Raw genomic sequence first — 71,351 nt, 5'->3', positions numbered from 1 at the left:
AAGGGTTGAAGACCTCCCCGATTCCAAAGAACAAGTGGCAGGCGGTTCCGTCATGGAAACTTGCAAGAATTTGATATCAGTTTTTAATTGCCTCAAGACATTGGACGAGTAAGTTTGAGTCTTTTATCTTCTACGGATTTCATTGTCTCTATGTCTCAATAATCAATATGATTATCAGTCTGCATTTTATGTACGATGTGTCAAACTTAAGATTTATGTGTGTGTGTGTGTATCATGGCCAATATGCCTATTCTTATACGTTTCCCTTCCCAGGGGCAAGCTTTATATTTTACGTCAGCATATTTTGTGTCCAATCTGGGAACCATTCTTCTGATCTTTTGGTATTTCCGCTGGAAGTAAATGGAATTCCACTATCAACGTGTCTCTCCAATGCACGACCCTTCAAATTTGAGTATATTTACGTTGTGATTCAACATGTTTATTTCTGTGATACTGGACAAACACCTGATTTCTGTGGGGTTTGGACCTTTGGTAACGACGATTTTGGTTCTTGTTTTACCCCCATATACGATGACTACAATCAGTCCTAAAACAACTCTTTGAAACCTTACATGCCATGAGCTGCATGAACCTTGTTAAATCTGGAAACTGAAGCCCCAAACAACTGAATTGGTAGGGACAAGGTGGAATTGCATTATAACATGAGTGAAAACTCGAAAAATACTACTGGCATCACTGCCATCTTAGTTATGGTGATGTAGGATTTTTCTTTTCCCCCAATATGTCAGAGTGGGGAGGTTCTTGGTCTAGGATGTATGCCATAACAAGTCGAGCTATCTCAAGTTCGTTTGTAATGTTATAGGTTAATTTTTCTAACTCACGTCTTGGCATGTTGCATCTCAGTTACTATCATTTTATGAGGTAGATTTTCAAATTCTTGGCTCCCCTTTCAAATCTTAAGATCATGTAATAATGCAGGCGGTTGGAAATTTCATCATGCGCAAAAGAGGCCATTTTTATAGCTGCAACAATCATGTCCAAAAAGTCATAGGGTTCGAATGAACTCACTTCTTGAGAAGTTTAGTCTCAGAGATCTCATAATATGCTGCATGTGAAGGGTTAGCCATAGCAGCAGCAGCCATCCTCTTGTCAGAAGTCAAGAGTAGATGAAGAAAAAAGTGATATTTTGAGATATTTCGCATTGTTAAGTTATGCCATGCACAGGTAAGAAAATTACCCATTTCAGAGTTAATCTTAACCAAGTTCTCTGTATCGTTCCAATTTTTATTGGATGTCCCCAAAGGGACTAATCTTAACCAAGTTGAGTAGATTATATAACACTGGTCCAGTATCTTCACTTGATTAGAATATCCAGTGTTCATCGTACTACTTAATCTAACGTATGCATTCAGAAGTACAAATAATTTATACATTTTAAACCATTTGCATCATGCTTCATAACGAGTTTATTTTACATGAGCCTGCCGCCCTCTAAAAGAAATGATGTACTTTGTTTGCAACTTGTACATAAGATCATGCTGGTTATTGATCTGAATTTTGCTGACACTTGTACATAAGATCATGCTGGTTATTGATCTGAATTTTGCTGACATTTGTCTAGTTTAAGCAGCACGAAGATTGAATTGAATAGGTCTAAAACTAACAAAGGTATCTGAACAAATTTTTAAAAGTCCCCAAAAGGATTCTTGGCGGCTGAGAAATAGATATTGTCAACTGTTAAAGGAGTAAATTAGCATACAACCCCACGGCCAATGCTGATGGAAATTAGTAGGATAGCACAAGAGGACATAATCATTTCCACCTTGATGAAAAGAGTCTGTCATCCCATCAACTCTTCAACTTGTAAGCCCACAAAGAATCGCAGCCAGATCTTAAATTGTAGAATCCAATAGAAATCCATCACGAGTCTTCTGGAGGTTCAACTGTATTCCTGAAATTAAAGTTATGAAATCACCGTCAAATTACCATTTTGCTGAACATCCTGTTACAGACAGTGGAGCTTATATGTTGCTTGATTTGCTTACTTAGACGGTTGGGAGTCAATCTGCATTGTGACTGGGCCATCGTTCACCAAATTGACCTTCTCAAACATCAGTGACCAAAATATCAGAACTGTATAATCTAGTAAATATCAAAGTTAATTGGAATCCAAAACTGAGCATAGTGAGATTACCTTCATCATTGCTCCAAACACTCCATCTACCCACAGGAAAAGGGAACAAAGACAAGATTCAGTAAACTCATTCCAATTTGGGAGAGAGACTGAATTTGAAACTAGGAGAGATAGATTACCTTTTATCAGATCTGGGTTGTAGGATTTACCGAACCTCTCAACCACAGAAGCATAGAAGGGTTTAGCTCTTAGGGGAGGCATTGCCACATGAAAGTCCGGCTTGTTCCCCTTCAACATTCCATACAGTGTAAACTGGCTAACTGGTTGCAATCCACCGAGTATAATTTAATAAGTGGATTGAGACTAATTCACATTCTAGGTACAAAGTTCTAAGCAAACCCTTTCCACTTACCTAATAGAACCTCGTAGTTTTTCTGCATTACCTGCAACAAATATCAAAGAAAGTGGTAAAGCAAATCCCAAAGCTTTGGTTTTTCAGAACAAGGAACTAAGGAATGTTTATATAACTAAATTACGTTTAAGTCCCAAGCTCTGGCGGTACTCTCATTTGGGAACAACCTCATATTTAGGACCTTACGGCATCTGAAACCAAATTTGGAAAGAAGAAAGAGTAGCTTTGTTATAAGAAGAAGAAGAAGTTTCAATGGAGCATGGAATTAATATAGATAAGAGAGGGAATGAAAGATGGGTAGAGTAGATTACATGTATTCGGCGTCGGCGTCGGAGTCGGAGTCATGAAGGCCGACAAGCACGAGGAGACCCGGTCCGATCTCCGAAACGGTGCGGCCATCGACCTGCGAAATGCAGTATCTCACACCGGCGATTTAGAAAAGCATAAAGAGGGAGGGAGGGAGAAGAGACCTCAACGCTTGCAGAGGCGACTCTCTGAACAACAGCTCTCATGGATCTAATCGGCTGTAGTTTGTTGTTGCCGAACAGCGTTGTTCGCTTGGTACTTACGCTGGCTGCGAACAATGGCAGGTTTGCTACGCTATTCATTCTTTTCTTTTTTGGGATTTCGTAAAATTGTAGCCTGAAGAATAGGAATTACGCTGATGAATTAGAAGGGAAATTTGAACGGATGGTCTAAAAGTTGGGTCCAAAATGTCAAATGACTCATTTTTAAAAACTAATGTTAATTGACCCTCTGTTGACATCATCGTCATATCAAATTACGTAAATTGTTCTTACACCGGCCTCACGAGGCAAATCTTGCTCTCGCTCTCGTTTGAAATTCCTTAGTTTGATGTGATTGCTCGTCGGGGTATTGTTAATTTGACAATTTTTACGACGGAAACCTCAAATCAAATCAATAATACATAAACACAATACAATGGTGATTTCTTTAAACTCTAAACTCCATTTTAAAGGTGATTACTTCTCTGGTTTTCGACGGTGTTTTGTTGAACGGAGATTTCCAAGACGAGACTTTCTAAAAAATGAACAGATTTTCAGAAAGGTGAATTATTTTAAGTCTGTTTAATTATTTTTTATTATTTCTGGAAAGGTAGCATTACGAAATTTTGTATTGGGAGAGAGTAAGAAAGAGGAGGAAGAGTAAGAGAGAGAGCGAGATTAAGAGAGAGCAAGATTATGAGAGAGAGCGAGATTTTGAGCAAGAGCGAGATTAAGAGAGCGAGAGCAATATTTGGAGAGACAGCGAGATTGAGAGAGCGAGATTTTGAGAGAGATCGAGAGTACACTTCAATGGCTTGTACAACTTAATGACAAAAGTTCTCTTATTTTGTAGAATGATAGAAAAGTGTCTATTTATTCGATTTGGAGGTGATTAGGATGAGAATGAAAGTTCGTATATTAAGGGACAGTTGAAAGGAATTGTTGTGCCCCCTACATTGAATTTTGAAGAACTTAAATCTTGCATTTACAGGGCTACAAAAGTCAGTTTTTCAAAATTTGATCTTATCCTGAAAGTTAAATATAATCTTGAATTTGAAGCCCCTCCATAATGCATAATGGATGATGTGATGTTCACTTCTTTTACGAGAAGAGCTTAGTAGACTTCAGATAGCTGTAACGTTGAAGTTTAAATAGGACGAAAGGGTTAGAATGGGGTTTGGAAATGTGAGTTATGATGATACGGCTGTGGACAAACGAGGAATCATATCAGTTTCGTCGGGAAGAGGATGATATTCCATTGTCTACCAACACTAATATTTCATTGTCTACTAACACTGTACCATCAACATTTGATTATATGGATTATGGTCCTTCAGTGGATGTGGATGTGAATGAGCAACCAGCAGGATTGAATGAAATGGATCGTGATCATGGAGATGTGCGTCGTTCTACAGTAGCTTCAGTGGTTCCACCATCTATTTCAAGTCATAGGATAGAGTTGATTATGTCTGGCATCTCTTCATCTGAGACAGAGGACGTTGAAGTTGGTCAACTATTTTTTAGCAAAAAGGACTTGAAAATGAGATTATTTATTCTGTCCAGCAACAGAAATTTTGAATTTAAGGTCAGGAAATCAACCAAATTTCTGTTCACTATCAAATGCATTGGGGAAACATGTAAGTGGAGCTTTTGTGCAGTCAAAATGGAAGGGTCTGATATATTCAAGATCACAAAGTATTGCAGTTCGCACATATGTTCCATAGGAATTTTGAATCACGACCATAGACAAGCAACTGCTACGGTTGTTGGTCAACTCATCAAAGATAAGTTCACGGGCATAGGACGTATTTATAAACCTTGTCATATCGTTGAGGATATAAGGAGAGATTATGGCGTGAACATAAGTCAAGATCACAAAGTATTGCAGTTCGCACACATGTTCCATAGGAATTTTGAATTACGACCATAGATAAGCAACTGCTATGGTTGTTGGTCAACTCATCAAAGATAAGTTCACGGGCATAGGACGTATTTATAAACCTTGTCATATCGTTGAGGATATGAGGAGAGATTATGGCGTGAACATAAGTTATGATAAAACGTGGCGTGCAAGGGAAGCCGCATATGATCTCACTAGAGGTACTCCAGAATACTCATACTCCATACTACATGCTTATGGAAAAGCGCTAAAAATAGAGAATCCGAGTACAGTCTTTGAGATCGAATTTGAAGATGAGGTGCATTTCAAGTATATGTTTATGGCATTAGGGCCTTGTATTAGAGGTTTTGCAAGCTGTTGGCCTTGTATTATTGTTGATGGGTCGCACTTGAAAGGAAAATACAAAGACACCATGTTGATTATGGTTTCTATGGACGGGAACAATCAATTATACCCACTAGCATATGCAATAGTGGACGATGAAACCGATCGATCATGGAAATGGTTTATGTAAAACTTGAAATGCAATATCGGAGAACCCGATAATCTGGTGTTTGTGTCTAATCGGATGGTATCTATCGGCAATGTTATTCGTGCATTTTTTCCTACAATATTTCATGGATTGTGCACATGGCATATAGAACCGAATCTAGTTACAAACTTTAAGGATAGCACGGTTATTGGGATATTTAGAGATGCAGCAAGGGCATTTCGCATGACAGAGTTCCAGACAAAATGGGACGAACTCTGCAGTTTTAGAGATGGTGTTGTCACGAAATATTTAGAAGACATCGGTCTTCAAAGGTAGGCACGGGTTTACCAAATAGAACGAAGATATGATAACATGACATCCAACAGTGCAAAGTGTTTCAATTCCTTAACTAAAGAGTATCGACTAATGCCCATAGTGTGCTTGATTGAACATGTTAGAGGAATGCTCCAATAATGGTTATATGAACGGAGGAATTACTGGGTATCTCAAACGATATCGCACTCTGACTACTGTGAAACCCGATTGGCAAGTGAAGTCGATAAGGGCAGACGATATCGGGTGGAGCCTATTGGTTGTTATCAGGTACACGTGCGAGATAATCGATTGGACGGTATTGTCAATCTTCACACGAAGGAATACACGTGTAAGGAATTCGACTCGCTTGATATCCCGTGTTCCCATGCAATTGTTGCTGCTAAGGAAAGAAATATACCCATCCACAGTCTTTGCAGTCGATTTTATATAGTGGACTCTCTAATGACTGCGTATGCGGAGCTTATAAATCCACTTGGCCACAAATCTGAATGGAAAAGACCTTCTGGATACGTAGAAAAGATTATTCTTCCTCCAAAGTTTGTGCCATAAGCCGGGCGACGGAGAGTGAGAAGAATACCATCCAGAGGAGAATTTCGCAAACAAATGAAATGTGGAACGCTTGTGGAAATCCACGTAAAGAGTACTTCACAACGTAGTTTTTATTTGCTTTGACCCTCGTCTTGTATAGACTGCTCTTATCATTCAACGCAGTCTTTAGGGCATCCAATGTCCTCTCCCAAATAATGGTACCCCAATCAAGACTATTGTAGTACTCCAAGTTTTGAACGTCCTTGAAACGTTTGAGGTAAATTGCATTTTTCTGTTTGTTTTTCTCCATCATTGTGACCTCAGTATAGTAAACTAGGCTGATCTTCACAGCAGCATCATCATTTTCAAACTCTAAGTCCTTGTATTTTTCTTCAAGTTGACGGAGGTGTAAAGTGTCTTTCGTCACTCGATTACCAAAATACTTAATAGCAAGTTCATATGAGGACTGCTAGTTCTGATCAACTCGTGTTAGGGATTGCCACAAACTAGTCATTAACAAAAAGTCATCTTCGAAAAAATGACAACCTTCCCATAGACAGAGAATGACATTGAGTTTGATCTTCTCCTCTTCACTTTTCTAAGCAACATGTGATGGACAATTGGGCTGTTAAACACCATGTCAACGTCTACAAATCGCCCAAAAACTGTTCTCTTGAACATGTCCAACTGCGTTGGCGTGAGCTTTTCTTTGACAATCTTGTTTGCATTAGCAATGTGGACCAAGTTGGTTACTTGACCGGGAAATCGGTCGGCTTCGGCTATTCTGAAACGTGTAGCCATCTTAAATCACTCCTATATGAAATAAAAATTCAATCAGCAAATTCCTTCAGGAAAAAAAATGTAAAACAACATTCTGTTTAAATTTTGCTGGATTCGCTCTTGCTAGCATCACTCTCGTTGGTATCGCTCTCTCTGGTATCACTCTCTCAAGTATCGCTCTCTCCAGTATCGCTCTCTCCGGTGTCGCTCTCACTTATCTCCCTCACATTCTCTCTTTTTACTCGTCATCAACCACATAACACATCGAAAACTAGAAAAACAAACAAAAAAAAACCATAGGTTCACTTATCTCGCTCACATTCGCTCTCTCCGGTGTCGCTCTACCGATTTCACTCTCACTTATCTCGCTCATAAACTCTTTCTACTCGTCTTCAACCACAGAACACGTCAAAAACAAACAAAAAAATCATATGAGTGTATTTCTAAACCTAGAACGACCCACAAAGCCCCATTATCGATCAGTGTAAGACATTTTTAGGCACATATTGAAAGATTTACCGATCAAATTCGATTTTTCGGTGGTAGTAGAATCGTTTGCAAGCCGGAAATAGTTTTTTCGTTTATGAGCGATACGAAGCCGTTAGCCTTGAAAAATTTAAATGAAAAATAGTTTAGTTTTGGTAGGTTCTCAATGAAAAGGTAAGAAGAAGAAGAAATAAGGGCAATTTACGTAATTTGGTATGCCGATGATGTCAGCAGATGGTCAATTGACATTATTTTTTAAAAATGGGTCATTTGACATTTTGGGCCCAATTTTTGGGTCATCCGTACAAATTTTTCGAATTAGAAAGGTGAAAATATTTAAAATATTATTTTGTTTATTTTTTATTTACAAAAATTTATAACAATTCTATACATATATAAACTTGTTGAAATTTCAAAAGTATTTCAGCCTTATTATTTTGAAGAATTAATTTTGTAAACCACACTTTTTATTTCATACAAATTCGGTCCCTGTATGGTTAATAATGGAGTTGTGCCTCATGTTTTACCTTTGACTGCAATGAGACAAGTAACAGAAGTTGGAGAAATAAATTTCTAAGTTAAATTATAAATTTTGTCTCTATAATTTAAAATTGAGTTAAAATTAATTTTAGAAAAATCTAAAATCATTTCAAATTGATTTTGAAGGAATTAGTTGATATGTGATTTTTGTTAAGTGATTGACAAGAACCAGTCTCAAAATGACTATCTAATTCAGTTTTTGTTAAAATATTATTGGATAGCTATTTGTGAAACTATTGGAACAAAAGATTGTTAATAAAATAAATTATTATATATATAAATTTTAAATTTTAATATCTATTATAAACATTCACTTTACTTAAAATATGAACCATGCAAATAAGAATTTAACAATAAAATAAATAAAAATAGATATTTATCATAATTATTTAGTTAAACAATAATTTCTCAAATAGAAAATATAACTTTGAGTAATTGGGTAATTCTAAATTCACTTTTAGAACCAAATATAATAATTTAAAATCATTTTTAAATATGAAAATTCTTATCAATAGAAAAATTCGAAAAATATTTTTTATTTTTAAAAAGATCCCTTTTAAATATTTGAAAATAACTTAAAATAGTTTGGAACCAAACATAAATTGATTATTTAAAAATCAATTTTACAAATTCAATTGTATCTCTTTTTCTAAAATTACTACTCCAACTAACACTACTAAACACACTCTTAATTACTTGCTTTCAGAAATTTGAAAGAGAAAAAATAGACTATGAAGGGCAACCCCTTCCAACCAAGAGTTCAACACATACCATTTTTAGTCTAGGTTGTTTTATTAACAAATTGACCCATAATTGACTCGTTTAGTCTGTAAATTTGTCATTGGTTGGTCTGATCAAATTTCAGACACACAAGAGCCCAACTTGTATAGTTAGTGATATTTTAGAAGTTTATAATGACAATTTTTTCAATGAATAAATGTGTTAGTCAACTATATAGAGTGAGGAGTAAGAGATGATACAATTTGTGAATAAGTTGTGAAATTTATTAAAACTACAAGAATCAGATTAAAACTTGGCCAAAGTAAATCCACGTAGACAAAATTAAAACTTTAAAAACTATTGAGCCCAAATTTTAATTAACTTATTTTAAATTACTTTGAATCTCTTTTTTTAGTACACTAAGATAAGGAATCCATGATACTTCTCTTGACTTATTGTAATATATATTGCATAATTAGCATGTACTTATTTGCAAAAATGGTAATTATGATATACTCCTTTGCAAATTTCTTACCCCTATTTGTTTTGTTTGTACTAAAATGTTATTTTAAAATATTTAATGAAGATTACCATATGAGCTGCAAAACCCAACGCTCCTGGCTCTATAGAAAAATTTCTCTCATATATTTCTGAAAATGAAATTAGAAGGAAAAAAAAAAAAAGGTTTATTTTCAAATATGTGGTGATCAAGGCATCCATCAACTCTGATGAATGCTACAATCCGTTCTTCGCTCTCCATGTCTACGTCCCCTTTTCACACCAATCGATCCCATTTTGTCCATCGCCGCCGCGAAAGCTTGAAAAAACTTCTGCTTATCCTTCGCCAAACTCTGCACCATCGTCTTCATCCTCGCATCCGAAACCAGAGCTTGATCCGTAGCCAATAGTCCCAATTTACCTTCCAAATTTCCATAGTACGCATGATCGAACACAAACGGCGTCGTTACATCGAACGGCGCCACTATATCCGTATTTCCCCCGTACCTAGGGCACGACATTTTCAGCTCCTTCAGCAGCCTCCCGTCGATCGCCGGATCCGGTTGCTTCGTGCCTCTGTAGTCGTAGAGACGGTTCGTGAAGTGCTCGCAGTGAGCAAATCCGATCGTATGCGCACCAGAGAGGACAACCAGGTCATCGGCGGATAGACCTTTGGAATTGAAGAGTTTGAGAAGCTGATCGACGGTGGAATTTGCTCGCGGCAGATTGGAACCTACTCTGGACGCCATTGATATCTTCCCGTCCCATCGCCCCTTCTTCACCTGGTAATACGGCCCTCCTGCCTGCAATTCTCACTTGTTTCAGAAAATTGTTTGTTTCTTAAAAGGAAAGGTTATAATTATTTTTAAACCTATTTTTTAATTTAGTATTTGATTTTATATTTTTAAACTCTTTTTTAATATATTTAAGATTGATTTTCAAGGACTAAAAATATGAACATCACCAAAGTATTGTAAATATTTTTAAATCACTAAAGTATTGTAAATATTTTTAAATCACTATCAAATATGCTCTTGTCTTCAATTTTTTTTCCTTTTAATTTGTGTCATTTTTAACTTTAAAAATTACCTAAGATTTGTGTAACTTTGGAAGTGACTACTAAACTTTCGTGTTTGATAGGTAGGACTCTAATAAAAAATTATTAAAATTAACTAATATGTTAGATATGAAATTAAATTTTGTGTCTATTAAAACTTTAAACCACTATTAAGTCCATAAATTTTAAGAGAAGGCAAATATTTGATCAAAATTTGAAATTTTAGCACACGAATGATATTATAAGATTATATTCACAAGTGTAATCAAATAGCCAAGATGAACTTTCAATTGACATGAAAAATAACTTTGAAGTTAGACGTTCGATTTCTAAAAAAACAAAAATTGAAAAAGGTCAAATGGATAAAATCAGAAAGTTGAGGACTAATTTAACTTAAAAACAAAATCAAATCAATATGGGCTCTGTGAAGGTCCAAACATCTTTGGGCTAACCACATCTCCAGCAGGCCTAACGGGCTTCGGCCCGAGATGGGTCAGAAATCATTTTATCATCCCTATACGACAGATGAGATTAGCTTAAACTAATTTCAATTATATCTTCCTTTCTTCCATGTACAATGCAAACACATCGATGATTATTAACTAAAGTATCATTGGAAAGAGGAATATAGCATTAAATAGTGGAGTTTAGATAAGGACAACTTAGTAGTAAACCAATTATAGATAAATAATCATCTATAATTAATAATAATGATTGTGATGATAATAATAATAAGGTTAAGCACATGGACCTTTGATCTACTGCTTTGATTTTTGCTTAAATTGGATTTGGATCTATTGTTTTCCTGGCTGCAATTTGCATGACAGCAGTTAATTGTATTCGTATTCTATTAAATATAATTTTATAACCAACTTAACAATAAAGTCCTCATTTAATGTATGGTTTTCATAAACTTGAGGGTGTGTTTCTGATTGTGAATGGTGTCAGAATCTGACTTTACAGAAATAGATTTCATAGTGAACTGGAAAACGGTGAAGCTGAAAAGACAAATTTTTATCTACGTTTTGATGTTGTGGACCAAGTAAACATTTTACAGACCAATAATAAACAGAACCATCTTCTTCTTGTCATTTTGCTTCTTGTATTACTCAAGTTTTCTAATCAAATAATGGAGAAAATGAATAAAGGAGAAAATGGCAAATTTTCTAGGATACTGATAATGCATGTATATATATTTTCTTTTCTCTTGACTTAACCCATCCCTCACATTATCTAAGCAGAATGGTAACAATGTCAATTCAATATCAAATAATTGTACCAACTATCACACACAATTCGTTGGGTTTTGCTTAAATCTTTCTTTAATGTGGTGTTTATGTGCATAAAATGACCAGATTTCTTTGAATCAAGAGAAAGGCAAAGCTCTCACCAAATGAACAAAATCTCTGGCTGCAATTGCGAGGATGTCAGCACAAGATACAACGCCGGGGCACTTGCTTTCAACCAACGCCTTGGCTTTCTTGATGCTTTCAAACCCTTCCGGTCTTAGCCCCTTGTTGTCCGCTGCATCCTTTTCCGCCGCCACCTTGCTGCCTGGCTTTGTTGATATCAGAATCGACCCATCACAGCCCTGCCATTTTCAAAAGCTTTCTCAAAACCAGGTAATTGAGATTGATTGCACAATGCATGTGGTAAAAACTATATTATATTTGATGTATGTGGGGGTGAGGGGTAATGGGGCTTTAAAATTTTCTTACTTCTACAAAGCAATCGTGGAAGAATAGGCGGAGTGTTGCTGGAGCAGAGACTGGTGCATCTCTGAATTGTTGAGTGGTGATCGAGGAGACGAGTTGGTCGAGGTGAGGGCATGTTTTGTTGTAGTAGTCGACGGAGAGGAGGCGGTGGCGGCGGGCAGGGGCTTGTTTAGGTGCTGCTGCTGCTTCACATTTTGATGGTGTGTGGAAAATGAGGAGCAGAGTGAGAAAACAGAGGAGAGAAAAAGGGACTGGCATGACTAAGTCTGAGAGTGAAGAGGCAGCTTAGGACAGAGCAAATAGTGGAAAGTAGAATATAAAAAGGGGAAGACCCCAGGAGTTGAAGTTGTTGGACAACAGATTGCTGCGAAGAAAAAAGGGAAGAATCAAAACCCGTGAAACCCCAATACTAATAGCAAAAAGCTAGAGAGAGAAACAACCAACAGGCCAAGGGAAAAGCTAGGGATAGAGAGAGAGAAATATATATATAAATATATATTTATTGTGTGTGGGTACTGGGTAGTACTGATGCCCAAAAACTTTATTTTGTGTTTGATATTGTATGTGGGTCTGTGGGTCAAATGAAGACCAATAGTAGCATCTAGAGGATGCCAATTTGGTACCAAAATAGTTTCACATCTCATTAATAGGCATATAGCAATTGATCATTTATAGAAACCAAGACTAGGAGGTTGGCTTATTATCTAATTTATAGAAGGAAATTGCAAAATCTTGCAAATCATTTGGGGAGAACTCACATGGAAGGGAGGATTTGAATCTAAGAGGATAGAGATATCCCAACACTATGTTGGTTGGGATTTCAAAAAAAAATTGGTATAAGTCATAGTACATGTTAAGTAAGTCATATTTATGAATGCTATAAGTGTGGTTGTACACATTTAGGGATCGTTTGCCCACTAACTTCTTCAGGTGGTGTTGTTACCGTTGAAGTTTGCACGTTTATCAAATAACTTTATCTTTTCATTTTTTTTTTTTTAATTTTTTACATTTATCGAAGAACTCTATTTTCTCTTTTATTTCTACTTTCCACAATAATTGAGTAACTCCATCTTCTCTTCTTAATCCACTTTTCATAACTATCGAAAAACTTCATTTTACAACTCTAGACCCCAAATACAAATTTACTTACTCCATCATATTAACACCAAACTTATTAACTTCATTTAGTGAGTCCACGCTCCATAGTTTCTAAACGTTTATATTTGATTGTGCAAGTTCTATTTTAAGTTCAATAATATATCGAGATGATGATCGAGGATTTGAACTTTTGACTTTTTAATTGAGAATATATGTATTTTAGTCCATGGAATTATGCTAAATTGCTTCAACCTTTAAATGATATTATAGAAGCATTTATGACAAAATCGAAATCTTAATATTCAAAATCCCATGTCTTATTTTGATAATTAATTCTAATATTGGGCGACGATGCAGATGTGTGGCTCGAATTCTTGTCCCAATCTAGAAAGTGTGTGGGGGCAACTTACAAAATGGAGGAAAACAAAACAAAACAGAGATGGCCAGACATTTATATCTTATTTTATTACCACAATCAAATTTTAATTTGTGTTTGTAATTTTCTTTTTTCTCGTGAATATTTTCTTTTTTACGTAAAAAATATGTATGTACTTTATATCGTTGCATTTATCTTTGCAGTTTGCTATAAAATTTGGCAGCCACTGAAAAAAATGAAATAAATGGAAGGCTGATAAAAGCTGATGCGGAGAGAGCGTGGACAGAAGCCCTGTAATAAGCCAAGCCAAGCATGAGCGATGAACTTCATAAATGCAAGGCATGTGCTAGCACAGGTGCATCACTCACCTAACTTTACCCCATTTTTTCTACTCATATCAACGTCACCCACCTGATTTCATTCCCCACTTTGGTGTTAAATAAATCTATAGCCGCTATTATATTTCTACCATGGAATGATTTTGTTTGCTTTTACCTTATACGTATAAAGATCTTCTTCCTAATACCTAGTATCTTTTTTCTACCCGTAGCAGACGTGCAATTGTATTTACATCTATGATATTGACTCTAAAATGTTTATATGAACTAAATATGAAGTATATGTCAATTCAAATAAAGAACATGTTTGGATTAACTTTTTAAGTGTTTAAAAAGATGTTTTTAAGCACTTTGAAAATCAATTCAAACTAATTCATAGTTGCATATATATTGTTAACGCTTAATTACTTCATATTTGAATAACTGAACTTTGTTAGCTGTAACTATTTATATGAACAAGTTTTATGTTTTAGTGATAAAATAGTCAAAGGTCATCGATTGATTGTATGTTGTAATAATTCGAAGATGATAGGCATCTTTCTTTTTTATTCCTATTGTGAACATATACTTTATGAACTAATATAATTTGAGTGTCAATCCTAAATTTAACTTTGAATTAAGCATTGCATAGATAGAGGACAATATGTCCATGGATTTGATAGAAGTTTCCTGGTGTTCAAATCAAGTTCAAAGTCTAGCCCTAACATTTTAAAATATCCTATTATTATAGAAATACATATACAGAAACATGTAAGAAGGGGAAAAAAAAGGTCAACTAACAAAAAAATATATTTTAATCCAAAGAGCAACAAAGCGATAATAACTGAAAAGCAAAAAGAAAAAAAAGGTTTGAGGGGAGAAGTTTTATTTTATCTATTGTTTTACATTTGTGGAAAAGCTGAAGTGGAGAGGCAAATTGAAACTTGAAAGGCTTTAGGACCATTAATTGTCTCTCTCACTCCCACATTCCTCGTGCCCTTTCGAATTGGTACCACAAAATTTATGGATCTGAGAAAGTAGAAATGAAAGCAACCCTAAACAAAAGCTCTATTTTTTTCCCAGTGGCAATGCACTTCATATAATAATAATACCCCAATAAATAACCTTTTGGATGAACTCAAAAAATAAAAAAAATAACCCTTTTGGATTATTAATTGGTAGATGAGGGGCCGCTATGGGTTTGGTTTCAGTCATCACCAAACAGTGAGTACAGTGCACATATTAGAAACTTAAGCACACTATGTAATAAACATATTTTCATATTTTATAGTTCCAAATTATAAATTCTTGCATTTTGTTTTTACTTTTCAAATAATCGGCTTTATTAAGTTTAAGAGGAAAAATGCTCTTTGAAGTATAAGATTGTAGCATTATTTGTGAGTGGCAGACAGAATTTAAAGACAAAATTAGAGACAAAGAATCTAGTGCTTTCAGAAGGATTAGAGATAAATCCAACGTTGCATGTATTTCATAAAAGGAATTAATTATATTGTACTATGATTATTTTTTTTAAGAAACATTAATATTTGCCGTTCTTTTCAGTCTCGTGTTTTTACTCTGTAGTCATTCCACTGAAAACTATACATGAGTTTGTCTTCACTTTGATGCTTCAAAGTCAGAAATGGTTGGTTTCAAAAATTAAAGTAGAGAAGAACATAGTGGAGAGTGGCTCAGCCATTCATGAGATTCCCCACCCAATTAAAATATTAGTTACACTTCTCATCTTCACCTCACTTTAAAGTAAGAAGCTAAAAAGTAAAGAGTTTGTAGGGTAGTTTTTTCCCAATAAAGAAATGTTATTGAGGAAAATAATAATAATAGATGTACCTAGCATGTCTCAATAAGATGGCCACAACACTAAAACACCCCTAGTCTAATCCATGTTAAAATGTTATTGGAAAGAAAGTAAAATTTCCTTATATACTCAACCGGTTAAGAAATGTATTGTTGACTTGGAAGGCAATTGTCTTAATCTCCCTATCTCATCATTGAACTCGTGATAAATAAAATTCAATTCCTCTACTTCAAACCATTTTTAACACGTTATTAATGTCTCATTCTCATTATCAAACAAAATCTACGGTGAATTCATATATAAGTCATTATTGTTGAAGTCATATTCTTTATCTAACAATTATTTTTAAAGGAAAAAAAAAAGAAATAAAACGATAAGCATAAAGTTTTAGGATACTCTATTGTTGACTTCGAAGCTGATAGAACAAGTTCATACAGATTGAAATATGATGAAGTCGTATTCTTTGAACGGCCAGAGTTGTTATATTTAATGTCTTAACCCTTCAATTTGATTAATCGAATTTGTAATTAAGCCTTTAAACATTGCAAAATGCTCAAATCACCCCAACCTATAAATGATTTTTATACTATAAACCTCGATACAATTTAATCCAACTTTTATAACTCTTACAATTTGAACACTAATATTAACTATTAAAAACTGCCAGGTTGCAGATTGACGTTGAAATTTATCTTATTTTAAGAAAACATTCGATTGTAATAATTTTGTAGTGTTGAATAAAATATTTACAAATTCAGTTGCTATAATTTCATAACTTTAGGAGGTTGATTCATGGAATTGAATATTTGAAGATGTCAATGTAAACATGGGTGGTTTTTGCATTTTTCCCCCTAAAATATAAGGAATTATGTAGATATAATTTTAAAATTTGATAGATTTATCATAGATACATTTTTCAAATATATAAATTGACAAATTAGCACAAATTTAAAAAGTTGAGACTAAACGTATAGCTTAACTAGTTCCAAATAAGCAATATCTCTTAAAATGCCTATCTAGGCCTTAGGCATGTGAACAATTGAAGTGCACCATCAAGCTTCAAATACTTTAATTTGCTTTATTTTTTTAGTACAACTATTTTTTTAAGTGGAAGAATGAATCATTAATCTTTAAGATTGTTCTAAAATCTTATATGTTAAATTATACTTGATGGAATGATAACAAATGTCTTATCTATTAATCAATGTGAGTTTAGCTCTACGATAATTTATATGACCTACTTTTGTAGAGGTTGGAGGTTCCATCTCTATTCCCGCAATTATTGTACTAAAAAAAGTATCTTATTTATTAAGTCATGTCTGAATCAACCATTTATTATTGTCGCTCCAACTAAAATAATCCAATAATAAATTTGAAAACCTATGTTAGAAAAAAAAATGACGACAAACTGTCGCTAAAAAAAACTCAATTTCATCAATAAGTGTTATAGTACAACTTAGATAAACTATTATCTTTTCTTAATTGAACCATATATGGAGTAGAGATTTGAAATTCTAACTTTTTAATAAACGTTATTATATTTTAACAAGTTAAACTAACAACTAAATGTAACTTATTATCGATAATTATCGAGGTTTTTCTGATGTAAAAGTAAAATTTCAAACTTTTGATGCATTAAAGGTAAAGAAAAGGGCGGAAATTTGAATAAAAGAAAATAAGAAAAGAATCAAACTTTTAATATTTTGGTCCATGTTAGTAACTTAGTAATTGAGTGACTTTAAGACTTGCTTGACAAAGCTTTTACTTTTTAGAAAGTAAGCTCATTTTTTAGTCTCAACTCTATTTGTTTTATAATATTTACTTTTACTGTTTTTTAAAAAATAACAAAATAAAAAGTAGTTTTCAAAGAAACATTTATTTATCTAAACCATTTATTTTAAATTTGAAAAAAAAAAAAGATGCAAAGGACGAGGAAATGATGAGTTATCAAAGCATGAATCTCAAAATATGGGAAAAAATGAGAGTATATGCTCTGTTTCGTAACCATTTGATTTGTTTGTTTTTGTTTTTGAAAATTATGTTAGACGTATTTAAATATTAATACATATAATAAAGTATAGGTTATGTATGTAAATAAATAATTTATCACATTGATTATTTTATTAGATTTGATCCATATTATGTGATCTAATTTATTAAGGTCCTAGATTCCTAATTAAGTATGAACTTGATGTAGAAACCTATTCCGAGTTAATTAGGGTTTAATGAGAATCCTAGTATATAAAGAGACTTAGGGTATGGTCTCCAATATATCAAAATAATACACACTCAGTCTTTTTTTAATCTTATCTAAAAAGATCCCACTAAGGACATTCAGAGTTTTGGTTGAGGAAGATAATAGTCATCTTGAAGCTATCATTATCTTGAAGTTATCACCAATGTTATTTATTATTGGCAATTTGACATCAATGAATCTATACAATATAGATTTAAAGTAATTATGCTAATATGAATTTCATGTTGGATTGTTGGTTTATTTTTGTTTTTCATTAGGCATTTTGATTAAATCTTTAATTTAGGTAAAGTTAGATTAAAGATTTGAAGAAAAAATATATAAAAAAAAAAAAAAAAATCAAAAGGGAAAGCAATGGAGAAGAGAAATCTAATTGCACACCAGTTTCTTCATTGCCTCCTCTACCTGCTGCAACAACAATAGTTGAAAGGGAATTAGATTCTTCAAGCTTTGTTTAGATTTTTCTTTTGCAAGTTCGCTGTTGTTGATTTTGAATTAATGTTAGATTGATATTGAATAAGGTATCGTTGTGCACAAATAATCAGTTTGTGAAATTTAGGTTAAGAAAATCTCAATGATTTGAAAACGGTTCCAATTACCAATTGAGCTTGTGCTTTTTGTCTTTTTGGTTAATTTTTTTTTCTAATTTGAATCTAAAGTTTTGATCGAAGATTTAAGTTTAAATTAGATTAATCAGATTGTGAATTTATGTTTAAATTTGATTAATCATATTATGAACTTATGTTTAAATTTGATCGATCATATTATAATTTTAAATTTAAATTTGATTGATATTGTGGTGAATTTAAATTTAAATTTGATTGATATTTTGGTGAACTTAAATTTAAATTTTGATTGATGATATTTGGTGATATTCATTTTGTTTATTTTGCTTTAATTGTATTATGTGTACGTAATTACCGCATGAATTTTGGTAAATACAATTTGGTGTTCCTTTCCCATTATTTTTGTACAATAATGTTGTTATATTATTATGTCTTATATTTTAGATTGGATGGCCCAAAGACCAAATTGTGGGTACGCATGTGGTAATGAGTATGTGGCAATTATAAGGATTGCTCATGTGAAAAATAGTCGGTCCAAAGAAAAACTATTTTTTGACAAAGTTTATTGTCGATATTTTGATTACTACCGAGAGTACCATTATATAGTTAGTGTTTTTGCTCAAAGGTTGGACATCATTGTGCTAGGTATCTTGTTAAAGAGGTCCACCACATATGTGAAATTATTTTGTTATATTTTAGTTATGAATATATGTTTTGTTGTATATTGTTTCAGGTAATATTACTTAAATATCTGAAAATCTAAATTCAATCCTTGAGTTGAATGGATTGAACTTCAAGATTTGGAAGAAAAGTCCAGAGATACTTATCGGGTGTATAGATTTAGACCTTGCATTTGATGGAGTTAGCATGCAATTAGCGGAAGCAAACAAAATCATTAAGCACTCTAATTCATCAATTTTAGTAACTAAAAAAACATGTTCATAACAGAAAATAGGGTTTTGAGAAATTACTTTTGAAGACTTTCTTCAATCCACGAAATTCAGCTTCAATCTCCTCAACAACAAGATGTGGACTATCAATTGATCTTCCCTACTATTCTCTTGGACCTTAGATTAGATTGTGGGATCCAAAATGAGTTCTAATTTGAGGAATCTTAGAGGAAAAGCACTAGTTATTCAGCTTCAAAGTTGAAGAACACTTCTTCAAAGAAAAACCATAAAAAAATTCATTTGCATGTCTGTTTCTCAACCAACAACTATTGGTTTTGTTCAGCTTGATAGTGCAATCAAGTTACATAATAACTTGACACCAAAACATCAAGAAGATAGTGGAATTAGACGTGGAGAAAGTAGGCAAAACCCACTCAAATTGATTAAATATCAATTTCAATTAAAAATAAATAATTATTTAATTTAATTTTTCAAAAATAAAATTAATATAAAATTGATTATATATTTTTAATTTTCACAACATTCAAAATTTCAATTTTTCAATTTTTCAATTTTAAATAAAATCAATTCAAATAATTAAATTTAAATAAATTTTATAAACAAATAAAATAATTAATATCCAATATTAAATTATTAAAATACCAATTCCACAATCATTAATCCTTATTCATGTATTAATTTAAATAAAATTTAAATATTATCCAATTGTCCGATTTGTTTAATTCGGCAATTAGACGTGTAATTATATTGTATATAATTATTGATTCCCTTAATTCAAATTTGAACGTTTCAAATTCTCTTATCATGCTATTCTAAGGTTTAATTCATTTGTAAGCTAGTAAGGGGACCTAATGGACCTACAGATCATGGGTTCCAACAATTCGAGATTAACCGATTAAACTCTTTAACCCGTATTAACCAACATTTGTTAACTACCGGGTCACTTCACTAAAGCCCAGTAGTTACATTCCCTCATTGTAGATATAATTGTGTCCACTTGATAACCATAATCAGTAAGTCAACCCTTCATATTTGTTCGTAATAATGGTTGAGTCAAAAAGTTGTTTTACCCCCAGATTACATCTTGTTTTTTAAATCCCACTAATCCTGTAATGAACAATTGGTTTGTGATCCAATCACTAAATTGAGCCCTTCTCGGGCCAATGAGAGTGTGGGTCCCCTTGTTCAAGACCTAAAGTCAACACTTAAGGGAACAACCTTTCTACTATTCCTAAAAGTGGGCATAAGTGAATTTCATCTTGCACCCTATGTCCCCAGCTATCTACCTGGTCTTACCCCTGAATTGGGAGGCTTATTGAGCCGGCATTGTTAATCCAACTCTCACCTATGCAAATCTAAGCATGATCCCGAATAAACAAGAGTTCATAGTTAGCTTAGGATTAAGGTCGAGTTACCTAGGTCATCATTTTGAAATAATCAGTCTTAAATAGTAAACAACGTTATAAAGTAAGAGTGACTTATCTTTTTGTCCGATCTTATACAAACTCTTTGCATGTCTCCACATGAACGAATCAGGATCACTTCATTTATAGCACTTTACAATAATCGTAACATCTACAAAGTGGGTTGCATTCGATAGTATCCCCAGAATAAGGTACCCAGCCTTATCCGTATACTATAAACCATTTTGGCTATTTACTCAAACTTGATCCACTCTTATGTCTCCACATAAAGTTCAAGTACTCATGTAATAGTCATGCATCTTAGTTTATTGGATGGTTATTTCTAAAACGAAATGAGCAATTCAAACATTCAATAACAACTTTATTGAATCAAACTTCAATAACATCTATATTGATATAATAAGTTTATTGTTTATAAACCACGAGTTTTAGAATATAAAACCCAATAGCATTAAGGACCAATAGACCTACTTCTACTTAGGAATGGCTAAATACAGCTAATATTGAGAAGTGGGAACGGTCAAATCGCATGTGTCTGATGATCATTAGGCACTCCATTCCAGAGCCTTTTCGGGGCTCTATCACGGAAAGTGAAAATGACAACAAGTTCCTTGCTCAAATTGAGAAATATTTTTCTAAAAATGAAAAGGGGGAAGCAAGTAGTCTTTTGACTTCTTTAACTTCCATGAGATATATGAGCAATGGAAACATAAGAGAGTACATTATGGAAGTGTCCAATCTTGCAGGTAAATTAAAGACACTTGATATTGAGATAAAATGAAAATTTACTCGTACATCTGGTACTTATCTCTCTTCCTGCACAATTCACTCAATTTAAGACAAGCTATAATACGCAGAAGGATAAATGGAGTATTAACGAGCTTATCTCATAATGTGTGCAGTAAGAAGATATGATTAAGAGAGAAAGGACAGAAAGTGCTCATTTGGCAACTACTCTCGTGATAAGAAGAAAAGGAAATCTACGGGTACCACAGAAAGGACATCTCGGCAGAATAAGAGAAAGAAATAGGTTACTAAAAATCCTTGTTTTTTCTGCAAAAAAGAAGGTTGCTTCAAGAAAGATTGTCCCAAGTACGTCAAGTGGCGTGTAAACACAAGTAAACTTCTTACTTTGGTTTGTTCTGAAGATAGTTTAACTTTTGTACCTATAGATACTTGGTGGGTAGATTCTGGTGTTACTAATCACATAAGTATATCAGTGCAGGGTTGTCTGTAGAGCCGGCTACCAAGTGATGCTGAAAGATTGATCTATGTGGGCGATGACAAAGTAGTTCCGTTGAAACTATTGGGAATTTTAGGTTACATGTAAAAACTAGTTGTTATTTGGATTTGAATGAGACTTTTGTTGTACCGTCATTTAGATGAAATTTAGTTTCTATTTCCAGTTTGGACAAATTTGGTTTTACTTGTTCTTTTGAAAATAATAAAGTTAGTCTTTTTCAAGATTTCAAACTTATTGATACCAGTTCTTTAATTGATAATTTGTATATGTTTGATCATTTTGCTTCATTTAACAAAATTTGTTGGGTTGATGCCCTAAATCTCGTAGAGTCTTGTAGTTTGTAAACATCTGTATGAACAAACGTTTGGTGATTTATAATATGAGATATTTTATTCACTTCAGTCTATGAAATATGAGATATTTTAGTTGCATTAACCACAAACCAATAAACTAAGATCCCTGGTTATCGTTGTAACTTAAGCATGTATGTGGAGACATACAAGTAGATCGTGCTTTAAGTGATAACCTAAATGGTCTGTAGTATATGGATAATGAAGGGAAACATTATCCTGGTGACACTATGAGTGTGGCCCACTTTGTAGTTGTACAAATGTTGTAAAGTGCTACAAATGGTCTGGTCTTGATCATTCGTGTATTAGACATGCGAGCAAGGATGCTCCATACAAAAGAGTTTGTATAAGACCGAACCATGAAATGTTTAGTCTCGTTATATAATGTTGTTCATGACAAATACTTTCATTTCACTAAGATGACCATAGGTAACATGACCTTAATCCTAAGTGAGTTGCGAACTCTTGCCTATGAGGTGGTCATTTGATTTGCATGGGTTTGAGTGACCAGATCGCCAACTCGAACATACCAATTTGGGGATTCGTCTGATTGGGAGTTGGGAACTTAGCTACACAAGATGAAATTCACTCCTTCCCCATAGCAGAAGTAAATAGATAAATTACTCCCTTAAGGGCTGATTCCAGGGTTTGAATAATGTGGCACCACATCTTCTTTTGACTTGAGAAGAGTTTAGTCATAGTGAGACTATGATGTATTGTTCATTAGAGGAATCAGTGGTAATTAAGGAGTTAGATGTAACTATAGGGGCAAAAATGACAAATTGGCCCCGCTGTACTTACGAGTGATTTGTGAAGGGTCATCGTACTGTTGATTGATTATGAAGGGACTCTTAACGAAGAGCATCCATGAGCGCGTTCGGATCTTTCCGATTTCATTATGATCGAAATACCACACACACATTCTAATAGATAGTTATGCAATTTACACTAATTAACGACATGTTTTGATAATTAAAAAAGGGATTGAGTTCACATACCAGTTGAAGACTCTCTTCAATTTTGAACTCAACGCAGCGGAAACAACCTCTACGATCTTTATCGCCCAACAAAACAGTCGGCTACGACAGCACTATCGTCTACATGAACGATAGCAACACGAATGAGCACGAGCAAGCATGAGCGGGGATGACACCACCACTTAGAGCCCTTGGTATTCTCGATGTGAGAATTTAAAGTGTGGTCTTTGTTAAGTTTGGTAGAGGAAGAAGGAGCGGGCTGATCGTGTAGACGATAAACAAGTGGGAGAGAAAGCTATCATATAGCGAGGATGCTTATCGTTTAGATAAAGCTACACGATCGTGTAGGTTTTACTAAGTGATCGTCTAGTAATAGGTAAACGATCGTTTAGAAAACATGACATACTAGGCGATTATTTAGAGAAAAGCGTGTGATCGTTTAAACGTGGGTGTGCGATCGTTTAAGCGATGAAGCTCTATCGTATAGGCTTTTATCTAAGCGACCGATACGTTTTCACACCTTTTGCGATTTTTTTTACGAACTCTTTGCAAAATGAAATAAATTTCCATTTTATTCTTCAATTACAATAACCGAATAAGGATTCTTCCACTAACGCACGATGAAGGAGAAGTTTTCGGCCAATTATCACATAATTAACCAATTTAATTAATAAATGAATATAATCATATTATATTATTACCCTATAGTTTGATATCATATATCTACTATAGTAATTTCTCCTCCACTTGATATAAATCATATTTATATCTAATTTCCTCCAAAATAATGTAACTCATATATTCAGTCAATTATATCATATATAATTAACTAGTTCAATTATATAATATATAATCGAACTCCCTCTTGTCAATTTGAACATTTCAAACTAACCCAAAAACTAATTCTCGACTTTATCCAAGCTACCGACCTTATGAACCTGTGGCTCGAAGCTCCAACAGTACGTGAATAGTTAACTAAACGCTTTAGCCACGAGATCCACCATTCGTTAACTGCCAGACATTCCACTAAAGACTAACAGCTGAACTATTCTTACCACAAATATATTTTTGTGTCCATCGAATATAACCAATCATGAGTATGATAACCCTTCCCAGATGTTCGTAAGTACAACTGGGCCAATTTACTGTTTTTCCCTGTAGTTACATCTCACTCCTTAAGTACCACTGATTCCTCTAATGAATAATATAACATAGTCCAATTATGTGTGAACATCTCTTGGGCCAAGAGAATGTGTGTGGTACCACATCGTTCAAGCCCTGAAATCAGCCCTTAAGGGAGCTATCTATCAACTTGCCTCTACTTCGGGGAATGAGTAAATTCCATCTTATGTAGTTGATTTCCCAGCTTCTAAATCAGACGAATCCCCAAAATGGTAGGTTTGAGTCGGCGTCCTGGCCACTTGCATCTATACAAATCAAAGGACCTCCCTCAATGGCAGGAGTTCCCAACTCACTTAGGATTGAGGTCATGTTACCTATGGTTATCCTAGTGAAGTGAAGTCTCTGTCATGAACGGTGTAATATAACGAGACGTTAACACTTCGTGGTCAGGTCTTATACAAACTCTTTGTATAGGACGCCCCCGCTTGCATGTCCTCTACACGAATGATCAGGATCAGACCATCTGTGACAAGTCACAACACTTATGATCATTCCACAAAACGGGCCGCATCCGTAGCGTTACCAGGATAAGGTTTCCTTCCGTATCCATATACTACAGACCATTTTGGTTATCACTCAAGACATGATCCATTTGTATGTCACCACATACATGCTTAAGTTACATACAAATAACTAGGGATTTTATGTTTATTGGTTTGTGGTAAAGCAAATAAAATATACAACTGAGCAAAATCAAGATGTGAAGTAAATATCATATATTATACAATACAATCATTTGTACAAACTATTTACAAACTATAGGACACGAGACTTTAGGGTATCAACCCCAATAGGTTATATCCAATGGACACAAAAATATATTTGTAGTGCGAAGAGTGCAGTTGTTGGTCTTTAGTGGAGTGCCCGGCAGTTAACGGATGGTGGATATCATGATTAAAAAGTTTAGTTAGTTATTTACGTACCGTTAGAGCTTCAAGCTACAGGTCCATAAGGTTCCCTTGGTAGCTCAATGGATTCATGTCGTGAATCTGTTTTTTGGTTAGTTTGAAGTGTTCAAATTAACAAGAGGGAATTTGATTATATATGATATAATTCAATTAATTTAATTATATATGATAATTGATATAGTGTATTTGATACACTATTTGATTAGTGGAATTAATATAAATATGCTTTATATTAAATGCCATAAAGGAGAAAAAAACTATGGTTTATATGTTGCATACGATGTAATATTAAAACTATAGATTATAAATATAATATGATAAATTAGTTATTATATTTATTTATAATAAATTAATTATGAGATAATTGATTTTAGTTTTTTCTCCAATAACCGACTTAATGTCTGGTTATGCACGGTTTATGGCAACTGATGGATAAAGTGAAAAATGGTTTTTCATTTTCTGATTCCATACAACGCGAAAAAGGATCAAGTAATCAGATTACTTGTTGAGAGAGTAAACGATAAGAGTGTCAAGTTTAATACGATAGTTACTCGCTAGCTAAAAAATTGAGTACCAAAGTCTATACTATAGACTTCTTCTAAACGATTGGTTGTCACATACTCGATCATCTAGTTCCTCCTTCCCTCTACCCAAATCCATACAGAGCCCATAACTCCTGGATTCTCACACCGAGAATACCAAGGTAGCTTCGTGGTAGTGTCGAGTTCCGTTCGAGGGTCGAGGATCGAGTTTTACTCGGTTGTGATCGAGGATTTGCCAGTTCGTCTTGTTTGCTGGGTTTGATCGTTGTGTTTGTGTTGTTGGACGCATTGGTATTTGATCGAGGAAATACGTGAAGAAATAGTTCTTCAAAGATATTGTTTTACTCGATCCTTTTGTATTTAACTTTGAAGCATGCTGTAATCTAGACTTGATGCATAACTATTATGTTTCATTGTAAATGTTCATGTTCTTTCACAATGAGATTTGGAACGATCTGCTTCCGCTTACTGGTTCTTTAGATTTAGAGTTCCTTCAAAATCATGTTATCTAATTCATGTAGTACAAAACATAAATTAAATGAGAATTCCACTATGTTATGGCACAAACATTTAGGTTACATCTCTAAACAGAGAATTCAGAGACTTGTGTTATATGAAATTCTTGATTCCCTTAATTTAAGTAACTTTGACATTTGTGTGCAATGTATTAAAGGAAACAAACAAACATAAGAAAATTAGGTACCAACAGATGATCAGACGTCTTATAACTAATACATACAGACATTTGTGGTCCATTCCCTAAGGCTTCTTGGAATGGACACCAATATTTTATTGAGTTAATAGACTACTATTCAAGATATAGATATTTATATTTAATTCAAGAGAAGTCTAAGTCTTTCGACGTTTTCAAGTCTTTCAAAGTTAAAGTTTAACTTTAACTTGGAAAAAAAATTAAAGTTATCAAATCTGATTGTGATGGTGAATACTACGGTAGGTATAATGGAATAGGTGAGTAACGTCCAGGGCCTTTGCCAAATACCTAGAGGAATGTGGAATTGTCCCACAATACGCTATGTTAGGGAAACCCAGCATGAATGGTGTAGCGAAAATGTGAAATAGAACATTTAAGAATATGGTAAGAAGTATGATTAGTCATTATTCTCTACCAAAATCCTTTTAGGATGAGGCACTAAAGACTACAACATATATCCTTAATAAGGTACCTAGTAAAGCAGTAGTTAAAACCCCTTTATGAGTTGTGGATAGGAAAGAAGCCTAATATTAGACATCTTCACATCTAGAGTTGTCCAGCTAAGGCTAGGCCTTACAGGCCTAACGGACAAAAATTGAACTATTAGGTGCTATTTTATTGGGTATTCTAAGAGCTCTCGAGATTTCAAGTTTTATGATCCCACTTCTAGATCATTGTTTGAGACAGAAAATGCTAGTTTCTTTGAGGATGTTGAGTTTGGGAAGAAGATAACATAAGAAAAGTTGTCTTCGAAGAGGAATTAGTTTCTTTTCCTAATATGATTATAAATGATATTCAGACTCCAATTCCCAACTTCACTATTGAACCAATTATAGAACAAGACAATATTAAAGTCCTCATTGTTGAACTTGAAATTCAAACTCAACAATTTCAAGAAGTGTCACTAAGGAGATCCATTAGAGAAAGAAGGAGTCTATATGATTATATTGTATTCCTTCAAGAATATCAGGATGATGTGGGCGTAATGGAAGATGATCCAATCAACTTCCAACAAGCTCTATAAAATTCTAACTCTAAAAAATGGATAAATGCTATGGAAGAGGAAATAAAATCCATGAAAGATAATGAAGTTTGGGAACTTGTCAAATTGTCATCAAGAGTGAAACCCATAGGTTATAAATAGATATTTAAAACCAAAAGGGATTCACATGGAAATATCGAAAGATATAAGGCTCGTCTTGTTGCAAAGGGTTTTACTCAAAAGGAAGACATTGATTACAAAGAGACTTTCTCTTCGGTTTTATCGAAAGGCTCTTTTTAGGGTAATCCTGGCACTAATAGCTCACTTTGGTTTAGATTTACACTAGATTGATGTAAAAAACTATGTTTCTCAATGAGAATATTGATGAGACAATTTATATGGTGCAACTAGAAAAATTTGTATCTAGTAATTCAAAGTCTATGGTGTGCAAATTGAAGAAATCCATCTATGGTCTCAAACAAACCTCTCGTCAATGGTATCACAAATTCCATGAAGTAATAGCCTCTTTTGGTTTTGAGGTGAATATAGTGGAAGATTGTATATATCATAAGTTCAATGGGAGTAAATCAATCTTTCTAGTATTATATGTCGATAACATACTCATATCAAGTAATGATGTAGGTTTATTACATGACACTAAGAGGTTTCTCAAAAAGAATTTTGAGATGAAAGATCTTGGTGTTGCTTCTTTTGTAATAGAAATTGAAATACTGTGAGATCATTCTCAAGGTATTTTGAGATTGTCACAAAAGAACTATTGAGTAGATTTGACATGAAAGATTGTGTACCAGGAGATATCCCGGTCAATAAAGATGATAAATTTCATTTAAGTCAATGACCCAAGATTGTACTCGAGACTAAGGAGATGTAGAAGGTTCCCTATGCATTGACTGTTGAGTCTAATGTACGCTCAAATATGTATGCGTCCAGATATTGCATTTATAGTTGGAATGTTAGCAGATATTTGAGTAATCCAGGGATGTATTATTGGAAAGTAGCCAAACAAGTTATGAGGTATTTATAAATAACAAAATATTATATGCTCACTTATTGAAGATCATAAGTTTTGGAGATCATTGGGTATTTTGATTCCGATTATGTTGGATATCAAGATACTTTGCGATCGAGGCTATATCTTCATGTTGGCTAGAGGAGTTGTATCATGAAAAAGTGTTAAACAAATACTTATGGCTTCTTCTACCATGGTTATGGAGTTTATAACATGTTATGAGGCATCCAATCATGGAATATGGTTGCGAAATTCCATCACTAGACTGTGGATAGTGGTTGACATAGAAAGACCACTAAAATTATTTTGTGACAATAAGTCGATAGTGATGTATTCAAACAACAACAAAAGTAATACGAAGTCAAAATATGTAGACGTGAAGTTTCTGGTTGTTAAAGAAAGAGTTCAAAATAGTCAAATTCGATATAACACATAGGAACAAACTCTATGGTGGCAGATCCATTGACTAAAGTTTTACCATCTAAAGTTTTTCATCAGCATGTTGCTCACACGGATGTCAGCCATTTTTCTAATTCCATGGTTTAGTGGTGACCTTATTTTATTTATTTTCTATATAGAATAAAGTTGATGGTTTATATTTCATTACCTGAACTTGTTTATCATGCATGCAATTTAGCACATGCAGTTCAACATAAAGTTTTTAGAATGATCTCACTAAGAAATTTGGACCAGTTAGAACAGGCATAATCTAGATCACTTTACATGTAATTTTCATTCTATCCACTCATACTTGATCTATGTCATTGAATATATTGGAATTGTTGATCAAGGAAGGTTTAGTTACAAGGATAGTGATGAAATCCCCTTGATTCCGTGCTAATACAGGAGATGGACCAAATTGAACTAAAAGAGAATTCTATTATTGAAATAACCCGTTTATGCACGTTTAAGGTTTATGTGATTTAATTATATCAAGTATACAGACATAGCTCAAGTGGGAGATTATTCGACGTATTTAAATAACAATACGTGTAATAAAGTATGAGCCATGTAAGTGGATTAATAATTTATCACATTGGGTTATTTTATTAGATTGTGCCCTATTACGTGATCTTATTAATTAAGACCCTAGATTCCAATTGAGTATGAACTTAATGGTAGAAGCCCATTCCTAGTTAATTAGGATTTAATGGGAACTCTAATTGAACTAGTGTATACAGAAACCTTAAGGTTATGGTCCTCAATATACCAAAATAATACGTACTCAGTCTTTCTTGAATCATATCTGGAGAGAGATCCCATTAAGGGCATTCAGAGTTTTGGTTAAGAAAGACAATAGTCATCTTGAAGCTATCATCAATCGCTTAATGGAATATGATATGTTATTTATTCTTGGAAATTTGGCATGAATGATTACAAGGTTAATCTATACAATATAAATTTGAAGTAATTATGCTAATAAATTAAGTCTATTTCATCCCCATTTTTTCTTTACCATGATTTACATATTTCTTTAGTACAATGGTTGAATTATTAGCCAAATTCCAAAAACAAAAACAACTTTTTGAAAGCTATTTTTTTTAGTTCTTAAAATTTGGCTTGATTTTTTAAACCATTGGTTAAAAATAGATAACAAAGAAAAAATTTGAATGCGGAAGTAGTGTCATAGACTTAGTTTTTAAATACAAAAATAAAAAATAAAATGGTTATCCAACGAAGTCGTAGTTATCAATAAAATTTAAAACAAAACTAAGGTTTGAAAGGTTGACTTAATGAAAATATTGATAGATCAAGTTTATGATTTTTCTTGAAAAATAATAAAATTAAGACATCGTTTGGTAACCATATAGTTTTTAGTTTTTATTTTTTAAAATTAAACCTATTTCATCTACTTTTCTTACAATGATTTGCATATTTGTTAAGTACAATGGTCGAATTCATAGTTAAATTCTAAAAACAAAACAACTTTTTGAAAGTTATTTTTTTTAGTTTTTTAGGTTGATTTTTTAAATCATTCGTGAAAAATAAATAACCAAAAAAAAAATTTAGGATGAAAATAATATCCTAATTTTAAAAAATAAAAATAAAAAATAAAATGATTACTAAACCACCTTAAAATAATACATACAAAAACACTAAGCTAGAAAATTTTGCTTAAGATGCTCCTATTCGAGGTTGAACTTATATATGTGTGTATATATTTGAGAAAAAAAGGCCAAATCTTAAAACACCACGTAAAATGACCATAATACCCCGGGAGCCCATTCCATGACCCAAAATCGTTAGAGTTGCTCAATTGGGTTCTTCTTGATGGCCTTTCTTCTTCACATTTAACTGCCCATTTTACTCTGTTCAACTATTCAACTTCGACCCAATTTTCTCACTCTGGAGAGCTTGTGCTGAGCATCGGCAAGTAAAGAAAATGGCGCAATTCTGGAAACCGGGCACCGAGAAGCCCCAACTGCTCGACGATGGAGAAGGTGGCGTCCTTTTCTTTTCTTCTTCGTACTCTTCTTCATCTGGGTATGTTCATCTTCTTCATTCTCTTTCAGTGTCAATGCCTAAACATATCATATTTCTCTTCACTCTCCTGTTTATAAGATTTCTTGTTTGTCTTCGTGGAATAGGTTTGGGTTCTCGAGCACTGAGAAGCAGAGGCAGAGGCTTCCTGTTTATAAGTATCGCACCGCCATTTTGTATTTAGTGGAAACTCATGCCACCACTATCATTGTTGGTGAGACGGGTAGCGGCAAAACCACTCAAATTCCTCAGGTCAGCTCTTTATTTCTATATGCTTTGTGGTTTGGCATATGTCTGACAGAAAAGATTTCAAGAGTTCAATTGAACTTCGATACCTTCACTATTTAGTTTGTTAATTTTGTTATTACATTTTCTGCTAAGTGCAGTACCTCAAAGAAGCAGGTTGGGCTGATGGTGGTCGAGTAATTGCCTGTACCCAACCTAGACGACTGGCTGTTCAGGTGTATTACTAGCTTCCTCGTCATGCTGCTACATTATGCAGACGGATAACAACAATTTTTGCTCTATATTGCTAACAGTTGCTATAATGCTGTTGTGTTAGCTGTTATATCACGTAGCTTTCTGCAATTGTCTTTACTCAAGGAAAACTTTGGATGTCTTAGTTTTGAACTGACTATAAAGTTATGATGTGAATTATGTCAAGATTCTGTTTGATGGACTAAGCTTCTTGCTATTGTTGTAATTTCTAGCTAAATATTTAATATAGAAAGTTTAATTTTCCCTTTGTTATTTCAGGAAGTATGAAGTATTATTCATGTGGAAAACTTGTGAGAATGCTTGGGCTGAGTTTGCCCATAAAGTTATTGTCAGCCCAATCCTTCCCTTTTTCACAGGAATTGTCATTTGAAAGTATAAAATGCTTCTATTCTATTCCATGACTGAGAATAGAAATTACTAGAGATGATATAAAGATTAATTCAACAAACTTCTGGAAAAAAAGTCCACCTTTATTTTTTTTTTGCCATCTTATTTTCTTCATGGATCGTGTCCACCAACTAAACAGCGAATAACATTGAATTTAACATTACTTAGGACATATCATATTATAATTTGCTTCTCTGGTGTAGAAGAATCAAAAATAAAAAAAGTTGATATGATACTTGTCCTTTCTATTATATTTATAATTGAACTTTACTACTGTTCTGCTGGGGTTGCATTTTTGTGTTTTACGTAATGCGTAAGAGGACTTGGATCACGTATGGAATACTGAGTTGTTTTCTGTACTCAATGTTTGGGATAGTTTTTGTTGGAGCTGATGCATCACCAACCATTATGGTATAGTGAGGGATCCTTTGACATGCAACTAACTCTTAGAGGGCTTGAAAGGCTTTGGGGAAGGTGTGGGCAATGCTATGGCTAGGTTTCTATGCTTCTTTTGGGGTTGGATTTTAAGAATTTTTGTTATCATACAACTAACTTTTAGAGGGCTTGAAACGCTTTGGGGAAGTTGTAGGCAATGCTATGGCTAGGTTTCTATTCCTCTTTTGGATTTTAAGAATTTTTGTTATCATACTTTGTTTTTTTTTTATTCTCAACAATTGAATCTCTGTTTATAATTACTAGGTTGTTTCCTCTGTACAAGCTCCTTTTTAGTAGGGTTTTTTCATTTTTTTTAAAAATATTATTACTTCACAGGCAGTTGCTTCTAGGGTAGCTGAAGAGATGGGCGTTAAGCTCGGAGAAGAAGTTGGTTATACAATCAGATTTGAAGATCTTACAAACCTAGTGAGACCTTTTCTTCGTTCAAGATCAATCTCTTTAATCCTATCTTTTCAATGCAAAATAAATCTTTGCCAATGAAATGTATTTTTCTTGTAGAATTGTTGTCCTTATGTCATGTATATTGATAGGTTTTCTATTTTTGGCAGCACAGGATGTGACGAGGGTAAAATTTCTCACAGATGGTGTGTTACTCAGAGAGATGATGGACGATCCTCTTTTGACCAAGTATAGGTATTGAATTAGCTTTTTGTAGAGTGGTCTCGTTGTTGATTTTTTTTCTTTTTTAATATCTGGTCTTTCTAATATATTATCTTATTGGTTTCTCTAACTACGATTGGACAGTTTCTTTTCCATTGTCTGTTAAATATTTCTAATGGTCATTCACATGAACATTTTGAATTTACAAAAGAGAGCTTGTTGTTGATCTGTATTCTTTTATATGGATCAGTTCTTGTCATATTATGCTATGCTTGCAATTCTTAATTTAAAAATTAAAATAATTTTGTTTGACCATTTTAGTGTAATAATGGTGGATGAAGCACATGAAAGGTCTATCTCAACTGACATGTTACTTGGCCTCTTGAAAAAGGTATGAAAATCATTGATCAGGACCAAGCATGTACTTTCAGTAACTTGGCAGCTTAAACATTCTTTAATTGTGTTGATTGGTTGTAATCCAGATTCAACGGCGACGACCAGATCTACGATTGATTATCTCTTCTGCTACAATTGAAGCTAAATCAATGTCAACTTTCTTCCAAACCAGGTTATATTTTCTTTATTATTACTGTTATTATTATTAACAAAATTTGAACTCATTATCTGAAATCGAACTCATTATGTTTTTAACTTTGAAATGGATAGCTGCTCATTTTTTTTTTACGAAGAAAAAATTTAATTGATAAATGAAATAGAGTAATACTCCAAACACCTTATTGGTGAGTTACAACAAAAAGTCGTTGATTGGAAATTATAAAAGATAAGCTATAAAGGGCAAAATGGTGCTTATTTTTATACCAAAAGAGAGTTGTAGAAAGAATTATATCCATAAAACAATCAAAAGAAGAGGAAACATCCGACGTCCCTAAAAATACGACCATTCTATTCACCCCACAGATGCCAAAAAAACGCACAGATGAGAGCCAACCATAAAATCTTCTTGGAATCATGAAAAGGATGACCCACAAAAACAGATGCCAGAAGATTATAAACGTTGTTGGGAAATGGCATAGACCATCCAAAAGCTTCCAAAACAACAATCCAAAATGGGGAAGCAAATGGACAATGCATGAAGAGATGACTAGGGAACTCAACACTAGATTCACACCTGACGCACCAAGAAGGGGTCGAGTGCATATAAGGCATCCTCCATTGCAAACTATTTGCTGTTTTAATGGCTCCAAGCCTAAGCTCCCAAAGAAAGATTTTAATTTTCTTGGGACAATGATGCTTTCAAATCACCAAATAAAGACTTTTATCAGAGGGTTTGCAATTCCAACCAAATGCTCACGAGTGATTTAACAGAATAGCGCAAAGAAGAATCAAGAGGCTAAGTCCAAGAATGGGGGAATTTTGAAGACAAATTGGAGCCAAAAGATGAGAAAAACTAGCCCATTCATTTGTTTCCAGATCGTTAAGGTTGCATTGAAGGCGCATATCCCATGCATTGGTTGTCTGAATCCACACATCAGCCACAACAACATCAGGAAAAAGAGAGGTGGTGATAAAGCCTAGGAAACACAGTCATAATAGGACCACAAATAAGCCATGAGGTAATCCAAAAAGAAAAGAAGAAGCCCCATCACCAAGGGAACGTTGCACACTACTAGCAACCAAGTCAATAGTCTGGCAGATAAATCTCCAAGGGGATTTAAATAAACCTGATTGAATAGTTTTTGGGCAACCTCTTCCAATCACAAACGCATAATATTTAGCACCAATAAGCCTTCGCTGTAAAGCATGCTCTTCAGCAAGAAATCTCCATATTCATTTAGCCCAAAAAGCCAAATTACGATGTTGAAAATTTCCAATTCCAAGGCCACCCATCAATTTTGGAAGTTGCATAGTCTCCCAATTAACATTATGCATATCACCATTACCACAAGAACTTTCTCAGAAAAAATCACGAACCAACTTATCCAAAGTCCTTATAACCACACTAAACAAAGATAAGAAGTAAATTGGCAAACTAGCAAGAGACGCATGGACAAGTGTATTGCGACCACCCTTAGTAATGAAAACATACTTCCAATTTTGGAGCTTGTGTTGAATTTTAGGCAGCCAAATAGAAACTGTTTTTTGAATTACCACCCAAAGAAGAGCCAGGTAAGTAGATGGCCGATGTCCCTATTTGCAACCAAATGTAAACAACATCCATCCTATCTTAGAGTTAGTAATATGAATCCCAAGCAACTCGCTCTCGTAAAGATTAATTTTTAAACCAGAGGCCCTAATATATGAACAATCTCAAAAAGATGTTCCAAAATAGTCCGATCAGTCATGGAAAGCAAGAGCGTGCCATCAGCAAATTGAAGATGGTTCAAATAGAAAGAGGAAGCACTGATAGGATGGGTGGCAATATTTTTCAGATGAGCACTGTGAGCCAAAAGAACACCAAGGCAATCAACAACCAAAATAGATAAAAAAGGCAAGAGAGAGTTACCTTGGCAAATGCTGTGGGAAGGGATGATTTTTCCTCGAGGTCTACTATTACTAATTCTTGAAAATTTAGGGAAGAAAAGAAAACACCAGAGTTACGTGGAAAATCCTAGACCAGAGAGAAAAAACCACGATAAGAGTTTTTTATTTTAATTCAGATACACAGTACACGATACAGGAACAGGTATAAATAACCAAACAATGAGAAACCCTAGACTGATAAAAGACAAAAACGCCCTTAGGGCTAAAATATAATTTCAACACTAATGATAGAATAATTAGCTCTAGAGATACAAACCCTTGATCCAAGATTGCCAAAGGAAACCAAAACCCTTGGTTTGAAGAACATCTCCAAAAACTTCCAATCAACAGTATCAAAAGCCTTCTCAAGAGCCAATTTGAGAACCATACCTTCTTTATGAGAGATAGTTGGTAATTTGTCCGCTTATAAATTTTGGGCAGTGAGGTTTAATGCTTTTCTTTAGCATTAGTCACTAAATTGTTTTGTAGTTATGATATTGGTCTTGTTCTTTTGGACTGGAGTCCTTTCTGTCGTTAGCGTCAGTCTCATTTTTTTTGGGCTTGTTTTTTTATATGCTTTTGTATCCTTTCCATTTATTTCAATCAAAGTTCAGTATCTTAACCCCTGTCTCTTATACACATCTAGATGTGTATAAGAGACAGGAATGAGTGTTTGTACTCTACATTTGTTGCCTTTTCGTGGAGCTTTTTGGTCAAAGGAGTTTTGTGTGTTGTGTTCCCAAATTTTGGTTGACCATCCCCTTTTTGTGGGTTGTCGTAGTTGTTTTTTGTTTTATGTTTTATGTTTGTTTTTGTGTGTGTGTTTTATATCTCCTTTGATTGGAGAGTTTTTGTAGAATTGGTGGCTTCCCTCTCTTGTTTGTGTATCTCATCTAATCAAATGAAATGTTGTTTGATTGTTTTTTTTTTTATAAATACAACTTAAACTAAAGTAGAAAACACGTTATGCAATTTCTTTTTAACTATCCAACCAATAAGAATGGATATTGAAGCCAATACTGATTCAGACAACTTCTATTTTTTATAAATTAGCAAAAGGCGTAGAGGACTCGAAGGTGAGGGACTTGAACCAAAGGTGGATCCTGCAATCCTATCAGTTGAGGTAAAAAATTTGGTGAAGATTTCATATTGTCAGGCCATCTTTCTCTACTTTAGATATTTTTTAATTATTTATTATTATTTAATTTACAACTTCTAATTGAATAAATGAAATGAGACGAATGCTCAAAAGATACAAACTCCAAGAGGAGTGAATGAAGAAATAGAAAAAGCACAAAAAGGAAAAGGAAAAATTCCGGAAGAAATATAAATTGGGAGATGCAATGTTTCATTTTCTTCATGTTGTTATTTTGTTTGGAATTTGTTGACGTTCATATCCAATGGAAACTGTAACTGAAGCTAGTAATACCTTCTGACATACAGGGAAGAGGGTTTAATGTACAAATCTTTTACCTCGAGGAGCCTGTTTCGGATTATGTCCAGTCTGCTGTTTCAACTGTATTATCAATTCATGAACAGGTGACCTCTGAGATTGTGTATATCATTATTGATTTACTAGTAACTGCATATTAACATGTGGTAAAAGAACTCATTGGTACATTTATAGCTGATGCATGCATTTTTCAATTGCGTGCAATTAATTGTAAAGACAGTTAAAATAAGTAGCATCAAAAGGGTAGCAGTCAAGTATGAAGTTAACTGCTAGTTGTAGACTTCCATTACTGTAAGTTGGATGCTTAGATCAGCACACAACTAACCTGTTCAAGCAGGCGTATGAAGATTATTGCACAAGCAAGTAGATGTAAATAGTGTACTCGTGAACTCATTTGTCTACAATTTAGTCAAAAGCTGAATTGACTTTCAAGAGATAATTTCCATTAGGAAGAGTTGAGAGTGGATTTCCACTGTTAAGAACGTGAGTTCTAGGCTTCTAACATATGAACTGTGCGATTGCAGCAGCTACCACAAACCATCATTGTGGCTGATTTGTAGAAATTGGTTTTTAAGAAGCTTAAATGGACTTTCTGTGGCATGTGAAAGTTCTTCAGATAGGCAGAAAATTTTGTGTTCCTTAAACCGTAGCATACCATAATGTAATGTTTCTCGTTAAACAATATTTTTGTTAAATTTATGTTTGTCCCGTAGGAACCTCCAGGTGACATACTTGTATTTCTCACTGGCCAAGATGATATTGATGCTGCTGTTCAATTACTTAGAGAGGAAGAGCGAAATGACAGAAAAAAATCAGGTCTTTTCGTGCAACAATCTGTTTAGATTTGGGCTATGGACACTTGTTGATTATGTAGCATCTAGAACTTGAAATAGTATGATAGGAATGTTATGTACTCACGAGGATTTGTTACAACCCATCTTTGTTAGGGTCTCATCATCCCTACAATTTTATTTTTGTTAAATTTGAAATAAGCTTAATTCAGCATTGTTTTTCTTATGATTTTCTTTTCCTAGCACCGCAAGAATCTAAGCTTGTACCATTGAGTTGTAGATCCGACTTCTTATAGTTTTCTTATTTATGGTTGTTGGTACAAAAATAAATGATGAAAACACTAAACAGTTTGTGCTCTGCCTGAAAACTACTCACGATTTTACTTAGAGTTGATGCATATGGTAGATTTTGGTTCATTTCAGAACTAATTTACATTCTCTTCTTCAGAATTGATCGTCTTGCCTCTGTACTCTGGGCTTTCACGTGCAGAGCAGGTCAGTGACGAGTTACCTTGTATCCTAGTGAGACGATTTGATTTCTATTGAATATTCATTTCCTTTGTCTATACATTTATGATATAAAACTGTGTAGGAGCTTATTTTCTCACCGACCCCCAGGGGGAAGAGGAAAGTAGTGATTTCAACAAATATAGCAGAGACATCGTTAACTCTAGAGGTTAGATTTGTGTTTTATTAAAAGACTTTTTCTTTGCTTGGCATTCCTTACACTGTACTCTTCTGTTCTGTGCAGGGAATTGTCTATGTTGTTGACAGTGGGTTTTCCAAGCAGCGGTTCTACAATCCTGTAATTTCATTTATCTTTTACTTCATAATGAGTATAAAGGTTTATGGTTTGTATCTTCCGCAAGAAGTTGAACTTCTATTTCTTAGTAACCCGGATCAATCCATTTTTTTATAGATCGATATAGTAGTTTGGCTATTACTGATGCTATATATTCTTGATGTGTTTTGATAATTGTGTGTTTATGGCTTTGATAGTAAATATTATCTTTACCATCTTTATTCGTGGAGTATCTTTTATGTGGATTATATAGGTGATGATGATCTAGAAACGTGTTGTTAATTTACCTCCTCTTTTGTAGATATCAGATATTGAAAGCCTTATTGTTGCACCTATATCTAAGGCCTCAGCTAGACAAAGGACTGGTAGGGCTGGAAGAATTCGACCTGGGAAGTGTTACAGGTCTTCATCGTTGCTATTAAGTACCAACTACTGTTATATTAATATTGACCTACTATAATTAATTTGAATTTATTAATCTGTAACAATCAAAGACATCAATGAAGTTATGTTCACTTTTTTATTTACTCCCTGTAGTATTAAGCTGACAGTCAAGGACATGAAACCTTGGCAGCATTCTCTCAACTATTAAAATGGAGTCAACAATTTGTCTCTCCTTCCTTAGGAAGAGTTAATACTCCATACTTTTGAGGAAGTTTCCCTCCTTGATAGGGCCGTTTGAAGACCTAGATTTTATCATTTGAAGCTAGGAGTATATTGACTCTGTTTGGATTTTTTTTTTGTTGTTGCTATTTTGGTATCTAGGTTGTTAGACACATGAATTGCAGGGGATGATTGAGGAGTTCATTCGTCAGCCTCCTTTTTGAGATAAAGGGAGGTTTTTTTGGCAAGTTGAGATGTGTGTTATTTTGTGGGGTCTTTGGAAAAGAAACAATAAAACTTTTTAAGGCTTAGAGAGGGGTCCTTATGATGTTTGGTGGTGATAATCTTTGTTATGTGCTAACGTGACCCCCTAACAAATGAGTGAATTGGCAGCTACATAGAATATGATCTAAATCCTCTTCCAAGAGGCAAATATCCCTCCTTATTAGAGTCAAGGGATAGATACTCAAAAGAGATAATAGAGTTGAGTTGACACCTCCGTCGTCTCCTTATTAAAAAGGAGGAGCCTCCTTGAGATAGATATCACGGATGCCAAAGAATGAGTAGAATGCAACTTTGTATCAAACAAATGATATAAATGAATGAACAAGGTGCCAAGAGGTTTATCTCCCACCTATCCGTCCAAATTTTTTGATCTACTAAAGTTAATGCCACTGCCAATCATAATTTTCTTAGACAGGTTCACTTCTATTCAGAAAGACCTCTAGAAAATCTTAGCATCTTGAGGAAACTCCGATGTTTCTCCTTATTTCTTGTGCTTAAGAGTATTATATTTTGTGAAGTGCAGGTGATTGATTTAGATTTGATATCTTCTTGTACGGAAGCCTTTGAGGAGATTATTTTGTTTAATTGGGAACCAACGAGAAATTGGGGAAAAGGTTCCCCTTTATTTCACTGTGTGATGGAATTGTTGAAAATAAAAGCGTAGAGAAGAGAATAACACACAGTTATGTGGAAACCCTAGTACAGGAAGAAAAACCACGTTATAAAGACTTTTCTTATTATTTTAATCCGATACACTGAATACACAAGGGCACATTGTATAAATAGACAGTAGGAAACCCTAGGGGTCTACCCAATTACATAAACGCCCCTAGGTTAATAACCCTATTTTCAACACTCCTCCTCAAGTTGGAGCATAAATATCGACAAGGCCCAACTTGCTTACACAATAATTAAAGCTTTGTCTCAGTAACCCTTTGTAAGTACATCAGCAACTTGTTGATTTGAAGGAATATAGGAGATGCATATGTTTCCACTGTCCAACCTCTCCTTAATGAAATGTCTGTCTATCTCTACATGTTTAGTTCTGTCGTGTTGAACCGGGTTATTTGCAATACCGATGACAGCTTTATTGTCACAAAACAGTTTCATCGGAAGCTCATTATCTTGCTGGAGATCTGATAATACTTTCTTCAACCAAATTTCTTTACAAATCCCCAGACTCATGGCCCTGCCCTAGTTTATAGTATTCATATGTTTATTGTACTCATATGTTTCTCACTTAAATTCAACATTGTGATACTCTACTTGGAGTTTTAGTCCAAGTGGGAGTTTGTTAGATTTTATGTCCTAAAACTCGTAGTTTGTAAATTAATAAACATATTCTGTTTTGTTTTTTGATAAAGTTGTTATTGAAATTGTAATCTTAAATCCAATAAACTAAGGTCCTGGGGCTATTTAATGTAGTTTGAACTTTATGTAGTGGCATAAATGTGGATTAAGTTCAAATATATAGCCAAAATGGTCTATAGTATATGAATAAGGTTGGGTGCCTTATTCTAGGGACACTATGGATGCGGCCCACTTTGTAGTTAGTACAAACGATGTGATCCTGAATTGTTCATATAAAGATATATGAGTGGGGGGCATCCTATGTAAAGAGTTTGCATAAGACTGAACCATGAAATAGTCACACTCAGCCTCAACACTACTTCTAGCAGCAGCTCCTTGTTTCTTACTTCTCCAGGTGACAAGATTACCCCAGACAAACGTACAGTACCCAGACGTCGATTTTCTATCAACAACAGACCCTGCCCAGTCAGAATTAGTGTAGGCTTCAACTTATCGTTTTTCGGTCTTTCTGAACATTAGACCTTTGCCAGGGGTTCCTTTCAGGTACCGAAGGATACGTTCAACTGCTGTCATATGATCCTCACATGGAACTTGCATAAACTGACTGACAACACTTACTGCATAAGAAATATTTGGTCTTGTGTGAGACAAGTAGATCAACTTCCCGACTAACCGTTGATACCTTTCTTTATTAACAGGAACTCTATCATTCTTATCATTAAGCTTCACATTGTACTTTACTGGTGTGTCAACAGGTTTACACCCAGTCATGTCTGTTTCCTTTAGTAAGTCCAGAGTATATTTTCGTTGAGAGACTGATAAACCTTCTTTTGAGTGAGCTACTTCCAGCTTCCCGAGGTCTTTAATTTCAAATTCTCGGGCCATCTCTGTTTTGAGCCCCATGATCTCTGCATCATCATCCCCAGATAAAACAATGTCATCAACCTAGACAATAATAACAACTATCTTCCCTGATGTCGATCTTTTTATAAAAAGAGTGTGATCAGAATGCCCCTGAACATACCCCTGTGCTTTTACAAAAGTTGTGAACCAGTCAAACCAGACCTTTGGAGACTGTTTCAATCCGTATAACGACTTCCTCAATCAACACACCTTGTTTTTGAATTGACTCTCGAACCCAGGAGGAGGACTCATATAGACTTCCTCTTCAAGTTCTCCATTCAAAAAAACATTTTTAACATCAAGTTGGTGTAGGGATCAATCTTTATTTACAGCAACTGACAAGAGCACTCGGATAGTGTTAAGTTTGGCCACAGGAGAAAAAGTTTCAGAATAATCTACTCCATAGGTTTGAGTAAAGCCTCTTGCAACAAGTCTAGTCTTGTATCGGTCAATTGTCCCATCTGACTTGTATTTTATAGTAAACACCCATTTACATCCAGCTGTCTTGTGCCTTTCAGGCAAAGCCACCTGTTCCCAAGTTCTATTCTTCTCGAGAGCTCTTATTTCTTCCATAACAGCAGACCGCCATTCTGGTTTTTTCATTGCAGCACTTATGTCATTTGGAACCACCTCAGCGTCCAAACTAGTAGTGAATGCTTTGAACTCGGTTGCCAGATTACTATATGTCATGTAACTATGTATAGGATATTTAGTACATGAACGAGTGCCTTTCCTCAGAGCTATAGGAAGATCAAGTGATGCATCACGTTCTTTCAACTCTTCAGGCTCATCTCCATGATCAACCATCTGTGTATCAGAGACTTCTTCTACATCATCATTAGCAAGAATCATTTCATTCTCTGCGTCTCCCCTTCTGCCATTTTTTCAGTATTACTACTTCCTTCTCCCTTTTCTTTCCTGCATTCATCAGTCTCCATGCATACATCAACATCATTAATTTCAGGAATGGACATACCTGGATTTGATGACGGGTTTGACTCATGTACTAGAGTGATAGTTCTGGCTCGATAGGTGACACTACTTTCTTCCTATAGTAAGTTTTCCAAGGAACTTGATTTGTAGGAAGGATCGGATTGTCATGCTCAGAACTAGGTTTAGACAAGGTTTGAATGGAAGCTGATTCTAAGGGAATAGCATATGATGCCAGTTAGTCTCTTCATTCATGTTCTCCCCTTGAAGATGACTAACAGGGAAAAACGGCTTATCCTCGAGGAAGGTGACATCCATTGAGACATAGTACTTACGAGATGACGGGTGATAGCACTTATATCCACGTTGATGAAGTGGATATCCAACAAAGACACACTTTTGAGCACGAGGAGCAAATTTTGTGCGGTTTGAATCATGAGAGTGAACAGAGGCAACACAACCAAAAACCCGAAGATGAACATCAGAGATTAATCGAGTGGTTGAAAAGGACTCTTTAAACAATTCTAAAGGAGTATGAAGATTAAGAATACGAGAGGGCATCCGATTAATGAGATGGGTAGCAGTGAGAACTGCATCCCCTCATAGGTATGACGGAAGAGTGACAGATAACATAAGAGACCGGGCTACTTTAACCGGATGACGATTTTTACGCTTAACTACTCCATTTTGTTGCGGAGTGTAAGCACATGAGCTCTGGTGGACAATACCCTTAGAAACAAGAAAATCCCTGAAGGAGGCATTGAAGAATTCTCGCCCATTATCACTTCGTAAAATCCCAATCTTTGTTTTGAACTGAGTTTCGATAGTTGTATAAAATTGTTGGAAAATAAACGACACTTCAGATTTTTCAGTAAGGAGGAAAACCCAGGTAAGGCGGGTGTGATCGTCTATAAATGTGACAAACCACCGTTTTCCAGTGGAAGTAGTAACTGGTGAGGGACCCCATACATCACTATGAATAAGGGAAAAAGGACTCGAGGGTTTGTAAGGCTGAGACCGGAAAGAAACACGATTTTGCTTGGCACAAATACACACATCACAATATAAAGAAGAAGTATTAACATTGCGAAATAAATGCGGAAATAAATACTTCATATATTGAAAATTCGGATATCCTAAACGGAAATGCTACAACATAAAGTCATTTTCAGAAATAGAGAAATTTAACGACATAAACCCAGTTTGATGATCATCTCTAGAGGAAACTTCTTCAGAAAGGAAGTAGAGTCCCTTATCGTGCTGGGCAGTGCCAATCGTCATCTCCGATTTCAGATCCTGAAACAAAACGGAATCAGGTGAGAAAATTGCCTTACACTTCAAATCTCTTGTTATGTTACTGACAAACAACAAATTATAAGATATTTTAGGCACATGTAAGGTATCACGTAGAATTAAAACGTCAAACGGAGAGATATGACCTTTCCCCGCAACAGGGGCAAAAGACCCGTCTGCAATGCGAATACGCTCATTTCCAGCACTTGGGTTATATGTGTCAAAAATAAAAGAGTAGGGAAGAGAATAACAACACAGTTACGTGGAAACCCTAGTATAGGAGAAAAACCACGATAGACACTGATTTTTATTATTAATTCTGATACACAAAGTACAAGAGAATAGGCCAAATAAATAGACTAGTGGGAAGCCCTAGGGTACACATAATTACTAAAATGCCCCTAGGGTTACAAGCTGCTTTTTCGACACTCCCCCTCAAGTTGGGGCGTAAATATCAATAAGACCCAACTTGCTGATACAGTAATCAAAGCTTTATCTTAGTAATCCTTTTGTGAGCACATCTGCAATTTGCTGATTTGAGGGAACATAAGGAATGCATATACTTCCGTTGTCAAGTCTTTCCTTGATGAAGTGCCGGTCGATCTCAACTTGTTTTGTTCTGTCATGCTGAACAGGATTATTTGCAATACTTATTGCTGCCTTATTGTCACAAAACAGTTTCATTGGGAGCTCATTGTCTTGATGAAGATCTGACAACACTTTCAGCAACCAGATCTCTTCACATATCCCTAAACTCATGGCCCGATACTCAGTTTCTGTAACTAAAGATTTATTACTGACGAGCCATGGCAATTGCGCCGATCAAAGCAGCTAAAAGAATGATCGAAATGAGACTACTCCTGGCCATAACTCCCTGTTTCTTGCTCCTCCAGGTCATAAGATTACCCCAAACAAATGTGCAATACCCTGATGTTGATTTTCTATCAACAACAGACCCTGCCCAATCAGAATCAGTGTAGGCTTCAATGCAGCGTTTATCAGACTTGAACATTAACCCCTTACCTGGTGTACCTTTTAGATATCGAAGGATGCGTTTAACTGCTATCATGTGTTCTTCACAAGGAGCCTGCATAAACTGACTGACGACACTCATTGCATATGAAATATCAGGTCTCATATGAGATAAGTATATCAATTTTCCAACTAACCGCTGATACCTTTCTTTATTGATCGGAACACTGTTACTAGTATTGCTGAGCTTTGAATTATATTCAACTGGGGTGTCAGCAGGTTTGCACCCAATCATTCCCGTTTCTGTTAGAAGATCAATCATGTATTTCCGTTGGGACACTGAGATTCCGTTCCTAGACCGGGCTACTTCCATTCCGAGAAAGTATCTTAAATTCCCAAGGTCTTTAGTTTCAAACTCTTTGGTCATCTTTGCTTTGAGTTTCACAATTTCAACATCATCATCACCGGAGAGCACAATATCGTCAACGTACACAATGAGAACTGCTACCTTCCCTAAAGTTGACTTCTTTGTATAAAGTGTATGATCTGAATACCTTTGGGCTTGTCCTTTGACAAATGTGGCAAATCTGTCAAACCAGACTCTCGGAGACTGTTTCAACCCATATAGTGACTTTCTCAGCCAGCAGACTCGCTGTTTGAACTGATCTTCAAATCCGGGAGGAGGATTCATGTAGACTTTCTCCTTAAGTTCTCCATTGAGAAAGACATTCTTTATATCTAGTTGATGCAAGGGCCAATTTTTGTTAACTGCAACTGATAGCAATACTCGGATAGTATTGAGTTTAGCTATGGGAGAAAATGTCTCGGAGTAATCTACCCCAAAGGTTTGAGTAAACCCTTTGGCAACTAACCTGGTTTTGTACCGATCAACAGTCCCATCTGACTTGTACTTTATAGTGAAAACCCATTTGCACCCAACTGTCTCCGGATCACCTGGTCCCACGTTCCATTTTTCTCCAGAACTCTCATCTCCTCTATAATAGCAGCTTTCCAAACTTCAGTTCCCATTGCTTCCTGTATGTTACTCGGTATCACCCCTGCATCTAAACTAGTGGTAAAGGCCCTAAATTCTGATGACAGGTTACTATATGTCATGTAACTATGCATGGGGTACCTTGTACATGACCGAATACCTTTCCTCAGGGCTATTGGAAGATCAAGAGAAGCATCATATTCCTTTCAAACTAATCAGAATTTCCATTGTGATCACTAGTCTCCTCTTCCTGTTTCTCATCTTCAGAAATCACGCCTTTTTCACCATTATCTTTAGTATAACTCACATTTTCTTAGAGCTGTGTTCTGAATCGTCATTCACTGTCGTCTTCCATTTTGCTATAGTGGTGCTATCAGCACCTTTCCCTCCTTTTTCCTCTCTGCACTCGTTAGTACAAGTATCAATCTCATTTTAATTTCAGGAATACATTGTACCTGATGTCAGGTTTGACTCATGGACCGGAGCCGAGATGCAACAGGTGACGCTGTTTCCTTCCTGAGATTTTTCCTATAGTATGTTAACCATGGGACATGATTGGTAGGAAGGATAGGACCAACATGTTTGGGAATAAGAGGCAGACTCCAAGGGAATTGTTTATTGTGGACCAGTTAGTCTTTTCACTAGAGGTCTCCCCCTGAAGATGGCTAACAGGGAAGAAGGGCTGATCCTCAAGGAAGGTGATATCCATGGAAACAAAATATTTTGCGAGAGGATGGGTGGTAACATTTATAACCCGCACTGATGGAGTGGATACCCAACAAAGACGCACTTTTTGAGCACGGGGGATAAATTTCGTGCAGTTTGGACCATGAGAGAGTGAACAAAGGCAACACAGCCAAAAACTCGAAGTGGTACATCGGAGACTAAACGAGTCGTAGGGGTATGACTCTTTTAAACAATCTAGGGGTTTTTGAAATTGAGGAACCCGGGAAGGCATTTTGGTTGATTAAGTGAGCAGCAGTAAGGATGGCATCACCCCATAGGTAAGACGGGAGTGATGTGGATAGCATTAAGGACCTAGCACTTCCACAAATGACGATTTTTCCTCTCTGCTACCCCATTTTGTGTTGGGGAGTGTAGGCACACGAACTCTTGTGGATAATCCCTTTGGAAGTAAGAAACCTCCTGGAAGGAAGCGTTAAAGAATTCCCGCCCATTGTCACTTCTCAAAATACCAATCCTGGCATTAAACTGGGTTTCCACAGTGGCATAAAATTGTTGGAATACAGATAACACCTCGGACTTATCAGTGAGAAGAAAGACCTAAGTAAGCCGAGTGTGATCGTCTATAAAAGTGACAAACCAGCGTTTCCCTGTGGAGGTTGTGGTTGGTGAGGGACCCCAAACATCACTGTGGACTAAGGTGAAGGGTTTGGATGGTATATAGGGTTGGGAGTGAAAGGAGACATGACTCTGTTTAGCATGAATACACATTTCACACTTTAAAGAAGACACATTAATATTGCGAAATAAATGTGGAAATAAGTGTTTCATGTACTGAAAGTTCGGATGCCCTAATCGGTAATGCCATAACAGAAAATCATTCTCAGAGGTAGAAAAATTTAAGGAGACAAGGTTAGTCCTATAATCATTCCTAGAAACATCATCAGTTAGGAAGTAGAGTCCCCCATCGTGCCGGGCAGTGCCAATCGTCGTCCTCGAGCTTAGATCCTGAAATAAAACAGAGTTGGGTGAAAAAACTGCCTGACAATTCAAATCTCTTGTAATCTTACTGATGGATAACAAATTATATGAAATTTTAGGAACATGCAAAATGTCCCGCAAAACCAAACCCTCAAACGGAGATAAATCCCCTTTTCCTGCAACAGGTGCGAACGACCCATCTGCAATCCTAATTCGTTCGTTACCAGCACTTGGATAATATGAGAGAAACTGATCAGAGGTACCAGTAAGATGATCCGTTGCCCCTGAGTCAACAATCCAAGGTTTTTTACCGTTCACACTAATAAGACCAAAAGACTGTATATTGCCTGACTGGGCGATGGTACTGATTCCAACCGTACTCAGGCTGGTCGTATTGTCAACTGAGGGAAACACAAGCAGGATATTTGTAGTAGGTAAAATAGGGAAAGAATTTACCGGGCTTTCATCTGGGTATTGGGTCGAGCCACAACCGGTTGGAAACGGGGCAGCCACTAACGGTTGGAAGGAAATCGACGGCTGGAAGGTAGTCGTTGGCTGGAGGCAGTTGTCGGCCTGTTGTTGGTCGAATGCGCCTAGGGCAGAATCGGAAAGGTGCTGTTCTCTTTGTCGGATGAGTGGGTTCGCCGGATCTGACGCGAAAACCCTAGGGTACGTCGGCGCAGTTGAGTTTTTGTAGGTCGAAGCCGAAGCCCTAGGCTCGATCGGAAGCTGTCGAAGGTCTGAAGCCCTAGGCGCGATCAGAAGCCCACCTTGTTCGTCGATCGGAAGCTGCAGGTCGAAGGCGCAATCGGAAGAGACTCTGTTTGTCGAAGGATTGCTGCGGATGCGGACGTCCCCGATCGGAGCCAGATCTGGTCCACCTCGCGATGGGTCTGAGGGGTTGCTGCGGCCGTACCTGATCGGAGCCGTACCTAAGGGATCAGTTGACGGCGGCGCGAGACGAGGCAGATCGACTCTGTTTGTGTATTCTTCAGATCTGTCCATGTGCGGCTCCCATTGACGGCGGCTTTCTGTTGACTGCAACTGNTGAGGGGTTGTTGCGGCCGTACCTGATCGGAGCCGTACATGAGGGATCAGTCGACGGTGGCGCGAGACGAGGCAGATCGACTCTGTTTGTGTATTCTTCAGATCTGTCCATGTGCGGCTCCCATTGACGGCGGCTTTCTGTTGACTGCAACTGGACGACAGAAATTAATTCCGGTAAGGCAGCTTGAAAACACTCCTTTACCGCGGCTCGAATAGCAGTTTTCATATCAAAACTCGAAGATCCACCAGTTGAAGGCGACTGTGGATGGTTCTCTTCCATAATGGCTAGGGTTTCGTCCCTTGCTCTGATACCATGTCAAAAATAAAAGAGTAGGGAAGAGAATAACAACACAGTTACGTGGAAACCCTAGTACAGGGAGAAAAACTACGATAGACACTGATTTTTATTATTAATTCTGATACACAAAGTACAAGAGAATAGGCCAAATAAATAGACTAGTGGGAAGCCCTAGGGTACACATAATTACTAAAATGCCCCTAGGGTTACAAGCTTCTTTTTTGACAATATGACATAAACAATTCTGAAGAACTTGTAAGATGATTTGTGGCCCCTGAGTCCACAATCCATGGTTTTTTACCATTTATACTAATAAGGCCAAATGAAGGGAAATTACCTAATTGTGCAATTACAGTCACCCTAACCGTACTCAAGTTGTTCTTACTGTCAACGGAAGACTGCTTCTGAGTCTGTTCATCTACTGAGTCACTTACCAGGGCACGACTAGTATTAGATTTGTCATGAGACTGTCGTCGCCTGCTGTTTGGAGGCTTCCCGTGCAATTTCCAACACTGGTCCTTTGTGTGCCAAAGCTTCTTACAATGTTCACACACCGGTGGGGGTTTTTTATCGCCATCAACATTGGACGATTTTGCAACGAAGGCAACTGCGTCAGTTGTAGGAATGGGATTATTCATGGAAAACGACCGATCCTCTTTAAGCCGTATTTCGGAGCAGACTTCTCTAAGTGAAGGAGTCGGGCGTTGGCCTAATATTCGACTACAGCCACCATCGAATTTAGGATTTAATCCAGCCAAGAACACGGTCTGCCTCTTCGATTTTCAAGCATTGAGCCCCATCTTGTGCATAGTTCCAGACAATCTCTCGACACAAGTCCATCTCTTGCTACAGCATCGACAGTTTGTTAAAATAAGTTGTAACGTCCATGGATCCTTGTTTGCATTCATGGACCTGTTTGTGGAGCATATATAGTCGAGAGGCATTCTGTCTTTTTGAGTACAAATCTTGCGCTGCCTCTCAGATGTCCTTGGCGGTTGCAGCATATAATAATGGTCTGCCTATTTGAGGCTCCATACTATTCACCCAAACAGAGCGTAACAGTGAGTCTTCTCCTTTTTAGATTCGTTCTTGTGGATCGCCTGGTGCTGACTTTGGAATCTCCCCTGTTAGGTACCCAAATTTGTGATGCCCTTCCAATGCCATTAGGATTGATTGGGACCAAGAGAAATAATTCTGGCCATTTAATTTTTCCCTTACAAGAAGTCCTGTAGAATTGCCCATAGAACCAAATAAATAAGAAACGTTCGGCAAAATAGGGAACGAGTTTATCGGGTTCTCTGAATAGACTGGTTGAACCGGATTGGGATTTGCGCCAAACATTGTAGCCAAATCTGAAAGCTATTGTTGCAGATAAGCCAACCGTTGTCTCACATCGTTTGGGTAATGGATCGAACCACAAGTGTTTGTTGAAATGACGTCACCGGCTGGAAGGCAGTCGCCGGCAACTGTGAAGAACCCAGCCGACCGGATGACTCGAGATGATTGCTGGTTGGATGGCTCGCTGTTGGGTAGTAGATTGCCGGTTGGATAGCTCTCTGTTGGTCGAACCTGTTTGACGTGGAAGATCGGTCGAACCCATTTGAGCGGAAGGTCGGTTGAACCCAGCTGCGTTCGCGCTCGGTGTGGCTCTTTGGAAGTCAATTGAATCTGATGCGAGCTGGCTGATCGGCGCGACCTCAACTAGCGCAGATGTCTGAGACGGCGCGGTGGACTCCCAACAGCGCGGAAGGCAACACCCTACCACCTGTAACGACAAGATCTATCTGTCTGCGATCTGCCTGTCCGTTGATCGGAGCTTCTGTCTGGTGCGGCGGTTCCCATAGACGGTGGCTCTCCGTTGACTGTTGTTGGACGGCCGAAAGTAACTCCAGTAAGGCTGCCTGAAAACACTCTTTTACAGCCGCTCAAATAGCCGTCTTCATGTCAAAACTCGAAGTTCCATGTGCAGAAGATGACTTTGCTTGATTCTCTTCCATAACGTCTAGGGTTTCGTCGCCTATCTCTGATACCATGTTAAAAATAAAAGCATAGAGAAGAGAATAACACACAGTTACGTGGAAACCCTAGTACAGGGAGAAAAACCACGATATAGAGACTTTTCTTATTATTTTAATCTGATACACTGAATACACAGGGATACACTGTATAAATAGACAGTAGGAAACCCTAGGAATCTACATAATTATATAAACGCCCCTAGTTTAATAACCTTATTTTCAACTGGAATCATATGAAAGTCATAGTCGATTGCCATAATTGATGATCATCGTTGATATTCTGAGACCCACCTTGTTCTTTAGGAAAAATTTCTGCATTATGCTGTATTGAACTAGAATAAGCATAATTCTAATCACTGCTTTTTCTGCTTAACCATGACTTACCAGCTACAAGTTATCTTCTAAAAAGTTTCTACTGAAAGTGGCACGTCAAGCTTATTTTAGTTGATCTTTGTGCCTTTCATTGTCTTTTCAATTTCCTCCCATTTTTCTTAAATTATTGCCGCTCTCCGTTGAACAAGTTATAGTTGCATTGGTCGAGTTGTTAGTTTATTATGCCCCATTTTTGGAGATTAATATTATGACATTTTCTGCCATGCATGGAATCAAATTATTATAATGCTACCAAGTACACTTGTCCAGTCTGTTTCAACTTATTCATTCAACTTTTTATGTGGCTTCAAGCAGGCTGTATACAGAAGAATATTTCATGAATGAAATGCCCGCGGAGGGTATTCCTGAGATGCAAAGATCAAATCTTGTTACCTGTGTCATTCAGGTAAATGTTTTTGTTATAGTACATGCATTGCTACGATGACATATGCTGTTTCTTCTTGCTGACAGTTGAGGATGATATACAGTTATTCACCATGATTAGTATCAGAAGCTATAAAATAATACGGCACACTTTTGGCCCCTAAAGTTTGAGTTTCGTGTCCGTCTCTAGCTTTCAACATTGAACAATTAAATCCTCAATATTTAAAAAATGATCGATTTTAGTCTCTCTGCTAACAAAATCTTTTAAATAATTAACAGTTTGCTGATGTGACAATTTTAATATAAAAATAATAATAATAGTAATTAACATATATATAGATATATTTTTATAAAAAAAGTTCATTTTATCTCTCCTCTCCCCCCATCCTTTCCACTTCCCCATTTTTCTTTCCTTACCCATCCTCCTCGGCCATTCCCCTGTTGGTTATTGGCCAACTGCTAGACAACACTACACTTTCCCCCCACCGGCTACCAGCTCACTGCCTGCATTACTCTCCTCCATCAATCCGTAAGAACCAAGAATTTTAGCTCCTTGTGTTCGAAGAATAGTAACATGGTTCGATGCTAAACCCTCGAAAAAAAACGAGAAAATGTCGAAGGAAAGGAAACAAATCAAGTCTGACGTGTCAATCTTTTATTCCTGAAGCGATATCTACGATCTCAAGCATCAAAATTCCTTTTTCTCAGCTCCAATATCGTCTCTTTGCCCTTTAGTTCTGTAACTTTGTTCTATGGTATATTTTTCAATAGTTTTCTCCTCTCAAACAACGTTAAAAAAGTATACATTTTTGAACTTGTGACGTCATTGAGACGTTTTAATGTTGTACCTTAGTGATTACAAACTGGTTTTGCATCCGAAGCATCAAGATGCTTAGAAGGAAATGTGGAGTGTTAGCCATTTCATTCAGATTGAGACACCATGAGCAATTAGCATTGCCCTAATTTATCGTGGCATTGGTAGTGTTGACGATGCTGTCCCCTAGGGTCTTACACTAGAATTCCTTTTACACTTCCTGATTGCTTATATTGTTGACTCTTTTCCCAATTCACTTAAATTTCTGGATAATTCCTTCAAAGTCTTTGTTCTACTCCAAGGGCTCAATTCCTACCAATTAAATAGATACGTTCAAGAAAATAGTCAAATAATTACTGAGACTAACAATAATTTAGTCTTAAAAATAGCTGCAGTGAGCGCTATCATAGTTCAACTTAAATACTGTCTTTTCTGTTCTGCTATGTTTCTCATCTCGAATTATTATTTCAGTTGAAAGCCTTGGGAATTGATAATATTCTAGGCTTCGATTGGCCATCACCTCCATCTCCTGAAGTAATGGTTCGGGCATTAGAAGTTCTTTATTCACTTGGAGTCTTGGATGATGATGCAAAGCTTACTTCACCAGTTGGGTTTCAAGTTGCAGAGATTCCACTTGTACGTTGCTTGCAGTCATGTACACAATGATATTGTTCTTTTAGCTTATATCCTCCAATATTTTTGCGATTTAGAATTTACTATATGCCATCTGCACATATTTTTCTAAATTGAATTTAATGCTACAATGGATGCATTGATCAAAGATTTCAGTCATCAATAACATTCTAATACACATGATTATCGTTCTTTCAATTTTGTCTGCTCATTTTTTCATTTAAGTCTGTTCAAGTACATTTGTATCTCTATATCTTTTATCTATATCTGTCTACATATCTGTATTGCTAAGAGAACCACTTTCATTAAGAGGAATGAAATTATTCAAGTGTGATATTATGTTTGTACAATATTATTGAACATGTGTTCCCATTTCTAAAAAAAATTCAGGAGCCAATGATCTCAAAAATGATCTTAGCTTCTGGTGAACTTGGGTGCTCAGAGGAGATAATTACAATAGCCGCTGTACTGTCAATCCAGGCAAGTCTTTATTTTTAGTATACCCACAAGAATGTCAAAAATGATCTTAAAGCTCATGCCTAGAAATTAAGAAATTCACCTGTTTAACTGTTGAATGCCTCACAATTTCTCATTTCTTGAAGCTAATCTAATATCAAATATAACCACAAATAATCAGTGATTGATTTTAGTCCTGCTTGTTAAAATATATGTTTACGATTAAGATGTCCTCTTGCAGTCCATTTGGGCTTCTAGTAGGGGAGGGCAAAAGGAGCTTGATGAAGCAAGGTTGCGATTTGCTGCAGCTGAGGTACTGGTGCTGAAATTCCTTGCAAGTTATATTAATAAGGGAATACAGACCATCTAAGCTGATCTTGATAGATTCATCAATTCCTGTCAGTATGATTAGCATTTTCATGAAACAGTCATCTTGTTTGAAAACTAGGTCAATGTTGTGTTAAGAATCGTCAAGAAGTTGCTTTTGCTGTCTCAATAATCATCTTATGATTAAAGTGTCGATGAACACATTCAGTGTATGACTAACGACTAATTATCTCGATGTATGCAGGGCGACCATGTGACCTTTCTTAATGTGTATAAGGGATTTCTTCAATCTAATAAATCTTCGCAGTGGTGTCACAAGAACTTTATCAATTACCAGGCTATGGTATGTTTTTAAAGTCCTACGTGTAAGCAAAGCATACAAAATATCTCCCTGCATTTCATTGTTTACCATGCACAATTTTTTCAGTGTTTACCCCGCCCCAAAAGAGATGGAGCATGAGATCTATATGGTCTAACATGCACATATTTCCAAAAATATTCATCATAGTATTTCCGAACTTCCAATTTTGTGCAGAAAAAAGTTATGGAAGTTAGAGAACAACTCAGAAGAGTAGCACAGAGATTAGGAATCGTCTTGAAAGCAAGTGAAAGAGATACGACTGTGAGTTCTTGCCTACTTTTATCATCACCTTTATATTTATTTGTGCATTTTGGATGGTATTTGATATTCTCCAATTTCACCTTTGGTACTTGCTGTTCCATCGGAGTTCATAATATCTGATTAAAATATCCTATTTTTCATTTTCTTCTTACAGGCCGTACGCAAGGCGGTAACTGCTGGATTTTTTGCCAATGCTTGTCAGTTAGAGGTGAGCAAATTCCTGTTCTAATTTACTTCTGTTTCTCTATGTTTTCCCTTTCATCTGATTCATGGAGAAATGTACTCGGTAGATACAGGCGCTGGCCACCCAAATTTCTAGATTTTGTTTCCTATCAGCATCTCCTTAAATTTTGAAGTGTCTTTTTGAATATCTCATCTGTGGTCGTTGGTGCAAATTTTTGTCTTCTCTTTGCCTTTTGTAATCCTATTCCTGGCGTGGGAGGTTCTCTCCTTCTGGTAACTTCATTTGTTCAATGAATTAAGTTTCTTATTTTAGAAAAAGAAAGGATTTGAAAATCTTTCTGTTTAGAAACTTAGTAAATACACATACTGATTATTTAAGTTTGATCTCTTGGTTAACAGTTTGTCTCTAGACATACATTTAGAAACTGATGGACCGTATATGCCGATAAATTTACTCGTCTGTAGGCATACAGTCACAATGGAATGTACAAGACTGTCAGAGGTTCTCAAGAAGTTTATATTCATCCCTCTTCAGTGTTATTCAGGTTAGTTTTATCAACCGGTTTGATAAGGCTAAAACGTTGGCTGTTGGATTGAGGTATATTGAGCAAGGTATCTAGTACCTGACCAATGATTTGAACAATATTTCCTAATTTTTTTTTTCAAGCATGAAAACCTCAGGATTAGAAGTAGTAGGATTTATTCTCATAATAAAATGAAACCCGTCTTTCAATTCGGCTGTTAGAAGTAGTAGGATTAGAAACTGGACTGGAAATAGAACTTGACGCAAGAGTTTTGAAACTGGGAGGCAAAGCTACAATCTGATCCATATTTGCTAAGCTCCTCTTGGGTGTGTGTTGCAGAGTTAATCCAAAGTGGGTCGTATATCATTCGCTCGTGTCAACTAACAGACAATACATGCGTAATGTCATCACCATTGATCCAGGATGGTTAACCGAGGCCGCTCCCCATTTTTACCAGCAGAGGCAGCTCAGTCATATGCCTTACTGATCTTGCATTTGGTCTAGACTTATTAGAAGATGTCAACGTCAACCAGTACTGTCAGATTTAAAATCTTGAGATTGAAGATCATGAACCGCATTAATTAAACGGGAGTTAAAGTAGTTGGAGCAGGAAGATTTTAACGTGAAAGGATTATTCTTTTTTACCTTGTGACATTAACTAATTGAACAAATAGTTCTCTTTAAAATTACAAGTCAATTGATGATTGTATTGTTAACTTCTTTTTCACCATCTATGAAAACTGCCTTCAATTGTTGTATTGGTTAGAGCGGGTTGAACTGCAAAGTTAGAGTGCGATTTATTATGGGAAGTTTACATCTAAATTCTAACATCTTCCATTCTATTGATATTTGTTCATTAGTGAATTCGTTTATTTAAAAAGTTGATAGAATCGTGAAAATATATACATTAAATCGTGATAAAAAAAAAAAGGATTTTTCATTGAATGACATGCAAACTATATTCAAGGGGCAGTTGTAAATGTGATAAATTATTACAAAAAAACGAATAGTTAAAGAAAATTTGTATATGGTAAACAGTAGAACATAAATGAATGCCACTATGATGCAGAAAGAAGTAATGTATGTTTAGGTTAGTTATTGAAATGACAATCAACATCCAATTTAATAATTGATATGCAAATAAAGCGAATCATGAATGGATCTTAGAAAATTTTAATATTTGTAAATATATTTTAAAACTCACTCTTACGAAAATAGAATTTTCCTAATAGTTCGAAAGATAAATGGACAAATTATATTTTTCGTCTGGAATTTGGAATTAGTAGGAATTCGTTGGTGGTTTAATAAAGAAATAGGGATCGGTGAAATTATAAGTTTAGAACTTGAAATAGAAGATTTGTGTCAAATAGGTCTCAAAATTTCTTGTGTTGAATGAAGTTTTTGAACTCGAAAAATGTTTAATAAATCTTTAAATTTTTTACTTTATGTGTAACAAGTCCTAAAATTTCCAAATTCATATTTTCAAGGATAGTGATCTATTAACATTTTTTTAAAAAAATTCACGGACTATTGGACATAGAATTGAAAGTTTAACCTTCTATTTAACCGATAATTCAATTTCATATCTAATAGATTCGTTAATTTCAAAAAATGTTTAATATGTCAAGAAGTAATGTGACCACAAAATTATAAGTTTATTTTTAGATACCTACCTGACATTTTAAAAGTTCATGAACATATTAAGTACAAAATTAAATGTTTAATAATCTATTAGATACTATTTAAAACTTAGAAATATATTAGATATATATATATATAAAACGTCAACAATTAAATTTGTAATTTAACCAAAATGACATGTTAGGAGATTTTTACATTGATAATATTATTAATTTAATATTAGATTGTGTTTTTATGTGACTTTTCTTTTTCTCCCTTCTTTACCTCTTTTACATACTATCATAAGTGCATGATGTAAATTAGATGTTTAGATGTAAAGAGAGAAATTATTAAAAAAAAAAAAAATTAATTTACAGATTTTCGAATCTACATCAAATATGATTACTAAAATGTAGTAAAATGTAACCGTCTCGTTGAATAATTTTTTTCAAAATAATTTTCTCTCATGTTCATATTTATCCATTCTTTATACTTTTCTTTTAGAATCATTATAGTTCAAAACTGATATAGCTCAAACTATATCAAATAATGTGTAAAAGTTAATTTGAAATATCATTATGATCAATTAAAATCTCCTACCACTAAATATTTCTTAGCACAACAAATGTGGGGCATATAAATTTAATTATTCGATCTCAAAGTACATGTCAATTACGATTGAATGCTTCCACCACATAAACTTTTACAGATAATTCGTTAGGGGAAAAACACCTAAAAAAAATATTGAAACTCTAAAGTAACACATGGAACCACCTATATCCATATGTAGCTCTCTTAAACTTAAAACTACAAATAGTCTACAACTAAATATTGGAAATTAAGAGCCTTTTGTATATATGCTTATATTTTTAGGTACAAACAGCCTCGAAATCTCTCTTTGTCAAAGCTTTCGTTCAAAACAAAGAATTACAGCTTCAAATTCAGATCGATGCCATCGGCTTCGGCTTCATCTTCAACTTGGGCTCCGGCTCCGGCTCCCGAGCCGATGACAGTTTCTTTGTTGCCCTTTGAGTTTGAGTTTGATTCATACATGGAGGAGGAGGAGTTAAATGTAACTTTGTAGTAATCTGAGACACATCCTCCATCTCTATGTTGTGAAGCCTCCATAGTTTCCTTCAAAAATAATTTCACCACTCGTGAATTTCCCCTTTTGCCCTCTTCATATATATTATAACATTGCCTTTAAACTACCTATTTACATATTTATTGCTGCTTTTAATTTTAGGTTTAAATACTATTTTAGTCAATGTAATTAAAATTTAGTTCATTTTGATTTTTCTATTTTTAACTTTAGTTCATTTTGACTCTTGTGATTTCAATTTTGATTTATTTTAGTCTCTATACTTTTAAAGAGTTATTATTTTTACTCTTAAAAATGAAATAAAAATGAAAATAATGAGGGATCATAATGGTCATTTTTTAGAAGTACGAGGATCAAAATGGACATTTTGAAAGCATATAGATAAAAATGAATGGAAGTTAAAAGTAAATTTACATGAACAAAAATGAAAATAAAATATATTATTTAAGCCTTAATTTTATCAAATTGTTTGAAAGTAATACTATTTTAAAAACTAAATTAGAAAATGCTGGAAATATTTAAACCTGAAAATAGTCATGAAATCAGATAAAATAATGCTCACAAACTCAACAATAGAATGAATGGGCGTGACTGCAAATAAATAATAATTTAGAAAAGAAAAACAAAAATTAAGAAATAATTCCAAATATTTAAAAGGGAAAAGAATATACTAATATATACATATATCAATGATTTTAATTTAATTAATTAGCCATTAATTTTTCTAATATTTTAGAAAATTATTAATACTACCATTTATTCTAAGTATATAATTCAATTTAATAAAAGTTTAAAATTGATTTAGTATAGATAATAAAATGAAAATTTTCCTTATTATTACTATCTAGGAGATGCTAATTTTGTGGGTGCCTTTTGTAGCTATGTTGGTGTATGTTTTTGGTTGGATTTTAGACATTTTTGTATGGGATTAGACACATATGTTTTTGGGTTTAAGCATTTTTCTAGCTATCTGGATTTGGAATATTTTGTTTGGTCAGATTTTTGAGTTATTTATTGATTGGTTTTTAAAGTCAAGATTTTAAGAAGGGTGTTGAAATTTTTGTTGCCTAATTCAGCCTAGGGTTTAATGGATGAAGTTAAACTTTTTTTTTTTTCAAGGCTAAAATTCACTAATTCAACTAAGTTCATTATGCATATAAGGTTAAATAAAATTTTGAGGGGAAAAAAAAAAAAAAAAAAAAAGAAGAAGTATAAACTGATTTCTTACTTGGGGGAGATGGAAATTGAAGGCTGCAATTTCATTTGGAGCTGATGAAGAAGAAGATCCTAATGCCATCAAATTGCTGTCTTCTGCCAATTGATAGCTTCCACTTCTTTTGGTGGAACTCATTAACTGCCCAGCAAAACCCCTTTTTGTACCTCTATACACAAATATATTTACATAATTAAAACCAATTAATTACCAACACTTTCTTTTACACATTTATCACTATTAATTTTAAAAAGAAAATCTTTAATAGTTCAAGTGATTGAGCTTCATAGGTTTATCATTCATCAAAAAGTTAGAAGTTCCATCTCCAAACCCACATATGCATGTCTGCTCAATAAATCTAACAAAAGGTTATAAAAAACATGAAAGACAAACCATAAGAGGTATAAAATGGTAGTTTACCCCAATTTCTCATATTTTAAAAACAATTTTTCTAACTTTTAAAAGAGAAATTTACAAGCTTTTTGAAAATATATTTAGAAAATGAAGAAGGAAAACAAAAACAAATAATGGATGGTAAACAAGACTTTTCTTTTTTCGGTGTTAATTTTACATTTTTTTTCCCTCTATTTTCTAAATATATTTGCAACGTTCTATACCAACATTTAAAACTAAAGAATAACCAATAGTTTTTTTTTTTTTTTTTTTTTTTCTTTAAATCAAATCTATTGTATAAAGATTTGGTTTTTAATATTGTAGGCTTTCGTTTATTGCGCATAATCTAGTTTCTAAAAATTCTTCAATAAAATCTACCCAAATTTTCATTGAAGACTAAAAAGAAAAGGAGATATATATTGAAAGAAAGAAGAGAACCTGAAGTTTGAATCGAAATTAAATGGAGAATGATTCATTTCCATTGAAGAAGAAGAAGAAGAAGAAGAAGAGGAGGAGGAGGAGGAAGATGAGTCTTTGGTCGCCATGTTTTTGAAAATTGGACCTTTGCTCTCTATATTTGCTTCCCTATGGCTTTCTTCCAAAAAGGCTCTCACCCTCTTTGCACTTACCATCTGTATGTCAATTTACATTTATTATACATTTACTTATTTACTAATTATTATTATTAATAAAATAAAATAGAGCTGAGAAATAATTTGCCTTTTCTTGTTCCTCTGGTGAGGTCCATATGTTGTTGAAATCACTAGATATTTGGCTTGAAGGGTGCTCTATTTCACGAAAATATCTCCCCGCCGATGACGTCGCTGACGGACACGATGAGGCAGATCCTGGATTAATATTCACCTGAAAATATTTTTATTTCCATCAAATTTAATATAATTTAAATCCACCAACATTTAAAATTTCATGTTGTCTCTCACCATTGAATTGTAACATTCAACATTGAGAGACGAAGCAGAGTATTGAAAACTAGGGAAAAAATGTGGAGCAAATTTCAATTGGGAATCGGATATTCGGGTTGTCGGAAACAAGGGTTTTTTGGCGGAGGCAGTGACGGCGGCGGCGGAGTTTGGCAGAGGCGGAGGAATGAATTCAAGAGTTGGGAACAACGGAAGATTATTTGACCAAGAAGCATTATAGTCAGTTGTTGGAACAAGTGGCGGTGGAGGCGGAGGCGGCGGCGGCCGGGGAGGGTTTAACGACGACAATGGATGAGTATTAGTGGGCTGCGGTGGTGAAATAATGTCTTGAGCAGCGGCGGCGCCTTCTTGCTCCTTGAGAATCTTCTCAAGCTCTGCAACACCAGGTCCTCTCCTGGGAATACGCTGTCGTTTGGCTTGAGCTTTCTTCATCTCACATTACTTGTTACCCCCCTGTAAATTAATCAAAATGGGGAAAAACAAATTAGATAGGATATGGAATGAAAATAGGGGTTGGTTAGTTTATATAGTGAAGAGAAGAAATGGAAAAAGGTTTAATTAAAATGATGAAAATGTAGAAATAAGTGTGAAAAGAGAGAAATCAGCTAGGAGGAGGGGAAAATTAATGAAGAAGAATCTACAATTTCCAAATAAACAGAGATTGAAAATATATGCAAAAGCGGTAATCAAAATCAAAATCATTGAAGAAATTTAAAAAAGAAAAATTAAATAGACAGCAAGATTCACGGAAAAGGGAAATCAGAGAAAGGATTGAAGAAGAAAGGCATATGGTATTATTATTGTAAATTAAAATAATTTATTTACCTGTTGAATGAAAGAAAGGAGAGAGATACTTGAAAGCACGGAATTTCAGGCGTTTATCTGAATCTTCTCCTCCCCTTTTTTTCTCCTTCGCCTCCTCCTCGGCTTTATCGCTAACTTTGTTACTCTCTGCGATTTTTCCTTTTTCCTCGCACTCCAGCTTCTTTTAGGGAGGATTTGAAGGGTTTTATCTTTCCTTTTTCCTTTTTTTTTTTTTTTTTTGGGTGTTTTAATTTAATTTATAATTTTATAAATAATTTTAAATGATTAGAGAGAGAGGAAGGGGGGAGTTTGAAAGTGTTAGAGAGTATTCAGTAATGTAAGTTTGAAGAGAGAGGGAGTGCATTAAAGAAGGGAGTGAAGCATCTGTTTCTTCCCCACTCACACTTCATATCTCAGAAAATCTTTGCCACTTTGTTTCACAGCTTTTCGTACTTTTTTTTTTCTTTCCCCTGCTCAATGCCTGTTATTGCATGGAATACTTAAGGACTAGGTCTCTTGGTCCCCTTTTGCCATTTTCATTCTTTTTTTTTTTCATATTTACCTGCCCACATACACCTTATTAGCTACTCATACTTCTATTTTCAATTCAAATTCTTACATTTTAAAAGTATATATATTAAAATTATATAAGTTTCAAAGTATAAAAGCTATAAACGCCATTTTAAAAACAACAAATACATGCTAATTATTTTTGGTTTAAGCTACTCGTCTCATTTTGTGACACTATTTTGATTTCTTTTTTTTTTTTTTTTTTTTCATTTGGCAACTAAAACAAGCCATAAAAAATTGTAAACAGGTGACGAGTCTTATGGAAAAAGAAGTTAATTAATTTTTTTTTAATGAGAATTTCATTAAGAAATCAAAACAAAACTACCAACAAGGAAAATATATGGAAGTTATCAGCCGCTAGTCTGGCCAGCTAAATTAATATAGTCCAATCCGAAGAGTCAGTAATGGTTGTTTGTATCGTATATAGACGAATAAAATTATCTTGAAGATAAATGGTGATTTGGAGGAATAAATTAATATTATTGCAAATAAAAGTTCAAGAATAATGAAAACTGAAAATTTATAATATAGTTCAAAAGTTATTTCAATATTTGGCTGGGATTAAAACACACTAGGTTATTCAAATTTTCTTTTGAAATTATATATGTTATACATGACTCATATGCATCACTGATGATGATAAGAATATCGTTCTCATAAGAACTTATACCTTATTGTTTAGTTTAAAGTAAAAGCTTAAACCAAAACTTCTAAAATGGTTTTCCTTTAATAATTCACTTTACCACATGAACTTATATACTAATACATTTTAAGATATATATTATACCATTATTTAAATATCAAAGTCTGAATCCTCACCCTTGCATTTCTAAATCAATGAAAAATAATAACTTTATTGTAGTTTTTTTCTTTAATATAAATATATATAGAACGGAGAGATTGAACCTCTAATCTCAAAGTTGATAAAACAAATTTTATAACAGTTTAACTTATGTTCATATTGACACTTTAGTATAGTTTTTTTAAATGTTATATAATATACATATTTTTTCACTTTGTAAATATATCTCAAAATATTTTTAAATACCTAGTAAATACAAAATTTAATTATTTAAATAATTGACCGAGGTAATCATTCATGTTTATTAATAGATGGAATAAAAAGAATGTGAAAACATAAATTGAATTAAATTAAGGGTTATTTTCAAATAAAAAAAAATGAATAAAAATATTTATAAATATAGTAAAATTTTACTGTCTATCTGTAATAGACGGCAATAAACTACTATATGTGTCTATATGTGTCAGATAGATACAAATAGTAGTCTAATACAGATAGACAGTAATATTTTGTTATTATTTATAAATATTTTTGTAATTTTTTTATTTAAAATAATTTTCCTTAAAATTTATTGAAAAATAAGTTTATTATCAAATTTCGTCTAAACTGCACTACTTCTGTGCAAATTGAACCTTTATTTCTCCAATTAGATAATATAACATTAAAGGCCTCCAAATAAAATCAGCAACAACAAAAACATATTTTGAAGACAATATGTTTGTTCTCCCCAGACAATATGACAAGTAAAATAGTTCATAGAAAAAAAACCTTAACCAAAAAATAACCAAAAACTGAAAAGTTCCAACTAAATATATATTTTACTTCTAAATGTTTGTGCACTTTTTTCAATTTAATATCTATGGTTTAAAAAGTTTTTATTTAATCTCTTATGTATCGAACCTTTTTTTGATTTAGTCATCCACTATCTAATAATTAAATATGAATATTATGACAACTAATACTGGATGTATTGATACAATCTACCAATTTACTACACATTACACCATGACATTTTGTTATGATTAGTTGAATGTTAAAACCGACCATTCAGTGAAAAATTTAACCAATTCTTCTTATAAGATATCGAGAGGAACACAAATTATTCATTGTGTTCATTCCATATAACTCTCTTGAAAAAGAATACACAAGTTAAACATACGGTATCAAATTTCCATCGATATATCGAGATTTCTATATTTCTAAGAGTTCCACGTTAATATGAAAGATAAATCGACATTTTTATTATAGTAGAACAACCTACATTGTATTATTAACTTAATAGCAGATTTGGTGTGTTCATTTCATATGGTTCATATAAACAAAAACTAAAAGTATTCATATATGTGTATTATTATCTCATTTATTTTTTTAAGAAGGTAATTGAGCTTGTCTCTCACTTAGCTCATCAAACGAGGAGCAACATATAATTGGGTGTACTCATCCAACTTGGCTCTTCTAAGTAACAACATTGACCCTACTATAGCCTAATGTATCCATTTTACCTAGCACTTTTAGAGAGAAGTATTTGGTATCAACAATTGGCCAAATTAGTCCGATGTGCTCGTCTTACTTTACTTTTTAAAAAAATGCATTTTGAATAATGAACTTTATCATATCTTTGACTCTTTTAAAGAAAGCACATACTCTAACTTCACGTAGTCATCACGCTTAGTCCATTTATATGTCATGTGACACGTTCATCCAAATACAACCATAATGACACGTAGTTCTCCTTTGTACCTACTACCAATCTTAGCTAAATTTGTTCCTATATAACAAACTATTCTATATTTCGTATGATATTAATAATCATATAGTTTAACACCCTCATGTAAAAAAATATTATATGTCCCTCAATTACTCATGAATTACTTATGTTAGCAACATTTTTTCACCTTAATAATACATTCAAGGATATATGTACCCTTTGCATACTCAATAATAATGATTTTTTTAAAAAGGATTTTTTTCCCCATAATTTATTACTCTAATTCCTAAGGAAGAGCACACACCTTTCTACACTTTTGGGTCTTGATCCCCACAATTTTCTGAAATCGACCCTTAAAAAAAGCAACAAAATTAATTACATGGTTTAATAGATTGTATTAAATTGCCATGAAATAAAATCTAATAAATAGTACATATCATTTGGAATCACAAACATGAGATCATAAAATATTTAGAAAAAACAAATCTTGAGGTATATATTACCATAAATTTATGATGAATGAGTAAGCATGTTGATATAAATGTAGGGAAGCCAAACTCCATAAGGCAACCAATCTACATGGTGGAAGACCTTCCAAAGATTAGAAGAAATTCAAAGTTTTGATAGTTTTTTAAATATATATTTTTTTCTCTAACACCAAATCTTTCTATAAAAATCAATGTCAGATTCTTTAGGTGAGTTGGTGGGGCTTCCCAATTACCCTCTCATCTTTAGTCCTCACCCAACTCCAAAGCAGCAAAATGCCTTCACATGGCTTATGAGAGACATGCAATCTTATCTAATCATGAACAGAATCACACACACAACCATCTTCTTTTTCAAACCTTTTTTTTCTCCATTGACTCCATTCAAATCTGGATTCCTTTGCAAATACCACCCTCAAATATAGTATTAGTTACAATTTTAAAAATTGAATTGTCAAAACTTATAAAAATATTAAAATTGGACATTCAAACTTAAAATAGTAGTAAAAATTTGACTCCTAAAAAGCTGTTTAGAATATTGAGTTGATTTCTGAAGTCTGAAGTTAATATGTTGATGTTAGAAAATTTCTTAAGTCTAGAGTTAATACTGAGTTGTTTAATTAACTTGGAGGTAGGAAACATTAAAGGGAGAAATAAAGGAAGATGGAGTTCCTTAATAGATATGCAATTTTAATAGTGAACACTGTTGAAGTTGTGGAGGTGAGTCAAACATCTCCTAAATAATAAAAGTTGATCCCTCATAATTGTAAAATTGTTATAATTGTTAAAACTACGTAAGTTTGAGGTTAAATTTCAACACTTGCATAAGTTTAAACTCTCAATTTTTACTATTGAGAGTTTGAGGGTGTAATGGCAACTATCGCTACTGTAATTTTTTCTTTTAATGATATTCTATTTCTTGATAGAAAAATACTTGGTGCATTTAGGTTGCATCCAATTTTTCCTTTTAAAGAATATATATTTATTTAAATATTATTTTTCTTTTGTGATTGGCGACTTAAGGAGATGCGGTCAAACTGTGTATGCAAATATTATTCTTCAATATATTGTTTCAATATAAAGATATATATTTAAATATTTACCTTTTAAAAGTTTATATATATACATATATATATATAAGGAGTAATATTTAAATATGATATTCCTCACTAAATTATATGGTTGGATCTTAATCTTTAAGCATTAAGAACAAATTAACGTCATGTTATGAATGTCGTATCCTAAACAAATCCTCAAGTTCTTTGGATGTATGAAATTATTTTATTTTATTAGATCACAGCTGGATGTAGTCTAAATATAAGTTGTATTTTAATGGTTTTTGCTTTTGGAGAATCATAGAGAATCCAAATTCTATATGATTTTGTGACATAAGTTATAAATAGCCCAGCAGATTTTCTAAATTTACTGGCAAATCAAAAGATTGTATTATATTTAGATATTAAGAACTTGTAGTACAGCTGGTTCATCACAAGTTTAATTAGAAAACTGAAACTGTTTCTGCTTCTAAGTTCCTTGTTTTTTTAATGTGTGAAATTATATGTTTAATTAAGCTGGAAATCGTGGAGGCATTAAACATAAACATAGAGGGAAAGCAGGCAAGAAAAGTATATATTTATTAATAACTTAAATCGTATTTTTTAAAAATTTTAAAAAATGGAATTTTTCTCTCATTTTCTAGAACTTTTTTTTCCGAATAGGAAAAATTAGTATTTATATTTAGAATTCATAAATATAGACGTTCGTTTTACTCAATGAAAACTTGTCTCAATAAAGTAACTAAGACGGGGGAGAATTTATGTATTTTTATACTCATTATTATTAGTCTTTGCGCTTATAAAAGAAATCATAACCTTTTTTTTCCCAAAAAAGGGTAATAGAAATCATAATTATTGGAATAATCTTTTCTTATTATTGTATACCCATTTCCCCCTTATTGCTGTACAGAGCAATTGATATATATAATATAATATTAGCTAAAAATGGAAATATACTTCATCACTTGGTCTCATAACGTATAAAGTTGACACTTTCTTAAATAGGTAAACTTATACAAATAATCATCTCAAAAGAGAATATATATATAGATAAAAAAAAAGGAGTAGGTTTATGAATTATGCCTCCGTATTTTGAAGTGTTTCGTTTTCACCATTCAACTAATTTGTTGAGTTTTTTTTTCCCGTTAAACCTAGATGAAAATCAAACATATACTAAAAAGTTTAAATATCATTTAGACCATATACTTTTAAAGTTGTTCAATTTTAGCCGATGTATACTTTCAATTGTCAATTTTCGTCTCTATTTATATTTTCAATAAATCTTAAATTTAGTCCTTCAAAATTCATTTTTACTCAAATTGGTCAAATAATAACAATATTTTCATGTAAAAATATACTATATGTGAATATATATATATTCAAAAAGTTATAGTAAAAATGCTAAGATAATTACAAAATATTTTTTTTAAAAAAAATCAAGAATAAGCTAGCATTAGATATTGAATTTGAGATTTATTGAAATTACAAAAACTAAAATTAATTAATTTAAGTATAGAGACTAAATTTAAGCGAACTTCAAAGTATAGAGAAACTTATATAAAAATTAGAAAGCATACATACTGATGCAACATTATTCATCTAAATTAATGTAACAACTAATATGTACAAGTTAATTATATAAATATTTTTTACATTGTTTTTTTAGGTGAAGCAAACAGTACTAATGAATTTAATCTTCTCTATAGTTGTAAATAATAATTAGATGCACTTTCTAATTTTTAGAAATATTAATTTCTATCATTTATTTTAAAAAATAAAATATTTTTCTAAAATAATTTTAAAGTTTTAGTGTATTATTTAGAATAAATTTTAACGTTCAAATATAAATGTGACACTTTAAAAAATTTAGAGAGAAAATTACGTGACGACGTTTTTGTATAATTTAGCTTTTCATATATATGTATAACTTAAATATATAATAAAAGGCTCGTACGCAATATATCGATTTGAAAATATAAATACATATTTGTAACTATAGGAAGTAACATCGGCTGGTCCCGTAGCTCAGTTGGTTAGAGCGCTGGTCTTATGAGCCGGAGGTCGCGAGTTCGAGCCTCGCCGGGACCAATTATTAGTGGTTTGTTTTGTTTTTTTTTTAATAATAATAATCGGATGTACGGAAGAAGAAGTGAAAACAGTTGCAGCTTTTTCTTTTTTCTTTCCTTTTTGAGTTCGAGCTGGGAAGGTGGATATTTTGAACAGAGAGATAAAGTAGTAGTTTTAATTTAATAATGAGAGTGTAATGATCTTAATGTAAATAAAACATGTATATTTATATTTTTTGGGGATTCAATGTTGAAAAAAAGTCATGTAATGTCTTATTTAAAACTATATATACCTAGTCTAGTTAATTTTTATGGAAAAATATCGGTTTTGGGTGTAATATTTATCTAGTCCCTATGTTTCAAGTATTATATTTTTAAGACTCCTTTAGTTGTAAGTTTAGTTTCAATTTAGTCCGTAGATTTCAAAACATTATAATACTACTCTTAAATTTGAGTTTTATTTCAATATAGTTTCTAAATTTCTAAATTTATATTTTTAACCTCAAATTTTCACTAAATTTTCACTTTCAATCTTTATGGTGATGAAACATAGTAAAATTTAATTAATTTTAACTTTTAAAAATTAACTAAAATAAATTTACACTAAAGATGAAAAGTGGGCATTTAGTTAAAAAAAAAAAAAATTGGGATTAAAAGTGTAAAAGTTGAAACCCTAAGACTAAATTGAACAAAATTCAAATATCATATACGTAACTATCTTCACAATAATATAATATTGTTAATTTTAGACATAAATTCTCTTGATTTTGTTTTTGAAACTATCCAAAAAGATTCATACTAATGTAGATAGTTATCCTTATTCATATGCGTATAATCATTTTTTGGAGTGAGGAGTGGAGAATGAGTGGATTGATGAAATCAATAATTGACCTAAAATTTCAGAATTGAAGTAGAGATGAAGTAGAAGTATGAGTGAGGCCACACCTCCTTCCTTGTGTTTTCACTGAAACTTGCAGTTTCGGAGTATACACGTAAATAAACATGGTTCAATAACCTGACTCAATTAAGAAACTGACAGCTTTGTAACAAAAAAGCTGCTGCTTTATATGCACAATCCCCACAATTACCATCATCATCATCTACACTTATAATAACTGTTTGGGTCATGTGATTTCTTTCTTTCTTTTTTTGTCCCTTTTTCTTAAACTCCACTAATTATAATCTCAATTTTGTTAATTAATTTCCTTTTTGTTTTTCTATATATTTAAGAGGTTAATTGCAGGTATACATATATATATATTTTACAAACTATCTAATATATTTTTCAACTTTCAATTCTCCATATGTTATTATTAAGTCTCTAAATTTCTTTTAGGGCCATTTATTTTTTGAGAATATAAATAATCGAAATCTTAAATGCCAAGAATTATATATATTAGAAATTATAGATGTCCGACATCTTTAAATTATCATATTTGTTTTGTAGGAATATTTTGATACCTATGTTTAGTAGGATTTCTACCTGGAAATATCTTACGACTATTTATTACTTTATAAAATTTGATACAATTTGAACTTATATGACATATTTGTTTTTATCAATTTGAATTTCTTTTAAAATTAATACAATTTATATTATTTTTGTATTATTTTCTTAATAAAATAATATATCATTATTTTGAGATTTTTTATAAAATAAATATAAATTTATATTTGAATATATTGCTAAAAAATTATAACAATTATCATATAACTAAAATTATATGACATACATGGTTGACAATATTTATTTTAATTATATAATGCAAATGAAGATTAATATATATATGTAAAATAAAATAAAAAAGAAAAACAAAAAGGTACAATGAGGATGCCCTCGACTTCGGAATATGGAAAACCCGTGTTTCAGGAGGGCATCCAAAACTCTCCAGATGCCCTTCGTTCGGACATCCTAGGATGCCCGGGAATCTTTAGATGTTGGGGCCACCGTAGCTTTGGCGACCCGACTGAACATATGCGGTGATGCGACTTGTGCAGTAAGGGTTTCGCAGTGGAATCTATCGACGTTCAGTCTATAAATCCACAATGGGACGTTTCCAATTCAAAATGGACTTTGGGATCAAAGCCTAGACCAAATGTGCCTAATAGAGTAGAGCTCACAATACCCAAAACAAACACAGTAATCTAGATATTTCATGAGAAGCTAGGATACTCGTGAAATAAACGGCCCATTAAAGATTTTTCTTTCGTTTCTTTCGTTTTGGTTTTAGTTTCTGTTTGGGTCTTAAGTTTCAAAATGTTATACTTTTAGTTTTTTAAGTTTTGAGTTCGATTTTAATTTAATCCCTAAGTTTCTATTATAACTTTATTATTAAGATTTGAGTTTTGTTTCAATTTGGTCTCCAGTTTTAAAGTTTACTCTTTTAATGTTCATTTCTTCAAAACAAATATTCACTTCGATCTTTAGTGTTATTGCTTATTCATTAATTTAAAATAATTATGAAGTAAAAATTTGAAATTAATTTAAATAGCGATTTAAAACCAATGAACTTTAAATAATTATAATTCTTATGATTTTTTAAATTAATTAATGAATAATAATATTATAGATAAGTGAGTGTTTAGTAAAAAAAAATTGAGGTTAAAAGCATGATTTTTTAAATTTAAGTACCAAATTGAATCAAAACTTAAATATCAAAGGTAAAATTGTAATCGTATGAAATTTGGGGATTAAACTGAAATCAAACTCAAAACTTATGGACTAAAAAAGTATTTTTTTCCATTTTTGTTTTGTTTCTAGTTGGCCGTCCTTTTCCTATTGAACATTAATTTATTTTTTTTCTATATGTAATAGATAAAAAGATCCAAAGCTTAGGATTTTATTAGACTTAAATTATAGTTTATTTCTTTTTTTTTTTAAAAAAAAAATCTAATAGACTAATTGATTTTATAAATTTTGGATAGGTCAAGGTTCTACACAAAATTGAAAGTATATAGATATATTAGGCGTTTTTAAAGTATGACCTATTGAACACAAAATTAAAAGTTATTAAATTTATCAAATAATTTTTAAAATACAGACTAAATAGATACTAAGGGAGTAAAGTTATAAAATGTAATCAGTTTAATACATTTATTTACTACAATGAGATTTTATACGATAGCTCTTTAGTATTAATTTTTATTTTTACTTTCCATTTAAAAAAATATTGTTGGCATAGGAAACCCGTACGCGTCAATGTGGGTCTTTCATGGACCCTCCGTCGACCCATTTTTGGGGTTTGATCTCATTCTAAGAGAACCGAACACCTATGT

General features: G+C 33.9%; 6 protein-coding genes, 1 long non-coding RNA gene and 1 other non-coding gene across 13 annotated transcripts in view; 4 read left to right on the top strand and 4 right to left on the bottom strand.

The window, feature by feature from the left end:
- Positions 1-1,299, top strand: part of LOC120083069 (negative regulator of systemic acquired resistance SNI1) — a 5,256-nt gene extending 3,957 nt beyond the window's left edge. For 2 of the 5 annotated variants that reach the window (XM_039038600.1, XM_039038598.1), the window contains 2 exons: positions 1-108; positions 940-1,299. The exon at positions 1-108 is cut by the window's left edge and continues 26 nt beyond it. In XM_039038600.1, coding sequence (XP_038894528.1) covers positions 1-108; positions 940-1,012 — 181 coding nt within the window. In that variant the 3' untranslated portion in view covers positions 1,013-1,299. Of the gene's footprint in view, positions 111-273; positions 517-939 lie in introns of those variants that run through there. The other 3 variants (XR_005483364.1, XR_005483363.1, XM_039038599.1) reach the window with 2 other exon arrangements.
- A 186-nt stretch (positions 1,300-1,485) lies between these two features.
- On the bottom strand, positions 1,486-3,165 carry LOC120083070 (D-aminoacyl-tRNA deacylase). Its single transcript, XM_039038602.1, has 8 exons — positions 2,978-3,165; positions 2,819-2,910; positions 2,632-2,698; positions 2,508-2,538; positions 2,275-2,415; positions 2,156-2,181; positions 2,007-2,062; positions 1,486-1,912 (listed from the first exon to the last, which is right to left on the bottom strand). Exons 1-8 carry the CDS (start codon positions 3,113-3,115, stop codon positions 1,882-1,884), a joined length of 582 nt encoding a protein of 193 aa, XP_038894530.1. The 5' UTR covers positions 3,116-3,165; the 3' UTR covers positions 1,486-1,881.
- A 3,076-nt stretch (positions 3,166-6,241) lies between these two features.
- LOC120084191 lies at positions 6,242-7,050 on the bottom strand. Its single transcript, XM_039040083.1, has 2 exons — positions 6,796-7,050; positions 6,242-6,691 (listed from the first exon to the last, which is right to left on the bottom strand). The coding sequence occupies exons 1-2, from the start codon at positions 7,048-7,050 to the stop codon at positions 6,242-6,244; spliced, it is 705 nt and encodes a 234-aa protein (XP_038896011.1).
- A 2,247-nt stretch (positions 7,051-9,297) lies between these two features.
- LOC120082395 (peroxidase 19) lies at positions 9,298-13,483 on the bottom strand. Its single transcript, XM_039037558.1, has 3 exons — positions 12,049-13,483; positions 11,721-11,921; positions 9,298-10,076 (listed from the first exon to the last, which is right to left on the bottom strand). Exons 1-3 carry the CDS (start codon positions 12,301-12,303, stop codon positions 9,495-9,497), a joined length of 1,038 nt encoding a protein of 345 aa, XP_038893486.1. The 5' UTR covers positions 12,304-13,483; the 3' UTR covers positions 9,298-9,494.
- LOC120082396 lies at positions 9,920-13,939 on the top strand. Of its 2 annotated transcripts, none has more exons than XR_005483161.1 (3): positions 9,920-10,058; positions 11,686-11,952; positions 13,723-13,939. It is a non-coding gene; the product is annotated as an uncharacterized LOC120082396 (long non-coding RNA). The 2 variants fall into 2 exon arrangements; XR_005483160.1 differs by having other exon boundaries at positions 13,501-13,939.
- Positions 13,940-31,016: 17,077 nt separating this feature from the next.
- Positions 31,017-56,081, top strand: LOC120083007 (probable pre-mRNA-splicing factor ATP-dependent RNA helicase DEAH9). Its single transcript, XM_039038478.1, has 23 exons — positions 31,017-31,217; positions 31,322-31,466; positions 31,601-31,675; positions 32,871-32,960; positions 33,109-33,188; positions 33,477-33,546; positions 33,638-33,723; positions 36,690-36,759; positions 37,080-37,175; positions 37,803-37,905; positions 38,329-38,375; positions 38,473-38,556; positions 38,632-38,685; positions 38,984-39,084; positions 51,689-51,779; positions 53,043-53,207; positions 53,595-53,684; positions 53,902-53,973; positions 54,232-54,330; positions 54,523-54,609; positions 54,764-54,817; positions 55,258-55,337; positions 55,656-56,081. The coding sequence occupies exons 1-23, from the start codon at positions 31,117-31,119 to the stop codon at positions 55,801-55,803; spliced, it is 2,088 nt and encodes a 695-aa protein (XP_038894406.1). The 5' UTR covers positions 31,017-31,116; the 3' UTR covers positions 55,804-56,081.
- Positions 56,082-57,570: 1,489 nt separating this feature from the next.
- LOC120083463 (uncharacterized protein DDB_G0271670-like) lies at positions 57,571-61,551 on the bottom strand. Its single transcript, XM_039039231.1, has 6 exons — positions 61,411-61,551; positions 60,586-61,038; positions 60,365-60,508; positions 60,083-60,276; positions 59,267-59,420; positions 57,571-58,070 (listed from the first exon to the last, which is right to left on the bottom strand). Exons 2-6 carry the CDS (start codon positions 61,015-61,017, stop codon positions 57,864-57,866), a joined length of 1,131 nt encoding a protein of 376 aa, XP_038895159.1. The 5' UTR covers positions 61,018-61,038; positions 61,411-61,551; the 3' UTR covers positions 57,571-57,863.
- A 6,472-nt stretch (positions 61,552-68,023) lies between these two features.
- TRNAI-UAU lies at positions 68,024-68,097 on the top strand. Its single transcript has one exon. It is a non-coding gene; the product is annotated as a tRNA-Ile (tRNA).
- The last annotated feature ends 3,254 nt before the right edge of the window (positions 68,098-71,351 follow it).

The sequence above is a fragment of the Benincasa hispida genome, chromosome 8 (assembly GCF_009727055.1).
Source record: "Benincasa hispida cultivar B227 chromosome 8, ASM972705v1, whole genome shotgun sequence".
In the NCBI taxonomy this organism is placed as follows: domain Eukaryota; kingdom Viridiplantae; phylum Streptophyta; class Magnoliopsida; order Cucurbitales; family Cucurbitaceae; genus Benincasa; species Benincasa hispida.
The sequence above is the reverse complement of the archived record's forward strand: the minus strand, read 5'-3'. Positions and strand labels throughout refer to the sequence as shown.

Coding starts and splice junctions, on each gene's coding strand:
- LOC120083070 (XM_039038602.1), bottom strand. CDS start 3,115: ATGAATAGCGTAGCAAACCTGCCATTGTTCGCAGCCAGCGTAAGTACC. Junction 2,911..2,977: donor TCGCCTCTGCAAGCGTTGAG/GTCTCTTCTCCC, acceptor TGCATTTCGCAG/GTCGATGGCCGCACCGTTTC. Junction 2,699..2,818: donor GACGCCGACGCCGAATACAT/GTAATCTACTCT, acceptor ATTTGGTTTCAG/ATGCCGTAAGGTCCTAAATA.
- LOC120084191 (XM_039040083.1), bottom strand. CDS start 7,050: ATGGCTACACGTTTCAGAATAGCCGAAGCCGACCGATTTCCCGGTCAA. Junction 6,692..6,795: donor CATTCTCTGTCTATGGGAAG/GTTGTCATTTTT, acceptor CTTGCTATTAAG/TATTTTGGTAATCGAGTGAC.
- LOC120082395 (XM_039037558.1), bottom strand. CDS start 12,303: ATGCCAGTCCCTTTTTCTCTCCTCTGTTTTCTCACTCTGCTCCTCATT. Junction 11,922..12,048: donor TCCACGATTGCTTTGTAGAA/GTAAGAAAATTT, acceptor TGAAAATGGCAG/GGCTGTGATGGGTCGATTCT. Junction 10,077..11,720: donor CCAGAGATTTTGTTCATTTG/GTGAGAGCTTTG, acceptor TGAGAATTGCAG/GCAGGAGGGCCGTATTACCA.
- LOC120083007 (XM_039038478.1), top strand. CDS start 31,117: ATGGCGCAATTCTGGAAACCGGGCACCGAGAAGCCCCAACTGCTCGAC. Junction 38,376..38,472: donor GGCTTTCACGTGCAGAGCAG/GTCAGTGACGAG, acceptor AAAACTGTGTAG/GAGCTTATTTTCTCACCGAC. Junction 53,208..53,594: donor AAGTTGCAGAGATTCCACTT/GTACGTTGCTTG, acceptor AAAAAAATTCAG/GAGCCAATGATCTCAAAAAT.
- LOC120083463 (XM_039039231.1), bottom strand. CDS start 61,017: ATGAAGAAAGCTCAAGCCAAACGACAGCGTATTCCCAGGAGAGGACCT. Junction 60,277..60,364: donor CACCAGAGGAACAAGAAAAG/GCAAATTATTTC, acceptor ATTGACATACAG/ATGGTAAGTGCAAAGAGGGT. Junction 58,071..59,266: donor TCAATTTCCATCTCCCCCAA/GTAAGAAATCAG, acceptor TTATTTTTGAAG/GAAACTATGGAGGCTTCACA.